The 72,089-nt window shown below is 31.9% G+C and overlaps 3 protein-coding genes and 1 non-coding gene across 4 annotated transcripts; 1 reads left to right on the top strand and 3 right to left on the bottom strand.

Annotated features, from left to right (window-relative positions):
• Positions 1–26,202: 26,202 nt before the first annotated feature.
• On the bottom strand, positions 26,203–33,528 carry LOC107954269 (uncharacterized). Its single transcript, XM_041096633.1, has 4 exons — positions 32,995–33,528; positions 27,457–27,740; positions 27,075–27,301; positions 26,203–26,970 (listed from the first exon to the last, which is right to left on the bottom strand). The coding sequence occupies exons 1-4, from the start codon at positions 33,404–33,406 to the stop codon at positions 26,454–26,456; spliced, it is 1,440 nt and encodes a 479-aa protein (XP_040952567.1). The 5' UTR covers positions 33,407–33,528; the 3' UTR covers positions 26,203–26,453.
• Positions 33,529–40,434: 6,906 nt separating this feature from the next.
• LOC107950568 (putative leucine-rich repeat receptor-like serine/threonine-protein kinase At2g14440) lies at positions 40,435–44,326 on the bottom strand. Its single transcript, XM_041096632.1, is given in 8 exon segments — positions 40,435–40,697; positions 40,807–40,878; positions 42,950–43,021; positions 43,139–43,207; positions 43,288–43,359; positions 43,444–43,579; positions 43,800–43,842; positions 43,844–44,326. Coding segments are annotated over 8 exon segments (945 nt in total). The 5' UTR covers positions 44,285–44,326; the 3' UTR covers positions 40,435–40,657.
• Positions 44,327–44,866: 540 nt separating this feature from the next.
• On the bottom strand, positions 44,867–52,106 carry LOC107954270 (uncharacterized). Its single transcript, XM_016889779.2, has 12 exons — positions 50,933–52,106; positions 49,521–49,723; positions 49,254–49,451; positions 48,515–48,586; positions 47,946–48,041; positions 47,496–47,575; positions 47,234–47,309; positions 46,882–47,092; positions 46,542–46,738; positions 46,134–46,239; positions 45,947–46,030; positions 44,867–45,813 (listed from the first exon to the last, which is right to left on the bottom strand). Exons 1-12 carry the CDS (start codon positions 51,444–51,446, stop codon positions 45,062–45,064), a joined length of 2,589 nt encoding a protein of 862 aa, XP_016745268.1. The 5' UTR covers positions 51,447–52,106; the 3' UTR covers positions 44,867–45,061.
• Positions 52,107–68,802: 16,696 nt separating this feature from the next.
• LOC121219655 (small nucleolar RNA R71) lies at positions 68,803–68,909 on the top strand. Its single transcript, XR_005916545.1, has one exon. It is a non-coding gene; the product is annotated as a small nucleolar RNA R71 (small nucleolar RNA).
• The last annotated feature ends 3,180 nt before the right edge of the window (positions 68,910–72,089 follow it).

Here is a 72,089-nt window from a genome sequence, read left to right as displayed (position 1 = left end):
TGAATTTTTAAATAATTATTTAAAATAATAAAATAATATAAAATTATTAGGAATTGTAAAAAATTATTAATTTTAGTAAAAAAATAAAAAGATATTTAAAAAATATTAAATGGTTGTCCATGTCCAAATGCACCAAGACAATCACTTGTCTAGGTTCATTCCAAGAATTTTTTTAATAATTTTTAAATATTTTTTACTTTTAAATAAATTTTTATAATTTCTTATAATTTTTAAAAGTTTTGAATAATTTTATAACTTTTCTGTAATTTTTTCAAATATTTATTTAAAAATCACATCTAAGATGAACTCGGACAAATGGATGTCCAAGTTCAAATGAATTTGGATAACACTTGTCCAAGTTTGTCACATCCCGAAAATCATGGTAGTAGAACCGGGTTAGTGAATCTTGGTTAGTGGACCGGATATCCGATCCGAATTTCGGAATAAGGATTAGTGATTAACTAAATAAAAAATCATAAAATAATAATTGAGACTAAAATTTAGGTTAGAAAATTTAAAATTTAGTGTTCGGTTATTAATTTTCTTAAAATGAATTTTAAAAACGAAACCATATTTGAAAATAATTAAAGAAATGAGTTTTAATTTGAATTAAAGGACTAATTTGAAAAAGGGTGGAGACTGAAAGGGGACAAAAGAGTAATTCCCAATTTTTAAAAATTGGTTTGCCTATTTAAACCACCTATGTGTCTTTCCCTCCATTTATCTTTCCATTTGAAAATTTTTCTAAAATAAAAAAAAAATGAGTTTTCTCTCAAATTAACTCATCCCTACCGATTTTCTAATATTCCAAACACCAATTCTTCCTTTAATTTTAAAGAAAACTCCTGTATTCTTCATCAATTTCGTTATTGTTCTTCAAACATTTTTCACCGAATTAGATCTAAAACTTGTCGTTCTTTTGAAATTGAGGTAACATTTTGATTCTGTCACACCCAATTATCCTAAATACCTGAACTCAAAGAAGAGTCGGGGATCTAATTGAATAGGAATAGAAATTCATGGGCACTAATAAGGCACTTAGAAACTTAAGTAGCTAGTTAGGGAAAGTTAAATCTCAAAACTAGTTTGGTTAGATTAGAATAGGCTGGTTCTATAGTGAAAGACACAATAATTAGGGCTGAGTGATAGCAATGGCCTGTGGAGATCGTGCTAAGGGAGTATAAATAGGACGAGTTGGAAACAAAATTATTCATAATTCTGTTCACCCATATTCTCCTTCTCTAAACCAAGTATCATCTTCAAACAATCTGAAGAAGAGGGGGATATAGTTGTAGAAGGCTTTGCATGTTGTTACCATCATGAGAAGCCAGGTCTAATAGTAGAGAAAAAGGAACTACTACCAGGACAAGGGAGGATCTAGTAAATTTGACGAGCTGTGCTACTAAGGATAAGGAAACAAGGTGAGATTCTATACTCCAACACGGCTGGTATGATCTCTATATTGGGTTAGTATGACATGTATGCATGGTAACATGAGTATTCGTCAATGCATGTCAGTATGCATGAAATGATCATGGTATGATTTAGGGGATTCAATGTACTCCATGCTATTATGTTGTATGTAAATATTTTGCATATACTGCATGATAACTGTAGAGAAAACTGTTGAGGGGATAGACGAAGTTAGGAAGGGAAAAATGGGAGTGATCCTTTTAGTTACTGCCTAAAGCAAAGCTCCGAGCTTTGTGGAGGGAACACTATGGTGTTCGATCATCAAGGTTAGGTGGTGTAAAGGAGGTAATGGGATGAGGATTTGGGAAATCTGTATTATGGAAAGGTATTTACCGTGATGGCGATATCGATTGGTCTTTTGAGGTGACACCGGGATGATGGTATATAGTGTAAGATCATAGATGAAAGACGCTATGACAGTCTAGTATGAGGTACATAGCATAAGACCATGGATGAAAGATGACATGATAGTATGGTACAAGGTATAAGGTATACACTGTAAGACCGTAGATGAAAGATGCTATGGTAGCCACGTATAATGAGTAAGACCATGGATGAAAGACTCCATGGCATCTACAAAAATAGTTCATTGGGATAGTAAACACAAAATAGATAGTCTGCTAGGACAGTAAACACAGAATAGATAGTCCGTCGGGATAGTAAACACGGGGTGATTCACCATGACCAAGGGAATACGTGATAAGAAGGGTGTAAGACCTTAACTTGGCTAAGGAAACCAAAGGAGTCCACCGAGACATAAGAATAGGTAGTATGCTAGGACACTAAACATGGGGTTAGGTTGGGTAGTCTGCATAGACGGTAAAAGTGGAGAAGTCCGCCAAGATGTAAGTCATGGGAATCCCATAGGGGGAGCTTGTCATCCAGTACGCCAAGAACTGAAACCATAAGGGCAACGTGACTGGCGCGATAAATCACAAAGTATAGACAAGCAATGGGTGCCCGAAAGGCATAGACCCCCGGGACAATAAGGGAACCCGCCAAAGGTGATATAGAATAGTGCCATGAGCATGTCAAACAAGTTCGCGAAGGAAAAACTTGAGGAAGAGTTAGCCGTCAAATACTGTCTGACACATAGAAGATGACATAGAAGGATAACCAAAAGTGGGGAAAATCTTATAGGGTCACTATGCAAGTACGAAATTGCAATAAAAAGGAAGTTTGTATATACGCTTAATCCCCCCAGAAAGATGGCCGATGAGAATCACTGAAAAAGGGGTGTTATTCCAAAGAAGGTTCTAACCCGTGTCAAATTACGAGGACATAATAAGGGTAATGCGGTAAGGATCTGCCAATTGGGATGGATCACCCAATAATCCACTACTATAGAACGAGGAATGCTAAGCACTGGCTAAGCCAAGAAATATGTGGTGCTCTCAACGATACACAGGGAGTTTTAAATTTAGCGTTTCATTTAATGTCTCCTGAACTAGAGAATCTATATGACATCATTGAATGGGATCTTACTAAGTTCATTTGAACTTATGTTAGAAATATATGGTTGCAGGGTCAAGGGTTGACTCAAGGATCGTGATAGAGGATCAAGCCAGAGATAGCCACGTCCATGTGAAATATGGTAGTTGTCTCTTACATATAGAGAGTCACCCTTCGAGGTCATGCCTTAAGGAAATTATTGGATATAATAGTAGCAAAGTCATAAGTCTTATTAAGCTGTAATAACTATTCGAGTCTCTCAAGATGGAATGGCAACACGAGCTTAGTACATGTATAGAATAATAATTATTTCAACGATTAAAATGAGAAATCATTATTTCTTATGAAATTGAGTAACGGGTAAGGGTATATAATTTGGCTAGGGGTGTAAATATTCGGCTAGGAACTTATTAAGAAATTTGGGTGATTATGGCACTCGGTATCCGAACTCGATGGTCGGGTCGGATATAGGGTGTTACAAATTCCTATTGATAATTCTAAGCTTGTTGTTTTTATAATTTGAGATTTGATAAACTATTATGAGATTTTAAAATATTTAAAGCTTTTAAACTAAATTTTGGTTCAAAAATGGTGAAATCCAAAATATAAAGTTAACTTGCTATTTTAAATTGATTTTCAACTTATTTTAAACTAAATAGAAGGTTTTTGAATTTGATTTGATAGATCGTGTTAGCTAGATTGATCAAACCAAAATCGCTAAGAGGGGGTGAATTGGATTTTTTTTAAATTTAGGAAGCTAGAAAAAAAAGATAGAACAATGAACATAATGATTTAGAGTGGTTCGACCCCAAATGCCTACTCCACTATCTTGGTTTTCAACAACTAAGGATTTTTCCAAATTCACTAATTTGTTTCAACCTTTGAGGACAAGGTTTAACCTTACAACTCCCTTAAGATTTCTACCCAAATCTTAAGACATAAACCCTCTCAATGAATTACAAAGAAGCATACAAAGAAATAATCCTTACATGATCAGAATGTTTGTCAATTAAGCACAAATAGATAAGAATACACTTGAGCTAATGAATTACAATAAAAGCTCACAAGTGTGTAAAAGAAAATTTTAGAAGTATTGGACACAAATGTTGTTTGATTGATGATTTTTGCTTGGGTATACTTCTTGTTGTTGTAGGATATTTGGAAGCTGGTATTTATACCCCTAAATTGAATTCCAACCATTGTGGTTGTTGGAGAGATGAATAGACCCATTGAGGATGTGAAAACCAGAACATTTAATTCACCGGCAACAATGAGTATCAATACCAGATAAAAAAGCATCAATGCGATAAATGCTAAATTTAGTGATCGTTGGACCTAAAATATCGATACCTTACAGAAAATATTGGTACCATATAAAAGGTATTTATACCGGCCCGATACTTAGCTAGTTTTGTGAAAAACATAGGTACCATTTTTCAAGTGTTATCGGTATTTTGAAAATATCGATACTTGGCTAAAAAGGTATTGATACCTGTAACAACCCAATTTTCAGTGGTGTCGAAAATAGTAGTTCAAGACTACTAAATCCGATGAGTGAATTTGAAAATTTTATTATTTAGTATTTACGAGTTAAATGTGATTTTAGGAAGACTTTTGAAATAGTGATTTGTGTTTTAGAAAAAAGTATTAAGTTAAGTGGTTTTGAAAACAAGGTTCGAGACCTCGATTTCATAAACCGAGCTGTAAATATTTTTTATAAATATTGATGAAGTGTCATTAAGCTAGTATTAAAGTTTTGTTAGAAAATTTTAACGTTTTAATAGTTAATTAAGTAAAAAAAACTAAATTGAAAAAGGTGCAAAACTTGTTAATTCAAGAACTAGTGATTAAATAGCTTAAATGGTAAATAAGGGAGGACCAAAAAGGCAATTAGACACCTATTAGAGGCTTGGGCGGCATAAGCAGAGAAAAATCTTGAAATTAGGTGATTTAGGGGCAAATGGTCATTTGGGAAATTAAGGTGAAAATTAAAACAAAGACCAAATTGAATTTCTACACATTTCTTCATCAATCTTCAGCAAAAAAATAGCCATAGGAGAGCTCCTAAGGCTGGTTTTTCATAATTTTACTTCATGTGAGTTCAATTTTTTCCTTTTTCTTGAAATTTTTATGTTTTTGAAACTTTTACAATTAGGTCCAGTTATCTATTTCATTAGTTTTTGATTTTATGGGTAATTTTGAAAGTTACCACTAATGAGTGATGGATTTTTTTGATCAATTAACATGGATTTAGAGCTTTAATTTTGTTATATGATGATTTTACCAGGTGATTTGAATAGAAATTGATTTTAGGACCAAATTGTGAAAAGATTAAATATTAGGGTTTGATACTAAAATTCTATTAATCAAAGATTGTATGATAGTTTAGAATATGTAGATAAATTTTTAGTTAAGAAAAATTTGCTCATTTGATAGGCTAATTGGTGAGGGACTAAGTTGCAAAAATAGTAAAAGTTGGGGTAATTGTGTAATTTAAAAAAATTAAGGGAATTAATTGTGAAGTGAATTAGAATTTAAATATATGCTAATGAATGAATAATTTTATATTTTAAATCAAGAGCCCATAGATAATTGAGAAAAAGGAAAATTAGCAGAATAGTCCCTAAACTACTACAAATTCCATAATTTAACACAGATAAGTTCGCATGGTTAAATTTTAATGTTAAATGTTAATTTGATAAATGGTATTAAGTATTTATTCATATAATTTGTTGAAAATAAAATTATTATTAAATTTATGAAATTGAATTAACTGTTCGAAACAAACGGAACACGGGATTGAGTACAGTCATTCAGTGCAAAGGAGGAATTGGCGGCAAAATACCCAAGTAAACCAAGGTTCAGCAGTTGTTGTGAACTTTCGTGTTTACTTTCTGTTTAACTCTCATGAGCTTCAATTAACTCATATGAGTTTCCGTTTAACCCTAATGGGTTTCCGTTTAGCTCTTTTAAGCTTCAATTTAACCCTTATGGGTTTCCATTTAGATCTTATGAGCTTTCGTTCAACCCTTATGGGTTTCTGTTTAGCACTTATGTGCTTCTGTGTAGCCTTCGGGCTTCTGTATATGATGTACTTATATCCGTAAGACGGTCTCTGATTTGACAAGGGTTGGTAAGTCACATAGGGAATTAATGTCTGAAGATTTATAGTTATTATTGATATTGATACGAAATAAGTGAATTTCATCAATTGAAGTTGTGTTTGGCAGGAATAATATATTGAATGATTTACTTAAATGAATTGTTATAGTATATTCGAGAAGATTTATGTTTAAAAGCCAACGAACTTATTAAGCTTCATTAAGCTTACTTGTGTTGTTTAATGTTCTTGTAGATTTTCGAGAACTCGGGAGGTCAGATCAACACATCGAGCCACACTATCTAACTTGTTTCGGTAGATTTTGCAATACATTTTATGGTTTATATGGCATGTATAGGGATTGAAATGGTTGAGTAAACGTCAAAAATTACATTTTGTTTATGTTTCAAGTTAACTTATATATGTATGGTTTTATCATGTTTGGCATAGTATTAGTGTGGTTAATGAATGGTTAGTTCCTAGGCTTAGTGATGAATAAATTGGTAAAACATGTTGATATAAGTAGTTGCATCTGTGAATTGTTTTATGTTCTAATTAGAATGTTAGAATATATGTGATAATATGATCATATTAAAGTTAGGAATTGGTTGCTTTAGAGATCTTGTTATGGCTTATATGTATGAAATTTGATGTGTGTATGTTGAATTCAAGAATGGGTGAGAAAAGAGGCCATAAAATGACCTATTTTCGTCCACACGGGCAGAGACACAAGTGTGTGTCTCAGTCGTGTGTCACAGACAGCCTAGCACATGGGCATGTGGTCTGGTCGTGTGTCAAATGTATCTTCAAATTTCGAAACAGAATGCCCAGGTTTTTGCACACGGCCTAGTACACAGGCGTGTGGCTTGGCCGTGTGACCTTTGTACCTTTCTCATGGCCTAGCATACAGGCGTGTGGTTGGCCATTTGACCCAAGTCAAAGAGTTACACGGGTATGGACATGGGCTGGGACACGATCGTGTGCCTCACATCAAATGCCCACACGGCCTAAGACATGGGCGTGTCTCCTGGCCGTGTAAGCCACATGGCCGTGTGTCCCCTGCTCCTAAGAAAATTTTTGAGATTTTGGGAAAAATTTCCTAGGTACCCGGTTTAGTCCTGATACTTCTAAGGTGTATATTGAGCCTCGTGGGCTCATTCAAAGGACAATATAAGTATTTTATGATTAGTTTCTAATATGTTTATTAAATGTTATAAAATGTTAATATTTATTCTGTAAAGTTTGGTAATATTTTATAACCTTTTTTCGACGACAAATAAGGTTATAGATGTTGCATTTATTGGTATCAGAGCTTCAGTTTAGTCGATTCTCGGAATGAATATAGTGTGTAAAGTGTCTAGAAAAACATGCCATATAAATTTGTGATAGTGTGATGTGTATGATCCGATCTAACCCTTGTTTTTTCTTATAGATTGTAAGGATGTCAGATAGATCTAAACATGTTGATCATGGTGAGGTCAATAGTATAGTACAAACATCTGGACATGGGACAAGTAGTAATGCCCCAATTCCTCTTGCTCAAGAACAAGAATTTAAAAACATGTTCTTTGGGTTTATGAATCAATGGTTTAACGAATTTATGTAAGAGATACATTAGGCTCAACAACCTTCTCCCCCTACTGTACCACTTGTAGAGCCTCCGGTTGCACCTTCACCTCCTCTGATGACTGAATCCAGTAAACGTACTTCGATAAAAAACTTAGAAAGTGTAGGGCCGAAGAATTTCAGGGTAGATCAAATGATGATCCTGTGTAAGCTGAATATTGGCTTCAGAACACAATAAGAGTTTTTAAGGAAATAACTTGTTCTCTCGAAGATTATCTAAGATGTGTTGTGTCATTACTGAAAGAAGAAGCTTATAATTGGTGGTTTACTATTGTGGCTGTAGTCCCAAAAGAGAAAATCACTTGGGAATTATTTCAGAGTGAATTTAAAAATAAATATGTCGGTAAGAGATACTTGGATAAAAAGAATAGGGAATTTCTTGATTTGCAACAAGAAAATCGGTCAGTAGTTGAATACGAGAGGGAATTTGTATGCCTTAAAAAATATGCTCAGAAAATTGTACCAACCAAAGAAGAAATGTGTATTCGGTTTGAAGAAGGGTTAAATAATGAAATCAGAATGATGATTGGAGGCACAGAATTACGAGAATTTGTCGTTTTGTGCAGGTCGTGCTCAGAAAATGAAAGAGGTGTACAATAGAAAAATGCAATAGGATAGAAGGAATAAATAGTCCTACAAAAGAAGTTCCTCCAAGTCATTTTCAGCTTTACCTGCGAAAAAGTCTAGAAATGATTTCAGTCGGGCCACCCCAACGCCAGAATGATCAAATAAGAATAGGGTGACTCAACCTGATTTCAAGGTATCTATTAGACCTACTGCTAGTGTGGGCAGTGTACAGAATACTCCTAGGCCCAAATGTAAATATTATGGAAAATAGCATCTTGGTGAATGTAGAGGCAAAACGGATGCTTGTTACAAGTGCAAAGCCACAGACCATTTTATTCGAAACTGTCCTCAATTGTGAAGAGAAGAGGAAGAGAAAAAAGAGAAACAGTTGGCCACTTCTCAACAAAGTAGACGTTTAGGCCAAAACAGTGCTACTGGAACAGCTCATTCGGGTATGAAAGATTCTGCTACCCGGTCAGAGGCTATAGCACCTGCATGTACTTATGTCATCCGAGTGAGAGAAAAAGCTATAACTCCAAACGTGATTGCTGGTACATTCTATCTTTTTTATGTTATTGTATATGCATTGATTGACCCTGAGTCCACGCATTCTTATGTTTGCACTGCATTAGTAACAAAAAAGAAATTTTCTGTTGAGTCTACTGATTATGATATTCAAGTCACTAATCCATTAGGCCAAAGTGTGATAGTTAATTTAGTATGTTGAAATTGTCCACTAAAAGTAAAAGGCTGTGAATTCCCTATTGATTTAATGTTGCTACCCTTTCGGGGATTTGATGTTATTCTGGGAATGGATTGGTTAACGAAGCATGATGTTGTAATAAATTGTCGAGAGAAACATATTGATCTGAAAGATCAGATAGGGGAGGTAATTTCGGTTGAGTCAGAGAATCCGAATGGTACTATTAGAATTATTTCAACTTTTTCTGCTCAAAAATTGTTGCGTAAAGGTAATGAAGCATTTTTAGCCTACATTCTTGATACTCGGGATTCTGAATCAAAGATAGAACATTTATCAGTTGTTAATGAGTTTACTGATGTGTTTCTTGAGGAATTGCTGAGTTTACCATCTGATCGTGAAGTTGAGTTTGTAATTGATGTGGTTTTGGGAACATCTTTAATATTAGTAATACCATACTGTATAGAACCAGTTGAGTTAAAGGAGTTAAAGGCATAGTTGCAAGAGTTATTAGACAAAGGGTTCATCAGGCCGAGTATGTCTCATTGGGTACACCTGTCTTATTTGTGAAAAAGAAATATGGTTCCTTGAGACTGTGTATAAATTACAGACAGTTGAATAAGGTCACAATTAAAAATAAATATCCTTTGTCTCGTATTGATGACTTGTTTGACCAATTGAAAGATGTTGCAGTGTTTTCGAAGATAGACATTATATCAAGGTATTATCAGTTGAAGGTCAAAGAGTGCGATGTGCTAAAGATTGCTTTCAGAACTCGATACGGTCACTACAAATTTTTGGTAATGCCATTTGGTTTGACCAATGCCCCTGTTGCTTTCATGGATTTAATGAATCAGATTTTTCAACCTTACTTGGATAGATTTGTGGTTGTGTTTATCGATGATATACTGATCTATTCCAAGACAGAATCCGACCATGCGCAACACTTGAGAATTGTGCTACAGACTTTGAGAGAAAAACAGATGTATGTAAAGTTTCGCAAATGTGAATTTTGGCTTCATGAAGTTGGATTTATGGGTCATATTGTATCAGCAGAAGGGATTCGAGTAGACCCGAGTAAAATATCAGCAGTGATAAATTGGAAAACTTTAAGGAATGTTTTTGAAGTACGAAGTTTTCTAGGTATAGCAGGATATTACCGCCATTTTGTCAAGAACTTTCTGATGATTTCTTCGCTGATGACCAGATTACTATAGAAAAATGTTGAATTTGTTTGGTCTGAGGAGTGTCAGCAGAGTTTTGATCAGTTGAAGAAATTGTTGATAGAAGCTCCGGTTTAACCTAGCCAAAATCGGGTGTACCGTATGTTGTATATAGTGATGTGTCTCTAAATAGATTGGGTTGTGTACTGATACAGTCAGGAAAAGTAGTGTCCTATGCTTCTTGATAGTTAAAGCCGCATGAAAAGAATTATCCTACACATGATCTTGAATTGGCTGCAATTGTATTCGCTTTGAAGATCTGGAGACATTACTTATACGGCGAGAAATGTTATATGTTTACGGATCACAGGAGTTTGAAATATTTGGTGACTTAGAAAGGGCTGAATTTGAGATAAAAATGGTGGCTAGAGTTACTTAAAGATTATGATTTGGTTATTGACTATCATCCGGGGAAGGCTAATGTGGTTGTGGATGCACTTAGTCAAAAGTCATCCTTATTTGCACTTCGAGCGATGAATGCTCATTTGTCTTTTAATGAAGATGGTTCTGTGTTAGCAGAATTGGGAACAAAACCTTTGTTCTTTCAACGGGTTCGGGAATTGCAAGATGAGGATCCAAAATTGGTGTCGAAAAGACAGATGGTTCAAGATAATCTAAATTCAGAGTATAGCATTGATGACAATGGTATGTTGCGTTATCGCAGTAAAACTTGTGTTCTGCATAATCCGGATTTGAAAAATGATATTCTTTCTGAAGCTCATAGTAGCATGTATTCCATTCATCCGGGAAGTATGAAGATGTATTGTGATTTGAAACGGAGGTATTGGTGGCTAAGTATGAAAAGAGAAATTTGTGAGCTCGTAGCAAAATGTCTAATTTGTCAACAAGTTAAAGCAGAACATCAGAGGTACCAATGGGTTTGTTACAACTTGTCATGATTCCTGAGTGGAAATGGGAGCATGTCATGATGGATTTTGTATCCAGACTACCTGTGACACCGAGAAAGAAAGATTCGATTTGGGTGATTGTTGATAGATTGACTAAGTCGGCACATTTTATCCCAGTCAGAACAGACTTTTTACTTGAGAAGTTAGCAGAATTGTATATAGCAGAGATTGTGAGGTTACATGGGGTTCCAATATCCATTATTTCTGATCGAGATCTGAGATTCACGTTGAGATTTTGGAGTAAATTGTAAGAGGCTCTAGGTACAAAGCTAAATATCAATATAGCGTTTCATCCTCAGATTGACGGGCAATCAGAACGAGTAATTCAGATTTTGGAAGATATGTTGAGATGCTGTATACTCGAGTTTGGCGGCAGCTGGGAAAAGTATTTATCTTTAGTTGAATTTGCATATAACAACAATTATCAATCTAGTATAAAAATGACACCATTTGAAGCTATTTACGGAAGGAAATGTAAAAATCCATTGTATTGGTCTGAATTGAGTGAATCCAAGCTAGTGGGAGTCGACTTGATTTGAGAAAATGAATATAAAGTTTGAATCATTCGGGACAGTTTGAAAGCTGCTTCTGACCGTCAAAAATCATATGCATTTTTGAAAAGAAGAGATATAGAATTTTCGGTTGGTGATCGAGTGTTCTTAAAAGCCTCTCCATGGAAGAAGGTGTCACGGTTTGGTAGGAAAGGAAAGTTAAGCCCAAGATTTATTGGACTGTATGAAATTATCGAAAAAATCGACCTGGTAGCTTATAGATTAGCTTTGCCTCCTGAACTTGAGAGGATTTATAATGTGTTCCATGTATCAATGTTGAGACGGTACAAATCTGATCCTTTGCATGTAATTTCTCATCATGAATGGAGTTACAACTGGATATGACGTACTCGAAAGAACCAGTGAAGATTTTGGCTCGAGAGGTTAAGGAATTGTGAAATAAACGAGTGCCATTAGTAAAATTATTGTGGCATCGTCTTGGTTCGGAGAAGGCTACTTGGGAAACAGATGAATTGATGAGATCATAATATTCGAATCTATTTTCAGGTAACAAATTTTGAGGACGAACTTTCCTAAAGAGGGGAGAGTTGTAACAACTCAATTTTCAGTGGTGTCAGAAACAATGGTTTGAGACCACTAAATCCGACGAGTGAATTCAAAAATTTTATTATTTAGTATTTACGAGTTAAATGTGATTTAGGAAGACTTTTGAAATAGTGATTTGTGTTTTAGAAGAAAGTATTAAGTTAAGTGGTTTCGAAAACGAGGTATCGAGACCTTAATTTCATAAACCGAGCCGTAAATATTTTTATAAATATTCATGAAGTGTCATTAAGTTAGTATAAAGTTTCGTTAGAAAATTTTAACGTTTTGATAGTTAATTAAGTAAAAAGGACTAAATTAAAAAATGTACAAAACTTACTAATTCAAGAAATAGTGATTAAATAGCTTAAGTGTTAAATAAGGGAGGACCAATAAGGCAATTAGAAACCTATAAGAAGGCTTGGGTGGCATAAGTAGAGAAAAATCTTGAAATTAGGTGATTTAGGAGAAAAATGGTTATTTGGGAAATTAAAGTGAAAATTAAAAGAAAGACCAAATTGAATTTCTGGACATTTCTTCATCAATCCTCAGCCAAAAACAGCTGGTTTTTTTATATTTTTACTTCATGTGAGTTCAATTCTTGCCTTTTTCTTGAAATTTTTATGTTTTTGAGACTTTTACGATTTGGTCCAATTATCTATTTCATTAGTTTTTGATTTTATGGGTAATTTTGAAAGTTACCATTGATGAGTGCTGGATGTTTGTGATGAATTAACATGGATTTAGAGTTTTAATTTTGTTATATGATGATTTTATCAAGTGCTTTGAATAGAAATTGATTTTAGGACCAAATTGTGAAAAGATTAAATATTAGGGTTTGATACTAAAATTATGTTGATCAAAGATTGTATGATAGTTTAGAATATTTAGATAAATTGTCAATTAAGAAAAATTAGCTCATTTGATAGGCTAATTGGTGAGGGACTAAATTGTAAAAAATTGTAAAAGTTGGGGTAATTGCATAATTTTAAAAATGAAGGGAATTAATTGTGAAGTGAATTAGAATTGAAATATATGCTAATGAATGAATAATTTTATATTTTAGATCAAGAGCCCGTAGATAATCATGGAAAAAGGGAAATTAGCAGAATAGTCCCTGAACTACTACAAATTCCACAATTTAACCCAGGTAAGTTCGTATGGTTAAAATTTAATGTTAAATGTTAATTTGATAAATGGTATTAAGTATTTATTCATACCATTTGTTGAAAATAAAATTATTGTTAAAGTTATGAAATTGAATTAAATGTTCGAAACAAACGGAACGCGAGATTGAGGACAGTCGTTCAGTGCAAAGGAGGAATTGACGAAAAATTACCCAAGTAAACCGAGGTTCAGCATTTGTTGCTAAATTTTGTGTTTACTTTCCATTCAGTTCTCATGAGCTTCAGTTAACTCATATGAGTTTCTGTTTAACCCTAATGAGTTTCCATTTAGCTCTTTTGAGCTTCAGTTTAACCCTTATGGGTTTTCCGTTCAGCTCTTATGAGCTTCCGTTCAATCATTATGGGTTTCTGTTTAGCACTTATGTACTTCTGTGCAGCCTTCGGGCTTCTGTATATGATGTACTCATATCTGTAAGACGTTCTCCGATTTGACAAGGGTTGGTAAGTGACATAAGGAATTAATGTCTGAAGATTTATAGTTATTGTTGATATTGATCTGAAATAAGTGAATTCATTGATTGAAGTTGTGTTTGGTAGGAATAATTTATTGAATGATTTACTTAAATGAATTGTTATAGTATATTCGGTAAGATTTATGTTTAAAAGCCAACGCACTTACTAAGCTTCATTAAGCTTACTTGTGTTGTTTAATGTTCTTTGTAGATTTCGAGAAGTCGGGAGGTCGGATCAACACGTCAAGCCACACTATCCAACTTGTTCCGGTAGATTTTGCAATACATTTTATGGTTTTTTTTACCCAAATACATTTTATGGTTTATTTGGCATGTATAGGGATTGAAATGGTTGAGTAAACATCAAGAATTACATTTTGTTTATGTTTCAAGTTAACTTATATATGTATGGTTTTATCATGTTTGGCATAGTATTAGTGTGGTTAATGAATGGTTAGTTCCTAGGCTTAGTGATGAATAAATTGGTAAAACATGTTGATATAAGTAGTTGCATGTGTGAATTGTTTTATGTTCTAATTAGAATGATAGAATATATGTGATAATATGATCATATTAAAGTTAGGAATTGGTTGCTTTAGAGATCTTGTTATGGCCTATATGTATGAAATTTGAGGTGTGTATGTTGAAGTCAAGAGTGGGTGAGAAAAGAGGCCATAAAATGACCTATTTTCGTCCACACGGGCAGAGACACAAGTGTGTGTCTCAGCCGTATGTGACCCACGGCCTAGCACCTGGGCATGTGGTTTGGCCGTGTGTCCACTGTATCTTAAAATTTTGAAATAGAATGCCCAGGTGTTTGCACACGAGCGTGTGGCTTGGCCGTGTGGCACTTGCACCTTTCACACGGTCTAGCACATGGGCGTGTGGTTGGTCGTTTGACCCAAGTCAAAGAGTTACACGAGTACGGACACGGGCTGGGACACGGTCGTGTGTCTCACATCAAATGCCCACACGACCGGCCACACGGGCATCTATCCCCTACTCTTAAGAAAATTTTTGAGATTTTGGGAAAATTTTCCTGAGTACCCGGTTTAGTCCCAATTCACTTTTAAGGTGTATATTGGGCCTTGATGGCTCATTCAAAGGACAATATGAGTATTTTTATGATTGGTTTCAGATATGTTTATTAAGTGTTATAAAATGTTCGTATTTATTCTGTAAAGTTCGATAATGCTTCATAATCCTGTTCCGACGACAGCTAAGGGTTATGGGTTTTACAATACCTTTTGGCCTGGAGCAATTCTGACTTGTTTAAAAATTAGTTTGACTAGTTGAAAAAGTCCTTAATTTAAATCATTTTAACTTGATTTTGAGATTAAAAAAATCTAAGGATGAAAAATTTTATCTCATAAACTTCATTTGTGAAATCATTTTGTCAATTTTGTTTAATTTTAACTTTTATTCAAAAATCCCTTCAATTTGTTATATCAAAATAAAATTTCAAATAAAGTTTAATTTAACATATCGTTAACAAATTTTTATGAATTGAGAGTTTTCCCTTTTTTAATGTTCATGAGTGATCAATTTTTTTGAAAAAGTTAAATCTAAGAAATTAGATGAAATTGATGGATTAGATCTGTAATAATATGATATTTAGGATGTTTAAAAACATGTTTGGGGATTAGGAACAAAAATTGAGCAAGAAAATCTTTTATTTCGATAAAACTAACTAGATTTTGGTATTGAGAAAGAAAAGTTTGGATCTACGTTTTTAATGTGATTTGAATGCATTTGTAGCTTTTCATAATGTGTTTACATTGTGTTTAATGTGTATGAAAAGTGTCAGAATCATCGGGAGCCTCTACGAGCAAGGCGAAAGGGAAAACCAGTTTGTTTGAGCTTTCGGTGTGTGAGTGGAACCGACTAGGTGAGTGATCTAGTGTGTTGCATTTATGCATAAATCAAAGAGTTAAAAGGGAGCTTAGGTTAGCCTAATCACCTATCTTAAGTTCCAACTGTAAGTGATCCTGTTCAAGCTTATGATATTTTTTTAATAAATGCTCAATGTTGTGATTGATGTACAGGATGTGTTATCATGATATATGCTATGTGTATATGACAGTGAATGATAAGCGACTTGCTGGATTTATGCACACTCATGTGATTTTAAGTGAGTTTGGAGAGTGTTAGCTTCATGCTACACTTATATGAGATGATATAGACTCTTTGAGTCATTTGGAGTGTTTGGAGATCCGCTTATCCAATGCATATATTTTATACATGTTTCATTGTCACAATATGCCAATATATTAACATGAAATGCTATGAGATGTGCTTGATGCAATGACATGAATAGATGTTATATAATGCTTTCTATTAACCTTGATGTTGTGGATTCTTTGTAGCACTCTTTGAGCACTCACTGAGCTTGATTAAGCTTACACTCTTAAATGATTATTTTTGTAGAGAAATAGTTAATAAAGGTGGGAGAAGTGAGCAAGCAAGTGATCCATCCAAAGCATCCTATTTGAGTATGTATCGTGTTTTCAATTATAAAAAGCAAGGCAATGTAGGACTATTCTAGAGGGATTTAACCTTTGATATGTTCCTAGGTTGTAAATGGACATTATGGACAGTTTAAAAGGTTTTTGGAACTTTGTATTTGCTTTTGGAAAGATGCTAGTGATGGTTGATTTGAGCATGCATGGTAATTGTTGAATTTCGTGATAATTTGCATGCAAGTCTTTTGGTTAACATGTGGTATGTAGGTGGAATGGCATGCTGGACAGTGAGTTAAGTTTAAAAATGATCAAATGGTATAAGATGGACCTATAATGCACTTACAAATGCATGAGACGTAAAATTGGTATGTTGAGTATTTTGAATGGTGAATTTTAAAATGCTTGCTAGCATAGCTAATTGGTTAGAGTGTCAAATTTGGATAACATATGTCTTAGTGTAATTGAGCATGTATTATAAGATCTATAAATGCTATATGACTTGTTTAAATTGAGAAATTGGCCTAAATGCACGAAATGGTATGTCTAGAATTGAGTCAAAGTGTCAACTGCAGGTTTTGTGTTGTTTCTGCAGAAATTGGAAGTGATGTCGCGACGACGTTTTTATGATGTCGTGATAAGGGATCAACGTCAAGACACCCTTTTACATGTCTCCGTGACAAGAGGAAACGTTAGATCACATCGTGATGAGGGTTTCGCGTGGTCACAACGTGAAAAATTGTTGGTTTTTGGGAAGTTTTACTAGCCTTACATTCTAGTCCTGATTTTTATGCAATGCAATTGAAGTCCTTAAATGCTATGAAATACCTTGAAATTTTGCATGATTAAGTGGTATATGTTTAATTTCATAAATTTACTTTTAATTTTGCAAAAATATTTTTTGGGTATTTTTCTAAATTTATGATTTAATCCCTAAACCTTTGTTTTAAAAATTAAATGAGTTTTACTTATCAGATTTGGTTCATTCTTCCAACTATTGTTTTATATGTTACTCTAAAAGCTAAATGTATGATTAATTTTTTGAATTATGAATGATTCACATGTTGCATGTTAAATGACGATTTTATCCTTGATTGTTATTTTGATGATTTTTGCTAGATAAGCATGAGAATAGGATTTGTATGTTATACTTAATTGTTAATTGATAATTATGCTCAATTATGCTATGATGTGAATGGTGGTTTGAGGTGTGGTCATGTAAGTGACTAATATGATGTTCCGAATTCGGGTGGAACTGTCCCGTTTGGGGCACTACAAAGTTCAACTTAGATGATATTTTTAAATTATTATTTTAAAAAAATATTTATTTATTAGGATATTTTGTTTTTTTAATACTTTCATGACGTGGCATTTTGATTGAAGTTTTGTTGAAAAATCTATTATTTTGAAAAGTTAGTTTAAACTCATGATTATAATTTATATTTATAAAAATTAAATAATTTCAAGATTTTATGAATAATAATTAGTGAGTAATTAAAATTTACTAACATTACGTGTGCAACTCTCTTCATGTTATAGGAGCATTATAAAAAATAAGTTATATATATTAAATATATTTAGATTAAAAAGAGATTAACTTAATTGAATACATATAAATTCATCATGTAAATGTATATATTATATATAACTCAAACTTACTTAATCTGTCCCAATAACTTGTTTTCTATTATATATGAGATATATTAAGTTATACATATATCATTAAAGTATATATTAAATTATTAATTTAGGATAAAAATTAGATATATTTATTAATTAAGGAATATTAAAGAAGTGTAAAAATTAAGGATGAAAATATTACTTATGGTATATATATATATCATTAAAAATATATTAAATTACTAGTTGATGATAAAAATTAGGATAGATTATTGATTACTAATTAAGGATAAAAATTATATGTTAATAATTAAGGAAATATTTTGGAACTTAAAAGAATTAACCTAAAACTCAAAGGTTCCTAAAATACTCGTGTTTCTTATTTTGTATTAGGGATAAAAATAGGATAAATTATTGATTATTAATTAAGGATAAAAAAAATATAAGGTAATAATTAGGGAAGTATTTTATAACTCAAATAACTAATTTAGAGCTCAAAATTTTTAAAATGCTCATGTTCCTTATTTTAGATATATAATTATAAATTTTGTCATTAATATTTCAATTGATTTTTAGTCAATAGCTAAATATTTCTCATTTTTGAATTTTTGTATGTGCGTATATGTTCCAATTGCTCCATCACAGTGCACAAAAATGAGTGAATCCTCAAAGAAAGTTGAGAATATATATTAATTACAAGTCTCATTGTATTATTAGATGTTTTGGAGATTCAATTATGGCATGATTTGTGATTACTATTTTGATTTGATAGTTTTCCCTATATTAGGGGAAGTGAAATAATAGCTGAATGAAATCATTGCTTGTAATGAGTTATCATTATCAAGATCCTTATAGAGAGTAATTTGAACTAGAAGTTCAAAAATGATAACTCACTTTATTACAAGTTAACTGTCAGATGTATTTACAAACTTAATGAGAATAACTAAGAGTTATATACTATCTAATATTTTGAATCAAAGTCCCAGTAGGACAATTAGTTAGAATTAATAATAGATTGATCCGTTCCAAAGATGAAATTCTTTTAGATGGTCATATAGTAGAGGCATGTGCTTCAGAAGAGACTCAAGACATAACTAATAACTAAAACTCCAGAAGAGATTTAGGTACCTGAAACTAAAGATTAAAATAATGAAAATAAGAGATCTCAATAAGTTATGTCAATTTGAGAAAATTGTGGAACCAATAATAAAATTGGTCGATAATGGTTTTGCATGCAATATTATTGTTGAAATAATGAAATAAAAGGAGAATCTTGAACAAATTTATTAAAAAATATAGATATGGAATAGATTGTTCAAAATAGAAAGACACAACTCAAGTACAATTAAATTTGTGGAGTTTCTGGACCAGTACTCCAAATATCTAAAGGTATAAAGTCAGTGAGGGTACAAATGAATTAATTTTGCAAAAGCGAAATAAAAATATGAAGTTTTTCGCTAAGTCTTGGCATTGATTATGAAAAGATATAATATTCTTTTGTGGTGAATGAAATAACCTTTAGATATACTATTAAACTGGCAGTTCATAAAAGATTTAACTTGCGTCTAATGATTGTTGTTGCAACCTTTTATGAATCACTATATAGTAAAGTTTATATTAAAATTCTTAGGAAATTGTTCATTTATATGAACTGAAATAATTTGAACATATGTGGTAAATTTGACTTAGTGAATAGTAGTTAAAGGAGGATTATAAAATGATCCAAAATACCTATTTGTGTTTTTAAAGAAGAATCATGATTAAAGCTTGCTATGATTATTGTTGAAACTCCTGAATAGATCAAAATATATTTCCCCCAAAATTTCCCACACTCATGACTTTCAAAAGAATGGAGATATAAATGCTTAGTAATACATTCAAATAGTCATTTGAAAAGCTAGTATTCAAGATTGAATACGCAAAATATGAGATATTATGTGATGTTTGCATCAGAGAGAGTAAATACACGCTGTACTCTTTTTTCCTTAACCGAGGTTTTGTCCCATTGGGTCTTCTTGGTAAGGTTTTTAATGAGGCAGCATATTATATATGCGTAGTATAGATATGTGTACTCTTTTTCCTTCACTAGAAATTCTTTTTCTCATAGGGTCTTATCTTAGTAAGGTTTTAACGAGACACATTATCTACAAATGAACATCCAATGAGGAGTGTCATGAATATTTTATTAAGTGAATGTCCATCAAGATCTATATAAGTTTTGATATACTTTAAATTCTAATAGTCATCCAATGGGGAGTGTCATGAATATTTTATTAAGTGAATGTCCATCAAGATCTATATAAGTTTTGATATACTTTAAATTCTAATAGTCATTAGAATTAGAGTTCTATTTCATTTATACTTGTTTTGTCTATAAATATATAGTATGGAGAAGCATTATAAATATTCCCATTGATCTTCTCTCTTTTGCTCTCATTTTTTTTTTGTTCTTTACTTATAAATACATCCAATTAATAATTTATGTTATAATCAAAGTATTTCTATTTTTTTATAAAAATTCTTTATTAATTTCCCTTTTCTTTATATAAATAAATTAAAAATAATAAATTAGCTAATTTATTATTTTTAATTTATTTATATAAAGAAAAGGGAAAAGCATTGTAAATATTCCCATTGAACCTCTCTTTTTTGTTTTTATACTAATTTAAATTAGTATCTAAATTATTATTTTTAATTTCATTACACCAAAATAGGCTTTTAGCGCCATTTTTCGCGGCATTTTGATAAAAAGCGCCACTAAAAATCAAGCATTAGCGGCGCTTTTCCAAAAGCGCCGCTAAAGATCGAGCAGTAGCGGCGCATTTACAAAAGCCCCGCTAAAAATAGGCATTAGCGGCGTTTACTCAGAGCGCCGCAAAAAACCTAAGACCAACGATGCCGATTTCTAAGTTTTTGGGGCTTTTAGCGGCGTTTTTCAAAAAGCGCCGCTAATGCTCGGACCTTCAGCAGCGTTTTTTTTAAAAAGAGCCGCTAATGTTCGGACCTTCAGCGGCGTTTTTTAAAACGCGCCGCTAATGGTCGGACCTTTAGCGGCGCTTTCTCAAAAGCGCCGCTAATAATAATAAAAATCTAATAACCATTTCAACTATCTCATTCTTTGATATATTCTCAACTAATATTTCAATTATATTTTTTTTCTTATAAGTTGAAAAAATTAATATTTTGTTGTATTTATTATATAGTGGTCAAATTTACATTTAAATGATAACAAATAATATGTTTAATACAAAATGTTTTTATTAAAGAGAAGTCATAAATCGTAACTATTTATTACTATTTTTCAATCACAGTTTATTTAAACTACTTTACTAGAAAAAATATATTAAATTATGAGTAAAATAAAATATAATAAAACTTAAATTGTTGTGTTGTAAAGAATAAATTAAAAATAGAATAAATTTTTATAAGAATAATAAATTTTGATAGTTCGACTAAATAAATCAAAGAAAGTAATATAACACCAATTTATACAAAATATTTTTTAACTATTAATTATTGTTTAACCGATTTTAACTATATTTTATGATTATTAAATATTTAGGGAATTTTTTGGATGGTATTTTAAGGAGTACAAGGTATGGATTTAAGGTTAATTTGGGATTTAAGGTTTAGGGGTTAGGGGTTATGCTTTACGGGTTATAGGGGGATTTAGGGGTTATGATCAGGGTTAGGGGTTAAGGATTTGGGTTTTAGGTTTCAACGGTCATGTTAGGGTTTAAGTTTAGATTAATTGGTTTGATTAATTTTTATGGTAAATATGTTCCTATATATTTGTAAAATAGATAATAATAAATTTAATATATTGAAATTATGAGTATAGTTTATATTATTTAAGAGATATATAGTAGATAGATGATCACTTTATGCATGTAGATTGATTGGTTAATTTAGGGTTTAAGGTTTATAATTTGAGACTTGTTAAATGATACAATTAATTAATACTTGTATATTTAAAAACATTTAACTCTAAGTACCATTTGATATTTTTGATATGGATCATATAATATATATAGTTAATTAATTATTTAATTTGTATATATAGGACCAAAATATAAGAAAAACATAAATAAACAAATAAATAGGTAATTAATTATTTAAATTAATGTTTAGGTAATTAATTATTTAAGTAGACATGTAATTAATTATTTAAATGAAAGATACAAAAATAAATAAATAAATAAAATATGTAAGATTTAGCGGCGTTTTTAGAAAAAAAACGCCACAAAAATTTATTGCATTTATCGATACGGCGTTGTTTCAGCTTAGGGAATGAGTTTTAGTTGTGGTGTTTTTCCGAAAAGCGCCGTAAATAATATTTAAACTTTGCCAAAACGGCACTGTTTCAGTTGAAGGATGGAATATTTTAGTGGCGTTTTGTTAAAAACACCGCAAGGATGTATAAAATTTTCTGAAAACGTCGTCGGTTCGATAATATATTAGTTATGGTATTTTTGGGAAAACGCCAGAATGTTGCCTTATATTTTTATAAAACGGCACTGTTTCTTTCTATACTTGAAATTTTAGTGGCGTTTTTAATAAAAACGCCGCAAAATATAGACATTACCGGCGTTTTGATAAAAATCGCCACAAATATTTATTGCATTTACAGATACGACGTCGTTTCGGCTTAAGGAATAAATTTTAGTGGCGTTTTTAATTAAAACGTCGCAAATGTCGATGCAGTAGCGGCGTTAGTTTGAAAAATGCTACAAATCTGACTTAAAATTACCGTTTCTTAATAGGACATTTAACTTAATACTCTGGTGTCGTCCTCCAAATTCAGAAAGAGGGAAATTGAAGAGAGGTTAGCAAAGAAAGAAGTGTCGAAAGGGAAGAAAATTTCAAAGAAAAATACGAAGGAAAAAAATAGGTTGGAGTCGATCTTCAAACAAGGTGGGCAAAGCTGCGAGATTTGTCGATTAATTAGGTAAGCCGTTTTTGTTATTTATCGTGGAATTTTTAGGGTTTTGTTTCAATCCTAGCTATTTGGGGTTTAGGATTTCGATTAAACTACTTCAACATTGTACTGGAGCATTAGATAAAACCGAAATAAATTTTTAGGGTTTGTTTCTGTGTTGCCTTGATGCCTTGTTGCTGCAGTTTCATTTCCTTCCTTAAACCCCAATCCGATCTGATTAAACGATTAGCGACTGACTTGAGTCAAATAGTTGAAATCAGTTATAAGTTTTTAGAATGGTGATCTTCGAAAAACTTCTTAATAAATATATTTTATTATAGCTATTACTTGCAGAAAAAATAGTTGATTGAAGTAGTCGAAGAAATTATTTTTGAAGTTAAATTGAATATGTATTTGTTTGTTAGTTACTTGCAGTGTTAATATTTTTGAAGAAATTATTTTTTTTAGATAAAATATTACTTGCAGTGTTAATAGGAAATTGTCAATTTTATGTGTTTGTTAGTTACTCGAGAGTTGAGACATTAACCTTGGAACAACTTCTGATTTCTTCACTTCAATTGATTGAATCGTACAATTCAAATTTATATGTGCTGCGTTTAAATACAAAATTCAATATTAAATATAGTTAATCATGATTTCTTTTGAGAAATCATTATTAAAATTATGGTTTTGGTTTAATCATGATTTCTTTAATTTCCTTGCCGGTGGAGTTATTCGAGCATCTAGTTTAGGGGAAATGGAGTATTTCTTGTATTCAATTGCAATATTATATATTCTTGATGGGTCCATTACTGAAACAAACAGTCAGTTAACATACTTATTTTTAGGTTTAAATTAGAAGAAAATGTGAATTCTCCATCATGATTTGGTTAGGTTTCAACAAATATTCATATGTTAAATTTTAAACCTCTATAAAATTATAAAGTTACATAATAACTTACATAACTTATATAGAAACTTATATATAAACTTGCATAACTTACATAATAACATAATAAATTACATAATATATAATAACATAATAACATAATACAGAACTTATATATATATAAGCTTGCATAACTTACATAATAACTTACGTAACTTATATAACTTACATAGCTTACATTCTACACAACTTACATAACATACATAATACAGAACTTACATAAAATACAACTTACATATCTTACATAATACATAACTTCTCTGAACTAATAGTAAAATTACTATTCTGTTTTATTATTTATTGTATTTTTAATTGTATATATCTTCTCTGAACTAATGTTTTATGTTTTCTGCATGGCAGAAAGGATCCCATAACGTTCATTTATGCTTACCTCAGGTTTGTTCTAAATTTTCCAAAAATTGGGCTGCCCAGAAAAAAGAAAACTTGAAATAGGTTTACTTAGTACTAGTTAAATCGGGCTTGATTTTAGATAAATCTAATTATTATCTTTAAGCATGATGTGTTCTAATACTTTGATTTAAGCTGTTGATGTATGTATTCTGACTATGGAATATCATGTTCAAATATTCTACAAAGAAGCTAGTTAGGAGATTTTGCAATTGTTGATGGTAATTGGAATTTAAGAATATAGGCTTAAGGGTTCAATTGGAATTTAAGCATGATATGTTCTAATATTTTAAATTTATATTGATGAATACTTTCCACCTATATTGACTTAAGTGAGTAGATATATCAGTAGTGTACATTTTTTTATTCCACAAACAATCTTAAAAAGTTGAGATATTATTTTTTTAGATGTATTTTTTAATAATTTACTATAACATTATAAGACACCTAATTTACTATAACATTATAAAACAATCTTAAAAAGTTGAACCGATTTACTTATCTTTGCCATGTTCACTATGGTTTGAACAGATTAAGTTACTCTTATTTTCATGCAGAGCATGTAGGAGCCAAATTTGCGGTTCAAATTCGAAGCCATGCTCAAAAGTTTTTCTCTAAGGCTCATCGCTTTGAGTTCATTACAAGATTTCCTTGATTAAGTAAATGTATTATATCTTTTATTACCAAGATTTACTTGATTAAGAAAATGCATTGTATATTTTATTACCTTGCATATGTATTATTTATTTTAGTTTTGATTCTAAATTTGTATTTTTACTTAAATGTTCTAACTTTTGGATTTTAATTGTGTTATTAATTTATTATTTTAAATTCTAAATTTAAATTCATTAATTTTTATATTTATATTTAGTTTTAAAGTTAAAATTTTCGTAGAAAATTTAATTTAAATAATATTTTTTATTTATCCTTAAAACATGAAATAAATATTATTTGAAAAAAAGTTATTTTTTTAAAAAATATATTTTTAGCGGCGTTTGTGTGAAAAGCGCCGCTAAAGGTCAATTCTATAGCGGCGTTTGTGTGAAAAGCACCGCTAAAGGTCTTGGTCTTTAGCGGTGTTTGTGGGAAAAGCGCCGCTAAAGGTTATGGTCTTTAACGGCGTTTGTGGGAAAAGCGCCGCTAAAGGTCTTGGTCTTTAGCGGCGTTTATTTATCAAAAAACGCCGCTAAGGTTAGCGACGCTGTCATTAGCGGCATTTTTTGCGGCGCTAAAAAACGCCGCTAAAGGCCTAAAAAAGCCTGTTTTGGTGTAGTGTTTATTTATATAAAGAAAAGGAAAATTAATAAAGCATTTTTATAAAAAAATTAGAAATACTTTGATTATAACATAAATTATTAATTGTATTTATTTATAAAAAATGAATAGAAGAATAATTGAAAGAAAAGAATACAGAGAAAAAAGTATAAAAGAAAAAGGAAAACAAAATCAAAGAAACACTAAACTCTGTGCAATTAGTTGGCGACATGTCATCAACTAATATCCAACGGACAAGCTAACAGAATAGCTGATGAAAGGATTTAATTGGAGGGATGCAAATAGTATGCGGAGTGAATTAGAATATTTTGAAGTTTAGAGACCAATTTGAATTTAGGTAATAGTTTGTGGATGTCATTTGAAATTAATCCTTAATATATGAATAAATCAATCTAATTATGATTTTAGTCCTTCATTATGCTAACTTCGGAATTTGAAGAAGCCTCATCGTTTCAGGCCAGGAACCATGGCCTTGATAGAAATCAGAAAGTATCAGAAGAGCATGGAGCTGCTGATTTGAAAGCTTCCATTTTAGAGGTTGGTGAGGGAAATCGCTCAGGATTTGAGGTTCCAAAGCAGTGCCGTGGCTGCTCTTCAGGAAGTGGCCGAGGCGTATCTAGTGGGGTTCTTCGAGGGTATTAATCTCTGTGCTATGCATGCGGAAAGAGTTGCAATTATGCCCAAAGGTATTCAGCTTGCTAGAAGGATTAGAGGAGGAAGAGCTTAAGCCATCATATGTTGGCTTGGATTTTAAGATTTGGGATTCCGTCCAAGTTTTTGTTAATCTACTGTTACGATATAAATAGACAAATTAAAACGCTAACCCTGTTTTTGAGGTTGCCCACTCTGTATGTGTTTTTGTGTTTCTTTTGGAAGTTAATAACCAAGCTTAAAGAAGATGAATTTTTTTAATAAAGAAATTAAATAGGTATACAATGTTAAGAAAGCAGCACAATAGGTGGCTATTGCAAACTCCAATTTATGAGCACATCCAAAATCTTATCCACAATGAAGCAGAGAATTGTGATAGGAGGTGCAAAAATCATACCCAGTTGTTTGGAAGGGAAAAATCATGAAATCTAAAGGAGGTCTCCTCAGCAGTGTCTCGCTGTAGCCTGCGATCAGGTTGCTGCTGCTGCTCTCTTGTGACTACGCTTTCACTCGGTTCATCAGGAGGTAGAGGCAGTATTTGATTACTATTAGGATGGTGGGCTAATCTAACTTCACTTGTCAATGGCAGCACTGAGGTAGAAGGAACACGAAGCCTGGCACTACCAAAGCCACGGGAAACTAATGATGGATCCCAGGAGAAGACATGCATAAGAATTGGCACCTTGGCATGCCGGTGTAGTGACAGTTTCTGACTTAGGGAAACTGTATCAAAGCATCGAACCGCTCCAGTCGATGAAACCATCCATGGAAGAACCTTTTGATTTGATAATCTTGAGACAACCAGCAGCCTAGATGCACACATTGATTCTTTGTACAGAGTGCTGAGTCCTGATCTCGTTGAAGGCAAATCTTCATCATCAATCACAGATGATATATAGATAATCCCTGTTATCACACACAAAACTATAAGCAAATACTCTGTGTTGTTTCTCTATTCCATCATATAATTAGATGAGTAAGGTCAAACTGATGGAGAATGAAATGGTGCACCTCTTCAGTGCGGCTAATGGCGAATCCAAGTTTCGTGTCATCTTCTTTTAATTTGATCTCAACTGCGATTTCTCTTGCAAGCGGGGTGTACCATAGGCGAACTGCTCGAACAACTCCAATGTCCACCCCATGGTAGTCCTCAAAACCGTATAGGGTTGCATTGCCTAGGTTTGCTAAATCAGATAAGGACCCCGCATTTACAGTGGCCGAGGCTGTCTCTCCAGAGATCTGCTCCAAATATTAAAGATCAGTCCTAAACGTCATGTGATGGAAGGTAAAACAAAGAGAAGAGTGGGTATGGATGCTTAAATTCAATAAGAACATTCAAGTAACAGCAACAATTCTTAAAACATTGTTGCAAGTGGGATTGTAAAGCATTGTACCTTAGTAAGCAGGGATTCAGTCTGAATATTGATGAAAAGAATGGGAACCCCGGAGGCCTGAGATGCAAGGAGCCAAGCATCAGCACGAGCAAGGGTATCCTCCAAGTCATTGTATCGGGAGGCCACTCGATCTGAAGCTTTTGGAAGGAGCAAAATAGAAAGAAAACAGCTTGAATTTGGAACTGATAGCACCTCTTGCATCCTCCTCTGCCACGGATACCATACATATCCATCCTGGAGCCTTGTCCTCGATAGTTCACTCACAATCCTTGTGTTCCTTGAAACTGCAATTTCATTGTTTAACGTTGCATCACAAATTATCAAAGTGAATAACATGATTCAAGCTTTTTAGACGCATTTGGTGCTTTCTTGTCTTATCATTTCGATTAATTGTACAATAATTTCAAATTAATTTTCTAAAACTCCATCTTCTATAATTAAAAGTCATATTAACATACAAATTGGAAATTAAACTGGAACTAAAATTATTGTACAATTAATAAATATATTAAAAGAGACATGTAAATAGCCTCAAATAAATTTATTATACGATAAATTGAATCTTTACCATATGCATTAATTATTAACAAAACCATATAAGATGTAAATTAAATTAAAAAATATTAAAACTGCAAATTAAGATTGGAATTAAATCAAAATCTAAAATTGAGGGACCTAAATAAAAATATCCCAAAATGTAATATAGCCTAAACCCTCCCTACCCACGTGAATTAGGTGTGGTTCTTGTTTATGCAACACCATTTTTTTTAAAATGTATACCCAAAATTACTGTAGCTTTCATACAACTTTGGTAAGTGGTTTCTAACTTATATCATTTTCTAAATTAATTTTATTTTCATAATATTTTAATAAAAAAACCTGAAATCAAATCCAGCAACTTTCCATAGTATTTTCCACATGTTATGGGTTGATGCAAAACATTTATTAGCAGCTATAGAATTTCTATGCAAAAGACTACCTGACCTGTTAGCCAGAATTTTAAAAAAAGGGTAAAAAGTGATATGATTATCAAAACCCTATTCCTCTACATATTCAATTATTCTACTCCACAGTATAAATCAAGAAAACCATATTACTATATAAGTTGAGAACAGTGACCTTTTAGTAGCATTTATGCACGCATGCTTATAAAACTTATCCACTTTTGTAGGTTACATCCATATTAATATATAACGATAAGGAAGATACAATTATAGGATATTCAAATAGCCAGAGAAGCAACATCATTCATTTTCTGTATGGACTAATTACAAACAATTTATATTCATCATTTCAAGTTATGAAATAGTCTAAGCCAAGAAAAGAAATAGATAATGTTGGGTTTTGAATATTGATGTTATAGTGGAAGCCAGCAAAGATCTAACTCAGCTTTTCTAGTCTGAACTCTCTACTCTAAGGGGATCAGGTGTGAAAAACAAGAGCTGCTATCCAAGGTAGTTAAACCATCATGGCTGTACTCAATGCAAAAGCATCTTCAGGTCGATTAACACTACAAATTAAGAAACATCATTTCTTCATATATACAAAAAGCGAAACTAAGTTGACCATCATAAGCCCCCACAAAAGGTCAAGTTTCCATAAAAACTGGGAATTTTCTTTTCGAATGCCTTCTATAAAAATAAGTTTTTATTTACAGTATTTATTTTAGAATTTTATGAAGAGTGAATATTCTATTTATGATAACAATTTTGTTTTATGATTCTCAAACAACCGCGGGGTAAGGTATTTGTTAGTGAAATTTACATTTTGTTGGAGTCAATAAAAACGGAATAATATAATACTTAAAAAAGATTGGAATTAGTCATACATATTGTTTTTGAATTTTATAAAGATAGCAATATGAAATTGTTTAGACTTTATAGAGTTTAAGCAATTAGTAGTTTGAATACAACCTTGGAAAGTTCCGCCTCGATACAAAAAGCTTTTGATAAAAGAAATACTTTTTAAAAAAAAAACGTTAAACCGAAACTTGGGAACAGGATTAATCAACATTAAAAAAAAAACGGATTTTTTCATGGAATCTTAATTCAATCTACATCATTATTATTAGAAAATATAAGTTTAAATAAAATAAATTATTAAATTAATATATAAAATTTCATTTAAATTTTGGTTTTGATTCAATTTTATACAGTAAATACATGCATTTCTTTTTCTTTTTTATATATATTGAGTTAATATAATTGTTTGTATATGTAATATTTTAATATAAAATAGTGCTAATTCAATAATGTTATTAATAATTTATTAAAATTGAATCAAATAAAAATTTGATATATAAAATTATACAAAATCAGAACTCATTTATAGAATTACATGTTAAACCAAAATTGATATATAATATTACATGTTAAACTAAAGTTGATATATATAGTTTTGGTATTTATATGATGGTTTAGAACAAAAGTTTGATGTTTGTTGGCTTTCAACATAAGTGGGGACAAAACGCTTTTTAATAAAAATCGTGAAGTTATGATTATTAGAGAAATTGCTTGGCAATTCCAAGCGGGAAAGCGTAATCACCCCAAAAATCATGTAAAAAGTTCCGACAGATGGGAATTCAACCTGCACAACATCTAAAAGCCTTTAGGTCAAACCAAAAATATTCCCATTCTGTTTTTTCCATTGGCCAAAAGCAGAAATTAGGACAAACTCCACGGCCAAATTCGACGGCTAAACTTGAACGCAAGTTGCGATAAAATCTTTTATGGATGGACTGAATTAAAATTTTTAAAATATCAGATATTTTATGCCTTTTATAATTTAATATATATTTTTATTATCGACTTAAAACTTGAATTAACAAAGATAGATACATAAATAAAATATCAACAATGCTGCCATGTTTAAACCAAACCTTTTTTTTTAATATATATTTTTGAAGTACTAATAATACACATATTTATATATTATCAGTGTATAATATTTCTTAGAATTTCTACTAAATGTAGATAGTTAACTTTGATGGAAAGACAAAAATAAAAATAAAACTTGTTAAGGGTTAAATTATTCGCCTATTATTTAGAATTAAATTAAAATTTTAATAATAAAATAACTATTTTATTTAAATATAATTATAAAATACATTAATATAAACATAAATATTTTTAAATAGTGATATAAGTTAATAATTCGGTTAAGTCTTAATGGGCTTAGATAATCTATATAAAATCAACTCTTTTGAGGGTCATTAGGAGTTAATAGGGGTAATATAGTCATTGACTTATTTTTATTTTAAGTTGTTAAGTCTTTTATGATCAAATCAGTAATTTTGAAACGTCTATATTTAAAATATCTTTTTAACTCCTCTTTGGTCCATGAGAGTTAATAAGGTTAAAATAGTAATTCAAACTCATCATCTTTAATATATAAATTAGTTTACAAGCATGAAATTAATTTCATAAACTCTATAAAGAAAATGTTTTGGGTGAAAACTATATCCTTAAGAAATTTACATGCAAATAATTTATCAAACATGCAAGCATATTATTTATTTTATTGAAAAAGTGTATTAATTTATTAAAGAGATTCTAACATATTGATTGTTTTAATACTACAAAAATACAATTAAAAGATGGATGTAATAGTGCTAATACATCTATTGAAATATTAATTATTTATAACTAGTACATTAATATTCAAAAAGTCTAATTTATGTATAAAATACATTTGATAGAGAAAAGGAGAAAGCTGAAATATCTCGAGAAACTGATGATTTATTTATATTCGTTACTATTATAGTTTGGCTTCCTCCTTAAATTATTTATAACATTCCTTTGATTTATTAGAAATTTCAGTTTTATTTTCTTAATATTTATGGACTCCTTTTAGTTACTATTATGTGATGTATAAATAGTTTTATCTTTTTATTTGAATAAATATGTATATATGGTCATAAACTTTTTTTTTTCATTATTTTCATGTTCCAAAATATTTAATTTTTAATTTTTTTCACAAATATTATTTACATTTTTACGTTTTTTTCATTTTTTTTAGTAATTTTTTTATCTGTTAGTTATTTGACCTTAAGCTGTGTTAATCTTTTTTTGTTGTTGTTATTTTAGATCATTAATGTTTGGAAATTATATTTTAGGTATTGATATTTTCCTTATCATTTTGGATGATGAATTTTTTTATTGTAACCTAAATATATTGCTTTAATCACATTATTACTTAATTATGGCATCTAAAAAATGTAACCTCTAATCTTTATTTAAAATTTCAATTTTTTTACTATAGAAATCTATAAATATAAGTTGATAATGTATATTGTTATAACAATCAAATTGAATATTCATTTAAGAATGTACAAACAATTGCATTTCTTTTATCATATTTATTTGATTATTCAATGTATTTATCTAGAAGAAAGTTATATTCAATTTAGATATTTTAAAAAAGAGAGTGAGAAAGTTTTAGATTAAGTGTTAATAGTGTTAAATAACTGGAATTCAAAAACATTAAAAATCCTATTTATTCCATTCAAGAGCAAACCAAACAGAATTTGATAATCCTAAGTTAATATGTATCAAATAATTTTTAAAATATATATATTTATAAAAATGAATAGAAAATATTGAAGAGGGGAAGCGATAAATGAAAATTTAAAGAAAAAATGCAAATTTATTTTGACGCTAAAACAGTGAGTTTTATCTAATTGATATTATTTAGTAATAATTAGGAATAATTTTTTATTTAAGTGTAATTAACTTCTTTATTTAAATTATAATGAATAAATTTTTTAAATATATATTATGCTATAATTAATTATTATGTCGTAATTCAATTATATAGACCTTACATTATATTTAATTGTATTTTCATAATTTATGAATATCTAAAGAAAATTTACATTAAGATTTATTTAACGATTATGTGAAACTAAATTTATATAAATCTTTATATTAAGTTTTTTACTAAATTTAATGTCACGAGTTAAATCACACTAATCTAATAAAAATTTATTAAATTATGGCACATGACATTTATGAATCATATATCAAATTTATGTAAAATTGGTAAATTTGAAATAATAAATGTTAAACGTTTTGGTTTCAAATGATATAATTTATGTCCTTAAAAAATTCTTATAATCGTGTATATTTTTTTTAAAATTTTATGAAAATATAAAAAATATAAAAAAAATTTAGAATTATATTTATTGTTTTATAAAAAAATTAATTTTTGATAATTTTATAACTAAATTGAGAATCGGAACTCAATAAAAATTTAATATATAGTATAAGTATATATATAAAGTATAGATGAGCCAAAATAAATAATTTACTTTTGTAATATTTATTAATTAGATATATATTTTTTTAAAACTATATATTCTATTGGTGTACTTTTTCTGATTGGCTTACTCTGTTATATTTATTTTACTTTATTTATAATTATATAGATATTTATTTAATAATATTTCTAACAAATTAAGTGTGAGCAGAGGACTAGTTATTACGAAATGCATGCATTCAATCACTGAAAGAAAGACCAAATCTGATAAACGAAACTCACCTTGCAACTCGAAGCACTCAGACTCGGAGCGATCCGAGAACCCGACAGTGTAATTGGGATCCGCTATAGACCTTAACATATATTGCTTTTTCCCGCCAGTCTCGTTAGGCACGATACATGCCTGTAACTGAGCGAACTCGTCGCTGGCTCGCCTGATCCGGACGAGGATCGAGGTCTCCTTGTTCCTATAGGAGGTGTGAAGGATCTTCTGGACTCCGCTCTTGCCGCCTTTAAAAGGTGCCTTATAGGAGAGAGCAGAGCCGGATCCAATTCGAATCTCCTCCACAATATCCCCCGTCTGGAGCATGTCTGCGGTCCATTCGTCAGCTTTGGAGCTCCCTTTTATACATTCGATTGATAGTACAGTCGGCGATCTCATGATCTCTGATTGTAGGGTTCGGTCCATGGGCATTTCCGTTTCCTGGTTCAAACTGAAAAAACTTGTGGAGTTTTCTCTTCTATTTCTTTTTCAGAGAAAAAGTAGAGAAAATTCTTGAAAGAGAGAGGTTAATTTGAGGGGGGCTGTGGAGAAAGAATGGGAGAATAGAGTAATTGAAATAAACAAAGACTACGATTGATTATAATAGATTTGAATAAAATATATTATTTACAATTTCAGATTTTAATAGAATAGAATTAGAGGGGTTTAATTGTCAAAACGTGTAGTTTATTATTATGAGTTAATTACACTAAATATCCCCAAACTATAATCTTTATTGTAAATTGACCTCAATACTTCAAAATGTCATAATTTTTTAATTTGAAATATATATCGTCTGGGATACTTCGTTTTTCTTGATTGATGCATGGCGTTTTGTCTTTTATATATATATATATATATGGGTGAATTAATTTTTGCTTGAGATAAAGTTGAATTCTGAACAAAGTGGAGGAGTGACTTAGAGCTCAAATGCGTCCTTCAATGGTGAGTCAAAATCTATAAAAGTTGTATCATCCTTTATTCGGCCCAGTTGTCAGATTCGAGTAATAAGATGCTACGATAAAATTCAACAATCAACATATACTTTACTAAACAAAATTTCAAATACTTAACATCAAATCATCAAATCACATATAGTCAAGCATATTGAAAATTTGTAATCTATATGGACCTACTTGTGAAATTCAGGCATATGGTAGGATTAAATTGTAAAATTTTAAGGTTTAAAATCAATATTGAAAATTCACAGTTAATATTGATACCGAATCGATACCTTACTGAAAACCGATACCAAAATTCAATTATATTTTCTTTGCAAAATAAGGGCATCGATATTTATTTCATGGTATCAATATTTATTTCATCTCATAAAATATTGATACCATTTCTGCATTCTATTTATTTTAAAACTGTTCATTTGGTTAAGTATCAATACCAGATGCAAAAATATCGATACTTAAGTTCAAAAATGGTAAAAACTTATATTTAGAAGTTCCACTTATGCTCAAAATTTACCTGAGCATAATAAAGACATGTAAATCAACATCCAAGCATTCCATTCATGTACAACTCAATTCAATACATCAATATCTAAGCCAAATACATATACTTAAGTTCAACACACCTAAACAATCAACAATTAAAGTACTTCAACATGAATAACTAAGCTTCCAATTTCGTTTGTAAACATACACCAAGGCATTATCATCCATTGCAAGTTCAAATCATCAATCACCCATCATTCTCATAACTATGCATTAACCAAAAACTCACCTAGCATATTAACTTTTCAACCATTTAATCAATATGCATATAATAAAACTACGTTAACAAGACATATTCAATATGACCAATCCTACCAACCACACACATACATATATGTAATACTAATAACATAGAAACTCAAATACCAACAAGGTACAAAATGACCATTAAAATACAAAATTAACTTTATAACTCAAAAGATTTCCTAGGTACATGTCAAACCAAAATAAGAATATCACCAACACTTGAATTCGAGATTATCGTTGGATGCTAAGTCGATGTACGAACTGAATAATACCTAACCTGTGCATGAACAACGATAACATACACCAAGTATAACTCAATGGTATTTCTATATCTAATATTAAATTATAATATAAATTATGTAATGCATGACTTAACAACAACATCAAATACAAATTATTATTGGAAAGCTACATCTCATAATGCATCATTTAATATTACAATTCGATTTACTTATAATAATTCAATCTAACATAATTGTAACACATATACATTTCTCCCTATAAATATCAAATAATTTTTTCACATTAATATTATATACACATTCCCGACTTAACTCCAGTATCCTCTATTCAATTTCATTTATAATCAATGTCCCAAATCCATATCGTTATTTCGTCCAATCATACTTATTTACATTATGCAATTATATGTATATATATCACATCTCAAAATAGATTCAATTTCATATTTATATTATTATACAATATTTCCAAAACTATTCACTTTAATCCTCATCGCAAATGATAAATTTGAATCAGATCAATTCAACTCTTTTTTTTATCATTTATAGCTTACCTTATGATCTTCCCATGCAATACAGTTCATAAATGCAGCAATTGAAGTTATTCGGGTTATAGAAACACAAACCGTAAACTCTGAGCTATTCGTCAACGAACTTGTCTTTTCTCTTCTTTTTTGAGGAATCTAGGTTGACGTTAGTTACGGAATAAAAATAAACAACATATTTCATCAATATACATACAATTTCACATACAATTACTAATTAATGCAACTTTTACATTTTAATCAATTTAGTCCCTAAAACCGGGACTAACATAACTTTCACATTTAATCCCGAATTTTTATACCAATTTCATGTAAATTTAACTTCCTATTTCTCATTTCTACCTCTAAATTTTAAAATTTTCATAATTTAGTCATTTTTCACATCTAACCTAAAAATCTATCAAATTAGTCCCTAAAACTTTAACTAACCAACAATGGTAACATCTTCAATCTTAAATAGTACTGAAAAATATAATATGGAAGCTAATTCGAGGCACCAAAATTCTAAAACTATAAAAATTATAAGGAACAGATAAAAATTGCACTAACCAAATTAAGCTTAAACCTAGCAAACCCTCGTTTCTCTTCTTCTCCCTAGTCTTTCTTGTTTCGAAAATGAAGCAATTGAAAAGAGAATTATCACTTTCTCTTTCAATCTACTACTAGTATTTTGTTTTTATTAAAATAATCCATTTTTATAACTTAAATTTTAATTTAACTTATAAAATATTATATAAGATATCTATATATACTGTTAACCTGCCACATGTTTTTATTTTAGGGAACAATTGTTACTTTAATCCCCTTAATTAACTTTAAATTATAATCCCTTGGGAAATCACACTTTTACCGCTTATACGATTTAGTCTGTGTACTTAAATTAAACACCAATTCGATGAAATTACTGAACCGAAATTCAATTTGCCTCTAATATAACTCCATAAATATTTAATAAAAATATTTACGAGTCTATTTTATGGAAACGAGGTCTCGATACCTCAATTTTTAAAAACCACCAACTTTAGAACCGATACACTTGTACCTTGTCTAACTTTCTAAATAATTAAAATTATTAGACCAAACCTCAATATAATACTGTAATCCTCTCGTAAATATTAATAAATAATATTCACAAATTCTATAATCAGAAAACAACATTCCAAACCACCGTTTCCGACTCCATTGACTTTTGGGTTGTTACAAGAGCGAAAATGCATCCGGGTTCGAGGTTTTAGATGTCGTTGCACTATCCTCCAGGGGCGTAGCCAGGGGGCTGGCAAGGGCCCCGGGCCCCCTAAAATGGAAAATTTTCCATTTAAGCCTCTTTAAAATTTATAAAAATTTAAATTAGTAAAGATAAAATTACACTTTAACCCCCTAAAAATGATAAAAATTAATTTAATCCTAAAATATAGATATTAAAAGAATTTACATTTTTATTATCGTAAAAATATATAATTTAATTTTATAAAAATGATGAAATTTGATGAACTAAAACAGTAAAATTACATTTTTATTATTGTAAAAATATATAATTTAATTTCGACCTAAAAAAATTCTATGTTGGCCCCGCCATCCTCGTTACACGAAAGCTTTGAATTTGGGCATTAACTTCCTAGCATGGAGGAGTTTTAATTTGGATTGATGAGCTGATATCTAATGTGGGTATGGATAGAGTCCACATGTTCAAGGCTTGGTGGGTGAATAATTTGTATATCTGGTTCTCCCTCCTGCAATGTTTTTTTTTTGTTTCGAATGCCAATTTTTTTTATTGGTTTTCTGATGTCTCTATATGGTACTAATGGTTGTGAGGTTACCTAGGGATTTTATTCAGGCTTTTTGATGAATTATACAGGTTGAGAATTAAAACAAGCCAAATTTAAAATAAATAAAAAAACCCCCCAAAAAAGGGAGTTCATGTGGAAAAGGTGGAATGATAGCGATGGTGTTTAAAATATAAGTACAATTATATAACGTAAATAGAGGTAGGGGTGAGCATTCGATCGAATCGAATCGAAAATTTTTGAGTTAATCGAGTTTTCGAATCTCATTTTATCATTCTAACTTTATTTGAAATTTTCTCGAATCGAGTCGAGTGAGATGGAATTCGAATCGAATCGAATCGAATATATTTGTTCGAGTTAAATTTTAAAAGATAATTTTGGGTCTTTGTAACCATTGTCACCCATCGTAATAAAATTTGTCCACATTAATCAAATTTTTTATTAACTTTCATCGCTTCATAATTTATTTATTAATTTTTTATATATTGGTTAGTTTTTTTGCTTGCTTAGTTGTTTTAATTATCTTCAGATTCTTGTCACTATGTATTTTAGAATTAAAAAATATATTAAATGTAAAAATATAATTTTTTAATAAAAGTTATTTTAAAAATAAAATGTGAAATTAATACCAATATAAAATTTTAACACGAATATTTTATGGCATAATTAATAATTCAATTTTAATATAAATATTCAATATGACTAAACAATTCAATAATATAAATAATATAAAATGTGAAATTTAATTTAATAATATAAATAGTAGATATAAATAAAATTATTACTATTTATGTTTAGTGATTTTTTTTGGATAATTTTGATTTTTTATTTGAGAGTAAAGGGTGAGAAGTAAAAGTTTAGGGGAAAAATAAAAAGTTTTGGGGAATAAAAGTTTGAGTGAAAGTAAATAGGGGGGAGTAAAATTTTGGAGGAAAAATATTAAAAAAAAATTGGAGGGGGGGTTTGGGATAAATGGGAGGTGGGATGAGAAGAGAATAAAAGTTTTAGGGGAAAAGTGGGAGGGAGTAAAAATTTTGGGGGAAAATAAAAGGTTTTGAGAGTTTTTGGGAGTAAAATTTTGAGAAAAAATAAATGGGAGAGTAAAATTTTGGTGGGAAATGGATTTTGGGTAGATTGGGGGGTTGGGAGGGGAGGGAAGTAAAAGTTTAGGGGGGAAAGTGGGAAGGAGTAAAAGTTTTGAGGGAAAAGTAAAAAGATTTGGGAGTTTGGGGTAAAAATGTAAAATATTATAGTTTGATATTCGAATTATTCGAGTTATTCGAATTCGAAAACTCAACTCGATTCGAACTCGAAATTCGAACAAAAATTCGAGTTGATTCGAATAACTCGATTCGTTTAACTCGAAATTTGAATTTTTTTCGATTTTTTCGAGTGGAATCGAGTTTTGCTCACCCCTAAATAGAGGTTTGATTTTCCATTGCAGAAAAAAAAAGGAATAATTACTTATAAGGGCTTGAATTAGCTGGTCAAAGGTTGATAAATAGATACACGGTATTTCTTGATTGGTCAACATGCCACGCATTAAAAAGTGTAATGACGTTAGGATCATGTACCAAAATGATTAATGGAAATAAAGTATGGGTACGTAATATGATATCACATTAGAATAAATTTCAAAGTATAGAAGTCATCTATACCACTATCCCTAAAGAATGATTCAAAGAATTTCAATGAAAAACCATATGTATTCTCTAATTTAGCTTTGATGACACGTGTAAAAATATCCCATAAATAAAATTATATTATATCTTTATAATAATAGAAATTTTAAAACATTACTTGAAATAAAAATGGCTATTTGAATTATCTTTAATTATTTTTTAATCTGAGGTTGTAAATATTCTAATTATTTTTAACAAGTATAAACCTAATAAATAGAAGAAGAATTAATTTAGATATGATTAATTTTTAATCTCGAACTGGAATATTTATTTAATGATAAAGACAAAAAGAGGAGGCTTGTTACTTGTGGACTCTTTTCGAGTACCTGTATCAGTGTTTCTATTTTGTTTCAAAGATTTAGGGTGCGTTTGGTTCGCTGTATTAGATTAGATGTGTATTGGATTAGATGTGTATTGGGATTAGAGGTGTATTAGATTAGAGGTGTAATAACTAATCCACTGTTTGGTTGAATGTAATGGAATAGAGGCGTAATAGTAATCTTGTGTTTGGTTGAATGGAATAGAGGTGTAATAGCATAATGGAAAAAACTAAAATGACTAGAATACCCTTAGCATAAATTTGTTTTGGTAAATGATTATTGTTATTGTTATTTAAATTTTAATAATATTATTATCAATAATAAATAATTTAATCATATTTAAACATAATTATTATTAAATATATTATAATTAAAATATATAATTTAATAAAATTCTTAATAATCAATATTCTTATATGAATTTACTCAAATCATAATATATGATACTATAAAATATAAATTAACATAATTATTATTAAATATATTATAATTAAAATATATAATTTAATAAAATTCTTAATAATTAATATTCTTATATGAATTTACTCAAATCATAATATATGATACTATAAAAGATAATTTGAAATAATTAATATTAAATATATTTTAATTAAAATATATGATTTAATAAAATTTAAAATAATTATAACTAATAAATTATCTTATATGAATTTGTATAATTTAAAATAATTATTATTACATATAATTTAATAATAATATATAATTTCATAAAATTCTTGATAATAAATTTTCTTATATGAATTTATACAATTTAAAATAATTAATATTAAATATAATTTAATAATAATATATAATTTCATAAAATTCTTAATAATAAAATGTTCTTATATGAATTTACTAAAATCAAAATATAACTTGAGAATTATAATCTGCATAAACACTCAATCCGAGTTCCAAACATACGTGCCAAGGAAGACGATTATTAAACGTGTCATTGTATTATTTTGGCTTGTTTCATGTTTAAGTTGATAAGAGAATTCTTGGACCGCCAAGATTTACATAAATTAAGTAAAATTTAGTTTCAACTGTATCGGTTCAAAACAAGTAAGATTTGCCAGTCCATGTTTTGCTGGCTTTTAAGTTTAAAACAGATGGCATATAGCTGACAATTTTCATCGAGGAAAACAAGTAGTCTGTTCTACCCAAAATATCTCAAGAGTTTTAAACAAAAGGTAGTTAGTTAGATGTAAACACGCCTTTTCTGAAAGCTACAAATGTCAATAGCTAGTTCTTAATTACAAGCAGATCATCCTCCTTGCATATGGGCACCTAGTTCACCAAACTGATCATCAGCTTCCACAGTATCCTCAGACAGGCGAACTGCATCCAGCTTCTGTTTCAAGAAGGTGATGGGGATAAAAACTGATTTCCAGAAGTCCTGAAACAAATTAAAATGTAGATTAATCTTGCAGTTTTATAGTTCAGAAGAGTTAAAGCTTGAAGTTTATAAGCTAAGAATGACATGACTAGTGTAAATTTATACTTACCTCAAGTCCAGTCCTGGTTTTCCTACAAGACTATCCGGTATTCGCCCAGTCAGATTATTGTTTTGTAAGAATCTAGAAGACAAAAAAAAAAAAAAGATTAAGTAAAACAACCTAGATGGAAAGGAATGCTTGTAGGAAACAATATGTGTGTGTAGACATAGATGGCATTTGTCATGATATCTACAAAATTGTATACCTATAGTAAAGCTTTCATATGTTATTACAATGATAGGTGGATGTAATTAGAAAGCTACTGGAGAACAGAGACATGTTTCAGCTTTTTATTTTGCATGGTTATGTTGCAAATTGAACTCAAATCAGCAAACATCAAATAAGTTTTACGGTTTGCCACAACTAAGAACAAAACCCTTAACTACCTATGTTAAGCAAGGAAGTGAAGGACCACAAACCATATGAAACGATAGCTCTTCCTGCCAATATATAGGACACACTAATTGCCAGTCCTACAGAACTCATGTTTTAGCTAAAAGGAGTTAGGTAAACTAAGAAGGGTGAATTGGTTAATTAGAAGTTTCGAGCTATTTTAAACCAAATGAGTTTCTCCATAAAACTAAAGGGATAGGCAATTCTAAATGAAATTAAAGATCAAACTCAAGATTTACCAACATTTAGTCCTTTTCCAAAGACACCTATGATCTCCACCTTGGCTCTGTCACCAAGAAGTTCAGTCCACTAGTTTTTCAATATTACTTCCTTTTCAAGGTTAAGATATAACCTTCAGAAATTCAACTCAAATACTTGGTTTTACCCAAATCTTAAAAGTGCGCTCTAGAGGTTCAGTCCCCTTATATTTACAAACTCAAGATGATATGCATAGATTTTTTACCTCACAGAGGTTGGTTTGTGTAAATATTTGGTACAAAGAGATAATATAATACATTACGGTAAAGTAAAAGAGATGAAGAATTTAAAGCTTTAAGACTGGTTGAAGAATTGAATCTATGACTCCTGCAATTGAAATCTCTTCAAGTGAACAGGGTTGGGAAGGCCCTGTTTATGTTGAAGACTCAACTGTTGGTTTTGCTCCAAATTCAACCCTTGGATTGCTGTCAAGTGATGAAGGAACAATCCCTTCCTTTAAGGTATCAAGTTTTTTTGCTTTCCAGCCAAAAGGTGATTCTATTTGTATAAAGATCGATCCTTCTTAACAGAATATCAATCTTTTTGCTTCTCAAGCAAAAAGAAATATTCTGTTAAATTGATCCCTTATGCTTGTCAAGCCAATTTTAAAATTCAAAATATCTGAGAATCCATCGATTCAATCTCGTTGGGCTTGACAACCAAAGGGACCATTCTGCGTGAAAAAGGATTATCATTTCCACCACGGATTCAATCCTTTTCCTCAAATATAAAATTCTAAACAATTTTATCTTTGAAAAATATTGACTTTTAACTTAGAAAACATTTGAAAAAAGATTAGTTCTTTGAGAACTTTGTGTTTTGAGAAATGAATCAAGTTCAATATATTAAAATATTTTCAGGTGTTCTTCAAAGCAAATAGCACAAATCATATACCTTAAAATAACACTTACAAACTTTTCAATATACTCAATCAAGCTATTTAGCTGAATGTTTTGTCATTTCAAAATAAGGGTCAATCCAAGGGTAACATTATGCAATTTATGCCTCCATTAACAAGGATATTTTTCAGGTCATGTTATTCTCCATTAATATAGGAAAGAAACCATGGTGCAAAAGACCAGGTACATGGGTCCAACAATAATAAGCTCAAGGGTCAGAATCAAGAAAGGATGACAAGACACAATGTTTTAAGTCTAGCACATTCATCTCCCACCATTTTATGATGCAATCTAAAAGAATTACTTGGGGCAATATAGTACGAATCTGATTGACAGATCAAGTGTCAAACATAAAATAACAAAATATCTTTGATCCAAATTTTTCATGCAACTTGAATCTAACAAATTAGCCAATATCCTCAAGAGGAATTTAATTGTTTTAATACTGATTTACCCTAAATATAAACAGAGTTGAATCAGTTTAGTATCTAACCTGATTAAAGATTATAATGCATTAGTCACACTAAAGTGGTTGTTATTATTTAAAACTTTATCAGAAACAAATTCATTAAAACAAACTGTATTGTGTAAGAATGATTTACAGTTCACGCAAGCTTCTCACTTCTCCAAGTGATGAGGGAATATCTCCATTGAACTGATTATCTTCCAAATGCCTTTAACAAAAAAAGGTAGCATATTAATGTAGTCAGACAATTCTAAATGAACCCTTGTACCAACTACTTAGGTAGCCAATTAAGTAAAAGAGAAAAAACATGATAAAAATAACTTACAACACTTCTAGTAGCCTTAAAGAACTGAGATTAGGTATTGTTCCTGATAAACTGTTATTACCGAGCCAACTGTTGAGGGAAAGGGAAATTCAATTAGAATGTTATTACCTCTGAAATTCATCACTTGAAATATAGTTTTAATATCATACATGCCAGTCAGTGCAGTTAAATTAGCAATGCTTGAAGACAATGATCCTGAAAGACCCATACTAGTCAAGTTCCTGAAAACAAACAAAAAACAAGTTGTCTGAGCAAGAGTAGACGACGCATAGACAACAAAAATAAAAAGCATCTTAACTACTCACAAAGTAACCACACGAATTCGTTCACCCTCAGAACATGTAATTCCAGTCCATGTGTAATAAAGGGGCAGGCAAGGATCACCATTCCAATCAAGTGGAGGGTTCCGCAAACTGCTTTTCATTGCGTTTAAAGTTATAACTGCAACAAGAAATTGGGATCCTTTTCAAACAAACAGTATGAGAAGTGAAGAATCCAAACAGTAGTAGCCACTTGTTAACCCAAAAGTTCATTCTTGACATAAAGAGTGCAGTATAACCAGTAACAGACAATCACCACTAAATCAGTTCGAGCATTTACCAAGGAAAAAATTTTCAATTTGATTTCACACAACAGAAGTTGAAATCAGTAGCAACCATACCATCCCTTGTATGAGTTCTTCCTCCTAGGCGAAGAATTTACTCAAATCTCCCCGGCATTGATTAAAGGACTAGTATTCGAATTGGCAGCGGAACTCAAAGTAATCTTTGTTTGACCTTCAAGTGGCCATCTGGTTGCAAAGACCGCAGCTCCTGCTGAAGTCACTTCCAAATTGCTAATATACCTTACTTCATTTATGTGTATGCGAAGCACTCTTGAGCTTGAAAGCATTGAATCACGATTATCCGCAAAATACAAAGCAATGTAGTAAGTTGAGTTCGGAAGTGACAAAGGCGGCCATCTCAACTCCAGGGGTTCCAACTGATCTGTTGAAAGTGCGCTTTCAAATATTTTTGAAGGGGGTATATTCCAGAACCCAGAAACAGATGGAGTGTTATTGCTTGCTATAACAGAAACATTTTCTGCATATGGCTCCCAATATCGATCAAAGAGATCATCAGGGTAACTGGTCAGAGCACAAAACATTTATATTCAGCAATATCAAAGAAAGCGTGCTAAGAAAATGAAACTCCAACTTCAGACTTAACAAGTTTTCAAAGTGACAACAACGATATTGACAGATATTTATTTAATTTTCAAGAGTGTCGACTGGTTGAGAAGGCCAATCGAAAGAGTGACAGATAAGTTGTAAAGAAAAAGAAAAGAAGGGAGAAGGTAGAAGGAAATCAGTCGAAACTTGAGCAAATGGGCAAAAGGTAGAAGGAAGGAAGACAATAGGAAAGGCAATCGGGAGGGTAAAACAGAGAGCAAATCGACAGAAAGCAAATCGGCCAAAAAAGAAAAGAAATGAAATGGGGGGAGCAAGCTTGAAGGAACGGAAGAGGAACACAGGGGATCGGGGAGGGTAAAACAGGGAGGGTTTGCTGAAGTCGTTCCTAATCTGGGCAAAATGGGGGGAATAGAAATCGGTGATTTTCACCGATTAGGAAAGTAACCGATTACACCCGTATTACCAATACTTTAAACCAAACACGGGATAGAGAGGGATTAGGTGGGGTCCACCGATTAGGGGTGTATTGGCTTAGCCAATACATCAAACCAAACATGTTGTTAGAATATCTTCATTCCATGCAAACAAATAATATTTTTTATGTTTGAATTTATTTGTAAGACAATCACCTCGTAACTCAATACAAATACAATCCCAACCAACAGCATACACTGACTGGTAAGACCAGTACCAGGTTCAAAGCCTCTAATCAAAATCAACATTACCGCATCTGCACCTGAACCTGATTACACCTATGGTTGCATATTGAAATATACGCTGTAAGATTCATCTCTGACGCTCTGCAATGGTACCATAAGGTAATTCCTACTTCCCCCTTTTGCAACAAAGCTGATTGGATGGTATGCACTTAATCCGTTGTTCATTCTAAAGCTGGTTGCCTGACTGAATCCGGCCTCAGATGATGATGAGGATGAATTGCAGCTGAGCTTCATGCCAACACTAGAACTATAGTTTACACCGCTATAAATGTAGCATCCCTTTTGGGTTACCGACTCCAATGACACACTATTGTCCTTTCCATCCAATCCATGAACTATGCCAAAACTAGAAGTTGCAGTATCCTTGGGAGGATCAGTTACCACAAGATTATTTTCCGTTCCTTGCTGCACTAAAACCATTCCTGGATAGTCAAACGACTCAAGCATGACCGTTTTACCAATGGCTTCTTCAATGCTTGAAATTTTTTCCAAGGTGTCATCAAAGATGAGCCTGAATGTGGCACGAATAGCAGCATCAGTTCCAGCTTTAGGGAATTTCTCCATTCGGATAGTTTGGTTCATGTTTGTTAAGACAAAAGTTGATTCACCAGACTCTTGGGAAAAAGTAACAAGATGATTGTTATAAGCAGCAGGAACTGGAGAAATCCAGTCCGCATCTGAACCTGTTGAGCCGGTTTTTATGTCCCAGTCACCGCTGCTATAACCGCTGAGCAGGTATGGGCCATAAAGTATTGCCCGCACAGATGCATACTCAGGTCGGTCATCTGAAATTTTATTTAAAGAAAAGAGTTCAACCTTCATGTTATTGATGGTTATTTTGCAGATTATACAAACATAAGCGAAACACATCATTTTGCATATACAGGGAACTAGGAATTCATCATCTAATGAATATACCTTTAATTTGCTCAGTTCTTATACTAATTGGCAAATTAAGTGTCAGTTTATCCCCACCACTCCATTTCACCTGTAAGAAGTTACCTGAATTGAAATGCAATGCACATAAGAAAGAATTAACATACTAGACAAACTGAAGATCTTCTTAGAAAAAAGGAGAGCAGCAAATTATGATTATATTCCGCACCAGGAGCTGGTAGGTTGAGATTCTGAGCATTTAGTGTTGCCTTGGCACTTTTTGACGAGGTCCAGATTGGTATCCTCAAATTCAAAGTAGATAATTGCTCCGATCCCTGCACAAATCAGGTTCTGAATGATCTTTCCGTGTTTCCATTCCACATAAGGAGTTAAGTGTCGCAATTAGTCACACACTTGATGAAACTGAAAAGTCTAGCTTTTTCTCTATGATGTGAAGCCTTAATAAAATATGTACAGAAGCTAATAATATAAACATTAAGGCCAACCAGAAGACAGGAGCCATGTTTGATCATTGCATTTCGTAAGTTTCTTGTATCCATATAAAATAATTTAAAAGGGAACATACATGCAATGAAGACATGCTTGGACCATGAAATGAATTTGTTGTTTCAAGTACCTCTTTTGAAGAGGAAGTCAACGTCACACGAAGGTATGGATCTGAAGAAACAACAGGAATAACTTTCTGGTTGAGCACAATTTTTCCGGATTTCCAATCTAGAGTACTTGATACATATTGGATAATGTAAAGACTAGGGATGCTCCCTTCCTCTTCGAAATATATAGAATCTCCTAACTTGGAAAACGATTCAATTCCTGCCGAGGGACCAAGAAGGAAAACTATTACATGATGGGAAGAACTGCAGAATATGCATCTATGGCCATAATGGTCGGAGAAAAGTTCACTGCAGTTCATTTATCATGGAAGGTATAGTTAAATATGGGCAATGAACCCTAACCTGTACCATAGCAGCACCAAAATGAATTAAATGGTGTTCCCCACTTGTGGTAGCTTACAGCCTTTGAGACTCCACGACCTTGTGGTAGCATGTAAATCATCACTCCAGGTTCTGTGCCCCTTTGGATGCCTAGTACACCATTTGTGAGGGCCCGTTCATAGTAATCTGCATATGCCACTTCTTTTGTCCATCTAAATAGGTGGCGAGAGACCTGAAACCGCCAAAAAAAAGTTTTCATTTCTATATCCCCGCATAAAATTGTTTTGATATTGCGATTGATCAAAATCTTTCAGGATCTAAAATAACTAAGATCCAGCATGAAATTCATAGATTGAAAGAGCAATGGACAAACCTTGAGCATGTTATAAGTTGTGCATGATTCTTCATTCTCAGTCTGTAATGTGCTTGCCAGTCGTTTTGGATCTGACCTTCTCATAGGGAAATACAGAATCACAACAGAATAGGCCAGCAATGGAAGGAACAAAAGTAATTAGATAAAGCTTCAACTATTGTTCTAAACTAAAAATTAGGAGAGCAAATTGGCACCAAGTAAAAGGACAAGATTATTTGATAGAAAAACAGAAAATGCGATCTTGAAAATGACAAGTTAGTACCAGAACTCGCTGACTGATGTTCCTCCTGTTGCATAGCTATGAGAAGAATTAACAATGTCCATAAAGAATGTTGATATTGTCTGGCATCACAAAATAAGAAAAAAAAAAGAAGCAATTAGAATGTTTAAAGAAGTATTCAAAACCACCTTCAGTACAATTTAAATCATTAGAGAAAAGACAAGGTAGTTACGGCATTAAATTGAGAACCCCTAAACCAAAGAAAAAGAAATGCCAAGAATAATTATGCAAGCCTCTCATAGCACAACAAGAAAATTACATATGCAGCAGCAGCATCCAGATATCAGTAGCGCAATGGGCAAAAATGGTGTTATATCCCCATTACCATGTTTAAGGAATTTATACTACATTGGATGTCTTAACACAGTATTGAAATCACGTTTGTTTTCAATCAATCCCAGTTTAGGAATAAAAGCATATCAAGCTATTTACCTTGTAAAGTGGATCACCGGTCACTTCATACCGCATTTGAGATCCAATAACAATAGGAATGTGTGTATTGGCATGGAACCCCGATATATCATCAGCCTATAAAACGAGGAGTTAATAATAGTACATGGTATTAAAATAACTATTTGCTTCATTGTCGTATTTCTGCCTCCTGCATACTATAAGAGTGTACTTTGATCAACCAGAAACCCCTAAACGAAACTAAATCTCGCATAAATTCATTATTCAAAGTCTTGGGTCATCTTGAACATATTGCTTCTGCAACATTTTAAACTAAATATGTTCCACCTAGAAGGAACTTCAGTACTCAACTTCAGAGCAAATTTTCTTGTGAAACTTTTCATCTCAAATTTCTGAACATTCTCATTTTCTGGCCCCAACACTTCAGAAACTGAAGCTCCATAAGATTTGATTTGTCAATGGTTTAGATACAAATAGCATAACACTTTCGATTTTTTTGGGGCTAATTTTTATCAGTAGGATACATACGAAACAGTAGACTGATATATGAATCAACGGTTTTTTTAAACAAAAGAAATCTCGAAAGTTACCTGAACTGCAAGCAATCCTAGAAAACAGGGTTTGTCGAAAAGGTGAGCCAACAACAAATGCTTTGGATTCCCCTGCACAAAGTAAAATGAAAAACTCAATCAAATAAAATTCATAAAGTTAATCTAAGAACTCTGCAACTACACTCAAGAGAGACAGTGATAAGAATTATGCCAGCTTTATCAAGTCAAAATGCTAGATAACAAGTTTTACAGCTTAGAAAATTCAAGACCTCGACCTTTTTTTTCTCCTTGTGAATAAATCTTAAGGCCTTTAGAATCACAGTTTGCACAAAGCACACCCTCATCATATTAGGCAAATATCAGGCCATCATGGTGCTGCTTCTTTCAAAGTCATATTTTATTCATAATTGATTATCTAGTCATAAGCTTAGATTAGTTTGTTGGACACACATATAGCTGACAAAATGAATGCTTATGTCATACTAAGAACATTCAAAGGCTTGCTTCTCATCAAGCATTGAAAGCCCAGTAAGCTTTCCAATATTTTTTAACTATCTGAGATAGTGAGTAATTTGTCAAACATCACTGAAATACGTGAAATGCCATGCACGATTAAACACATATGTTCTGAATACTGTGCTAAATGGAAATTTCAAATTTCTTACATATGCCAGTGAACACTCAAAACAAGCAAGCCAAGACTGACAATTTAAACCACATTGTTGAAGTAAAGAATTCAGATAAAAGCTGAAGAACTTAAACAAAATGGTTTACCCACCGTTATGGCAAACAACCTGTAGAGGACATCATTCATACCACCAGTTTCTTCATTAAGTGACAACCAATGTCTCTCCACAGTGTGCGTTCTTATCACATTCTGAACACGATTATAGAAGTATTCGACCATCCATGTTGTCATATCTAAAGCTTGGGCATCATTAGCAAATGTATATTGATCTAAGAGACCTGCCAAGATCTGTGAAAATGACCAAGTTAGAAGTTATCATACATCTCCTTAACATCAAACTGCAGAACTCGAATCTACCTTGTGAATTGTGTAGTATGGAGCCCAGACAGGTTTTATTGCTTCGAAGCGATCAAAAAGTTCTGATGGAAATGCAGAAAGATATCCTGTGCCCATTTTCTTCTGACAGGCAGATAGCGCAGACACAACGGCTGACATCTTCTCTTTGAGAGTGTCATTGTGAGTGCTAGCCCACATCTGAGCTGTTGCACTCAAGTAATGCCCTTCAAGATACGAAAGGTAATTTTACATTATAAATTTACAATCAATGATCAGAAAGCAAAGATAAAAGTTGAGAGGTGTAACTTGCATCAAGCACATTAAAGTTTCATCGACACCCATGTATAAAACAAAAGCAAGGTAGCAGGAGAATCTAAACATTTTTGCAACTAACATGGCAGGGAACTTGAATAGAATCTATCCACAATAGCTACAAAATGGAAGAAATCTAACTTCAGATAGAACTGAGAATTAAAATATTACAAAGTCCTCTCAAAATGCCATAGCAGATATATTAAAAAGAAAAGAAGTCTTTACTTGACCAATAAAGCAACGCTTCATAGATCATGTCAATTAATGTTTGATCTTGAACGGCTTATAAATGGTTATATAACCTGAATTAACTTTTAAGGTCCCAACAAAGTTTGTACTTGCGATTTAGCAGGGGTGGTAGACTAGTGAACTATATAAATAAATGGATCAATGGAGAGATTATCAGACTGCCAAGTGAAATTTGAAACTAACATATTGGATTGTAGTATCATGAATTTCTTTGGCTGCAATGGATACCTAAAGGTATGAATAGAGTAGAATTAATGCTTTTACTAAGTATGCTCAAAGGCTAGAAAAGGAGCAAGTGATGTATATGGATTAGATGCTATGTTGCTCCGACTTCATTTTTGTTTAAGTACTCGTGTCCAACACATGGGAATGGTGATGTGATCTCCGAGAATTCATACATGAAAAAACTTAAAAATGTCTGACCATACCCGTGTTGGACTTATAGCCGTATCATTCGACTATACCAGTCAAGATTAAGGAGCTCCTTTAGACAAGAGAGAAGAGAAATAAAACAAAAGAGAACCCTAACAAGCCAAAACTTTACTCCAAAAAGGATGTCCCTAATTCAAACCGCCAATCTCCCAAGTTTACTATCAAAACCTAACTGCAAAAGTTGCTGCATGGAAACTAGCAGAAGAGTAGACTTCAAAAACAAAAAAGAAGAATGGCATGATTACTGTTCCATTTCCCATTCATTCATTTACTTTTTAAAGGTTATAGAGAATCCCCTTCTAAATGAGCAAAAAGTAGTTGAATTAAATGTTTCCGCATCAGAATAACATAATTTAATAATAAATTACAGCGGCATGCAAAAAGGCAGTAAATTAATAGCTTTTTTGACAGCATGGAAATGGAAGCAAAGCCATGATTACCTACAAAATGACCACGGAGCTCAACATCTGGGGCTTCCCACCCTCCGTATGGCTTCCCAGGCGTTGGCAAATTTGCAGTTTTCCTAAAACTCCAAACCAAATTATCCACATCCAGCATCAATAAATACTTCAAGTTGGTCTCTTGTGCTCTTCCTTGAATCGAATCTGAATCCAATCTAACGTCATGCAGTGATATCTCCTTCAAGAAATCTCCACCCACCTTGAAACTACCAGGATTCTTCATTTTCTTATACATCATTGACCAACTCAGTTCATCAGCCTCTTGTCTTAAGATTTTCCTTGGTAATAAATCAGACCAAGCGGAGTCATCAGTTGGGATCAAGTGGTAATGAGCAAACATCTCTTGCTTCCATGTCTCGTTTTGTGATTTCAACAGTTGGTAACGAAAAGTATGCGATGAAAGTTGAGTTGGAGTGTTGGTACACTCCTTGCTCAAAACACTCCCAATTACGGATAAAATAGCTAATACTTGAAACAGAGTAGAACCCTTCATTTTTCTTTCAATGAAAACTTCAAAAAAAAAAAAACCAAATATTTCTGTAGAATTAAATTAAAGATGGTAGCGAAACTGAGACAAGGATCAAAGACGTTCTCCAAGAATACCAATGAACATTATCCAAAACCCAGAAAGGACAACCAAAAAAATGTATTGAATTGAATATTCCCAACACAGTAAAAATCATTAAGACCCCATTAGAATAATAATAATATTATATAGGTTGCAACTTTATTAACAAATTACCCAGAAACCTAAAAAGAAGCAGCTAAGACCCCAACTTCAAGCTAAGAAGGATCGAAGAAAAGAATTGTAGTAGGAATAGTTTAAAGCATAGCGCAACATGTGACTCCCGATTCTCTTCATTTATACAAAAAAAACGAAACAGAGCAGAGAACCCCAAGCATTCAGACAAGGTTAGAAAGACATCTCGTGAAAGGTAAGAAATGTTTTTATCTTTTTTAATGCTTTAAAATTGGATAAAAAATCATTGAAAAACAAAGATATTTTATAGGGGGAAGAGTCAGAGACTTATCACGGGTAATAAGTCATTTTCCAAGGGGGTTTGGTTTGTCGACTGAGTCAGACACAGAGACAGAATCGGCATTTCTAGTTTTACAGTGAAAGAGAATCACAAAGCAAAGTAAAGGAGAATCTCCGTGATCTTAAGTGAAATCCTTCCATTTATTTAACTGCCTTCGCTTAAAAGTCTGGATTTTTTGGGTCTAATTATGGTTTTAGTCCTTTACTATGTTGAATTTGAAATTTAATCTTATTCTCTACTGGTAGATCCAACTTGATGACGTTATTAATTGTTCTTTTATGGTTATTGGTACACACTTAAGGCAGCTAGAAAATTTAGTTAGAATTTAAACATATTCATTTAATAATTAACAATTGTTTAAGATTGATTTTGCTACCAACAACCTCTTAATCCAATGGTAAGAGTATTATGTTGTAGAAATAATTCCATTAAAGTATAAAAATTAAATCTAAAAAATTTGAAGGGATTACAATAAGAATTATGCCTTTTTTTTCGCTTTCTCTAGTTTTTGAGTTTTTGTTACCATAATTCTATGCCATCCATGCGTTTTTGAAGGCTTAATTGCCAACGTTTAAATTAATTTAACTACAACAGTAATTTTAAATGCATTATTTAAAAATATATAATTTTTTTTGTTTAGATATAAATACTTAAACATTGTTTCTAACGCAGGAGGATATTGATTCGAGTGCGTTAGATTGCATTATTTTCTTATTTATGGATCAAGAGACTATGCCTAATTTTAAGTATTGTATAAAAAATGATCTACTTTAATTAAATTTTTTTTCTTTTTACCAATATTATACCAAATAATATCCCTTAATTGGAGATGAATCCATTCCAAGACTGAGATATTATCGTTGTAATTGGTGTTGAACTTTTTGGTGTTTGACTGGGTTTAAATTTTCTAATGAAGAATCAGTAAAATTTGTAGGACGGAATTTCTTTTGTAAATTAAAAATTAAATATTGAAGAGAAAAAGAACATCTATTTTGAAATAATTAATTAATTAATTAATCAAGTTAGTGATTTATACATAACGAAGAAAGAGAAAATATATAGTATAAGTTAAAAAAGTAATGAACTTAAAAAAAAAAATCATGGAGTTAAACACAATTTGGCACTATTTCTTTTACAGATCCCTTCAACCTTGCGAATCTATTTTCTTCTCATCCTCTATTTGTTTTATTTTTTTATTTTTTGGTTAAAATAATTCTCAAGTTATTTAATTTGAGGTTCCTTCTATTTGAAATTAAAAATTTCTATTAAAGAAATTGGCATATGACATCCTACAATTGGCTACCACATTTATAAACAAAGTAATATTTAAACTTTAAAGTACCCAAATAGACATTTTCAAAGTAGATATACCATATCAAAAGTTATAATAAAAGAAAGGGACTAAATATGGTATTATACATTTTCTTTTTGGGATTTCTTTTCTTCACTCCAAATCACACGTGCCAAATCATTAAAGAGAGAGAGAGAGAGAGAGAGCTAGCTGTAAACATAAAGAGGCAGCCAAACATTAAACGGTGGCGTAAATGTGTGTTGGTTTGTTATAGAATCTTTGTCAAACCATCACTATTTGTGCTTTGACAATATTTAGTAATTATTGAAGGAGATCACATGTTCCCTCGTGAATAATGTTAAGTATCTTAATATAGTAAAGCATGTATTTTAAATTTAAAATTAAATCAAATTTCTTATTTTTATCAAATAATAGTTTGCATATATGGAAACTAAACTATATCGTTTTTATTTTGGTTTCTCAATTATAAAATTTTTTAATTTTTTTATTAACATTGTGAATTAATATAATGGTAAATTTAATTGTAAATTAATATAATTAATAGATCACATGTTCCCTCGTGAATAATGTTAAGTATCTCAATTATGCTTCAGTTATATAGTTAACCAAAAGATAATACATCTTTATAAAATTAATAATGGTAAATTTAATTCTTATTGTTTAGACATTTTTTTAATTTAATTTAAATTCTAAAAAGTTTAGTCTTAAATGTTTACATATATTGTCAATTTGATATGAGTTATTTGCACCAAATGTTCCACTACGAACCTAATTATAAATTAGTCTTCAAACTTTAAAATATTCTAAATATATTCCCAAACTATTAAGATTATATCAATCAAGTCTTTCTATTACTAAAACCACTAATTTAACTGTTACATGACACATTAGATTTTATATTTCTTAATTTAAAATGAAAATATAAAGAAAACTAAAATGTTAAAATGAAAAAAAAGAGAAGTTAAAATGAAAAATAAAAAACTAAAACGTTGTTGCATAACTTTGCTTATAGTTTTTTATTGTTTTTAACAAAACTAGTTTTTACTTTTAAAAGTTATGCTACAACATTTCAATTTTCTTTTAAATTGTTTTCACTTACTTTTTTTATTTTAATGTTTTATTTTTCTTTAAAATTTTTATTTTAAATTATCCATATAAGATCTAACATGTTACTTAAGTCAAATTAACGGTTTTAGTAACCATGAGACCTAATTGATGTAATCTTGATAGTTTGTGGATATAATTAAAACGCTTACAAGTTTAAGGACCAATTTAGAATCAATGTCATAATTTAGAGACGTTTGGTGAATTAACTCATTTGGTATTTATTCTAAAAAAATACATAATAAATTTAAAAAATAAAAAACAACATAAAATCATTAAAAAACAAAATTTTCAAGATTATAAAATATTAAAAACTACATAAAAAATTTAAAATAATCAAAAGAAGCATAAAAATTCTAAATAATAAATAAATGACAAGAATAGGGTAAACTTTTTCAATCTTATTCATAGACCTCAAGAGTATACATAATATTTATACTGCAGTAGTCACGCAGGAATAGGAAAAATATATAATATGTTCCTAAATATATAAAAACATATATAATATATTCCTAAATATATGCCTAAAAGATATGTAATATATTTAGATATTCCTAAAAGATAATATCTCATAATAATATCCTAACACCACTCAAGTTGTAGCATACAGATCATAAATGCCCAACTTGCTCAGAAGGTATTCAAATTTTGGCTTGCCAAGTGCCTTTATAAAAATGTTAGCCAACTGAACGGAGGTTGGAACATAAAAAAGGTGCAATCAACCCATCCTAGATTGCATCCCTAACAAAGTGACAATCCACTTCAATTGCAATATGCAACGCAAATTGACTATGGCCTCGAGAGCATCGTTCCTCTCTGTCAGCTTATTCCTAGTGGAATTGAGTGCCCCTTCTATTCTTTCCACATTGGTCTTGTGAGACTCCAACACAAAGTCCCTGAGTTGATCCCTCATTGAATCAAACTCATTGGTGCGTCCCTTGACCTCTTCAAGCATCTTTCTCACGTCCTCCATGGACCACTCGAGATTGACCATTTGTTCTTCTAAAGCCATCACCATGTCCCTTGACTGACTCGTAGTGGTGATGGAAAAGAAGAATCGTCGCCAACCATTGAGAACGATGAAAAAAAATGTATGTTAAAACAACAAGCTTAGACAAGGCCCTCAAAAGGAATTATTAAATCGAGAAGAGGACATCAGAAAACAATGAATGAGAAGAATAAAGAAAGAAAAGGTTGGTGGGAGGGACAAAAAGGCAAGCGATAGCCAACCTAAAGGTTGACACCGCGGTGCCGCCGAGCAAAACAAAAGATAATAAGCAAACGACTTGAAGAAGAAAAAAATAAATAAAAGGGGAACCTAAGCTCTTGATACCATGACAAGAATAGGGTAATCCCTTTCAATATTATTCATAGACCTTTAGAGTATATATCTTGACAATAAACAATATCCTTCCTCCAGCTATAAGCATCAAATATTGAACATAAAAAAAATAGTAGAATGAAAAATAAGAATGATACATGCACAGATGGGGTGAAATTTATTAAATTTCATTCAACGAAGCTGCCAATTTTCAAATTTGGGAAATCATCAGACTTGCGACAACTTTTTGGATGAGATCCAGATATTTATTGGTTAAGATGTCTTCATGGCGTTTGAAGATTTATCTCTTAGCTTCAAAATGTTCTTTGAATCACTCAATTTTAAGTTTGGGAGCTCAAGTTATGATAGTTTTAGTGAAGACTATGCGAGTAGAATATCTAGACGGGATTATGACAAGAATAATGAATTTCGGGCTTTTAATACGAGTTTAAATCATATTGGGTTTGGGTTTTAGGCTTAATTTTTATTATATATGAGCCCAATATTGTATTTATCAGCTCTTATTATTTTATTATTCCAAATTATTATTATTATTATTATTAAGTATTTTAAGTTATTTAGGAGTTTTATGTAAAAAAGAAAGTTTAGTTTAAAACTACTTCTTGTTTAGGTTAATTAAAGTCCTAGTATACTTAAGAGTTTTATTTAGATTTAATTAGCTAGACTATATAAATGTTTCTTCAATGTTCATTAAGGAGAAATTGTTTTCATTAATAAAGTTTTCAACTCTGGGAGTTTATTTCTTGTGTAAGATTTCTTTCTTGTGATTTTTAGAAGTAGTTTTCTTCTCGATTTTCTTCAAGAAGTCGTGGGAATTCATTCTTCACCCTTCAATTTGCCAAGGATTATTTCTTGGAGGGTTGATTAGAGCCATTAATTGAGTTTGTTGGGATTTATATCTCAAAGGGTTTACTTGGACATTTATCCTTTTATCCATCATAGCCATTGATTTATTCAATCCATCCTCCACTTTTAAATTTCGTCTATTTATTTATTTATTTATATTTATTTATTTTTTATTTATTGTCAAATTTCTTCTTTTACTGTTTTCGACTTTTTTATTACTAAATTAATTTATTTCTACTTTTCAGATCAAATCCAAATCTTTCCTCCTTGAGTCAAACAACATGAATTCGATCCGCTTCCACCTCATTCCATATCAAAGAAAATTGAATATACATAAAATATTAGACCTAAGCTTAATCCATGCTTCAATTCTTTAGGTTGCTAGAATTTTTGGATAGATTTTTTTTAGGAATAGGAAGGAGAAGAGAATCGTAACTGCAATTGCATTTGAGCTACTCTTTATAAAATTGGATATTAGTTTTAATCCTTGTAAGTTGGTTTGATTTTTTTAAAAAAATCATAAGATGTGGTGTGGTGGTTTCTCACCTCATTTCTTAATCATGTGGTGGGGGTTCGATGCCCACCCATAGGAATGGAGCACTTTATATGACCAGTTATTTACCATTTCAATTTCAACTATTCATGTTATATATAGCAATTTACACACTATCATAATTGGCAAATCAATATAACATATCATGTTTTACTTTCTACTAACAATAATACATTCATCTCCATGTCAACTCATTCCATTTAATTATATCATTATCCCATTTCCATATCAAATCTATTGATTTGTTTTGTTTCCATATCAACCCTCTAGGCTTGTATAAATCGGTTCGCATGGTCTTTTAAATTTTGTCTTTGGTCACCTTTCGCATATATGCACATGTATTACCATTTCATATCATCATTTCAATTCAAATATTATTTATCAAGTTCGTGTTTTATAATCTCTATTAACCAAAGACGGACTTAGAGCAGATACATGGATCATCCGACCATAGCACCAATCTAGCACTCAGCGACTCATCAGATCGTTCAAAGTATAATTTTTGCCCAACGATCATTGATATAACTGAAGTAAAATGTGTGTCTAGCACTCATCGGAACATCTGAAGTAATTTGCACCTAGCACTTGTCGATAGATAACCGAAGTATAACCCATACACAAACAATCTTATGACATGCCAACTATATCTGACTCCAAGGGTAATCAATGAATCAATCCGTATATGTTCAATATCACATATCATAATGATCTTCGTAATTTGATATGTCAATTTAGGCTTTCTCGTTATACTTAAAGAGCTTGTTTTCAAGAAAATTAGCTTCTTTTTTGCATTTTAGCATAGTTTTTAGATTTTCGATTAAATAAGTGTAAATGCCTTTTTTTACTCATTTTAAGACCCAAATTGGCCAATTGTTCCATTGAGGACCTTAACGTCTGATTGAGTGATGTAGGTACTTGACGGTGGCTCAAAATTATGTGGAAACATCACTGAAAAAAGGGGTATCACAACATTGAGGCATGAATATAACGACACCTCCCACAAGCTTAAGATAAAGACCACCTCCAGTGGTATCACGATAACCACTTTGGATATCGTGATAGCCACCTTTTAAGGGGCACCTCATTTCAAGACTAATTTCGATGTCGCGATATCCTACCCTAGGTATTGGAACGACGGAAATGTGCAAGTGTACACAATCGCAACAAGTAATAAAGTGAAAAGTAAATGTCAAGTTATCATACCCACAAGGACTGTGAAAAGAATTATTTATGAATGCAATTTAAAACACTTTGGTGAAGAAAAATATTTTGATTTGAGGAGGTGATTAAAAACTAGGATTTTTAACTAAGTAAAATAAATAAAGATAAAATAAAAGCTTTAATGCACGATTTCAAAATATGATTTTAATCAAGATGACATAATTGTGTTAGATTAATTAAATTTCTTGACCTAGAATTATTAAACTCATGTTTATTTTGTTACGAACAAATTCACGACAACTCAGTAATTTGCTAACTTATGACATACTTACCTACAAAAATCCATTTATCTCTTGACTGTATCTCTATGTCAATTCCACAGATTAAATGAAATTTAATAAGAAAATGTGTTAATGCACATACATACTTATAAAATTAAAATAATCTCTTGAACAAATCTCTATGCCAATTCAAACAAATAATTCAATCTCCTAAGCACATAAAAGATTACGTGAGGTAACAATGTATTTCTACCTTGAAACAGTTTAATCACAATAAACTTGTAAGTTATGCAAGGCTAATGTATCGTTAGATACCATTGCTAATTTAATCCTCAACTACCTTAAATGATTAAACATGTACTGATTAAGTACTGTGTCAATTAATTACAATTTTAATCCGTTTAAATAATTAATTCATTAGTTACCTTACAATTGTAATGCAAGAATAACTTAGTCATGGTTTTACTTAATCAAACATCTTACCGAGGCCTATAACAACATAAGCACAATTTTAATAAATTAAGTAGACGAAATACAATCAACCTAACACTATCTAAATTTAAGCCATATTAATTAAATTAAATATTTCCACATCATAAATATTCATAGACATGTTCATCATAACAACAAAATTAAAAGGATAGAGAACAAGAATCAAATCCGGTGTTCTCTCCGTGGCTTGACTAGTTTGCTCCACTCCTCCTTCTCCGCTTGCTCTTTTCGAACTGAGGCTTCTACGAACATTTGAATGTTGCTCCAAATGATGGATGAATGAATATTTTTAAAGAGGTGAAATCGGCAAGGGAATGAAGAATAATGGAAGGGAAATGAAGAGAGAAAAATAAGAGAGAAGTGAATAGATGAAAAGGGTTGAGATGTGTTTGAAGTGATCAGACAACGGGGGTATTTATAGGTTGAGATGGCTGTTAAAATTAGCAAAACTCAGCAATCATAGAGTCCCCCCATGGCCGGCCACACATGTGGCAAGTTTGAAGAATTCAAACTTGCTATATTAAGGTAGGGGCAAATCTAGAATGGCACAAATAGTGGAGGGGTTTGAATGCAATTTGAAGAAGTCTTCAAGGGCCACTTTGCAAGCCAAATAATCAGCCAAGCAAGCTGATTGGGTCAGCATGTGGGACGGCTTTGGGCTACCCAGTGCTCAGTTGGTTTGGTTTTCTTGGTTCAGCTCAACTAGACCCATTTTCATAATTAATTAATAATAATTTATTTAACCCAAACTAAATTGGAATAAAATTTAAATTAATTATATTATGAATTAATACACATAATTTGGACCGTCTTATGCTGAAAAATTATTTCTCCTTGATGCTTCAAAATTGCTACTTGATTTTGTGCTTCTAGTAGTGTCTGTGGGGCCGTTTTTCGCCCTTTGTGTAAACCTGTCGAGAATAATAAAAATTAATTAAAATTCAACATGTGAATAATTTAAGTACAAAATAATTATTTTATAATAATTATATATTTTTCGACAAGAATTTTACCGAAACTGCATGAATTTGAGTTATAAGGGCATGAAAAAGTGTGTATATTTTCGTGTTTCCACACCCCTAAACTTAATTCAATGCTCGTCCTGAGTAATGCACAAATTTGAAAAGAATTTCTCAGAAACAACTTTGAAAAATTCTTTTAGAACAACATTCTTCCCAAAATTATGATTTTAGTATGCTTATGCTTAAAAATGAGAAATTTGATATTTATACTACTTATGTATACATATCATTCAAATTAATCTCAATCATTCTTATGATAGCAAAAATAGACTAAATGCTTCCTAATAAAGACATGTTAAATCCCTACCAATTTGATTTTATTCCCTTATTCAAGATTAAGCTGCAATCATTAAGTTTAACTTATGCCTTCATATGTTGAACATAGTAATTTCTCTCCACTAATGTAGGTAGCATAGAAACTTGAATCAATAGGTCTTTAACAAGGTTGTAACGTGGTTAGGCTAGGGTATGTAAAAGATAGATAAATTTAGGCTAAGAACCCTAGACTCAGCTTGAATCGGACCTTCGAAATAATTACCTTCAATTTACCAACTTATTTTGCTTTCACATGCTCTTTTGTACATCTATTTCTTTCGAGTACATATGCTCTTTTTGTTTTCACGAGCATTTTTCTTATGTACTACAAAATTTTTGAGCATTTGATATTTCTTTTCAACTCCCCCCAAACTTATTTTCAAAGAACATTCTAAATAGTACTGAGTCTAGTGTTTGGGACAATTTAAAGATGATTAAGAGAAAAGTGATGGCTAAATATTGCAAGGGTTCAAAAATTAGGCCATATAGTCTCAAAGTTGGGTTTCAAAGGATAAAATTTCATCAAGGTTGGCTTGAAAGGCTCAAATGGTCTGAGCAAAAGTTGCCTAAATCATTTTCAACATTCCATGCTTCCTAGGATTTTGCCTCAAGAAACTACTAAGTCAATTCTAGAGACTTAAACCTTCATGCATGCCTAACATTCCTAAGGAACTAAAAATTTTATACTATAATTTGCATGCTTTATTAAAAATACATTTATGTCATAATTCAACTAACATAAAAATTATTGAAATAGTCGAACTTTATTTATATTGAAGTTTAGCATACTTAACAAAATTTAAAAATTTTAAAATATAACCTAATCATAATTAAAAGAAAAATTTATTCTGAGTGGAAATAATTTCAATTTTTTGTCCCCCTACTTAAGATGAACAATGTCCTCATTGTTAAAAGTGAATAGATACTATACACTAGGTAGGATTCTAGAAAAGAGGAGGTGAGTCAATTTGACTGCTTAAGTACCAAGCTTTTTGTAGATTCAATCCTAGACATGTATATACCTATTGCCACACTTTGTACTTTGCAACTTGTTCATTTTTATTTATGATTTCCACCTCTTGTTTTATTGTGTGAAAATAAAAATTTCTAATAAATCCTAATACTAAAATATTAAATAACCTAAGAACGAAATTAAAATAAAGTCAAGATCCCCCATTTTTATTTATTTGCAGATCCTTTCGAATTCGACTCATCTTTTACTCCATCATCTTTGTTTTTGCATGAATCACTTCGCCCCTTATTTGATAGTGGACTCCATGGTTCAAATATGAAATCTAGAAACTCAGACACAAAAATAAACGGGTTATTGAATATTTTCGTAAGAGCATTTCTCATTGAGTCATCCTATATTTTTGAATATCTTTAGTAAGCTTGTTGTCGCCACTGCATATGCTGTATTATGTATATTTTTGAAGATCTGGGCGAGCCAATTGAGTTCTGAACATTTAAGTTGCGACATCAGGTTCGGTTTTTGGTTCCATTGGTTCTGCCTTATTAGAGATTTCAGCTGATTGTATGGTTCGATCTCTGTGGGATCTTCTTCTTCTTTAGGATCCTTGCTTTCTTCAACTCGTTGTTGTAGAATAGTCTCTGGCTATTCAGTAGAGGTCCCAATCTGTGATTGTGCCCTGGCTATAACCTGTCTTTTTTACGTTTGCAAGCATTTTAGCTTTCAAGCACAAAATTGTTATCATAAAGGGAAAGTAAGCTGGGCCAGAACATCTAGCAGCACAATTCCGCATTTCTCTCAGGATAATTTTTCCCATATCAATGGTCTTTCTAGTTAAAATCGAGTTTAATAAGACTATTCGCTCTAATGAAATTGTAGTCCCATGTGAAATAGGTATAAGGCTGAATCGAATGAAATAGAACCACACCTTCGCTAGTGGTGTCAAATATTCTCTAACACAAGTGTGAATTCCTTACTTTGACATTGTCTACTTAGAACCTGGAACTGTAAGTTCCTCGAGAATTTCTTGCATATTTTCACTCAATATTGCTCATCAATGAAGAATATTCGTCATTTTCGAAATCAGGTAATTCAAAGAATTCATTAATAGCGTTTGAGGTTATTGATACGTTAATTCCGCGAACAGAAACTTTCGTCAACTCGCTTGAGATTAAATTTGCATAAAATTCACGAGCTAACTTTTCATCCACATTAAGTATTTTCTCACAAAACAACTCCTAATTGAGAGCTTCAACAACCTGACGAATGCGCGCCATGAAATAAATATAATTTCTTTCTTTCAGTGTAAAGCCTTTCTCTGGATGCAACTGTTGATTCTTGAAAATACTTTCGTATCTTGCTTTGGCTTCTTCACAGTGGAATTTTCTTTGTGATTCGTCAATTTGGGTAGAGACACAAGTTCTTTTGCGAGGCATGATTAACCCGATCATAAGATAGAACAAATATTTTCTCAAAAATTTAATTAGTATAAAATATTAATAATTCAATAATTTGAAAAATTAATAATTAAATAAAAATGAAATTTTAGGAGAAAAATTTGTCTTACCACCTTTTTAAAAAAAGTTAAGAACTCAAAGAAAATAAATCTAAGGCAAAAGAGGTTGGTTTAGGGACGGTTGTAAGGCGTCTTGATGGTGTGGTGTGAGTAGCAAGGTAACAGCGACACGTTAAGGAGCAGCAGAGCATGCGTGTGCCGCGTGGATGCAAGGAAGTGGTCGGCAAGCAGGTGCGTCGAGCAGGCCTAGTGAGCTGCTAGAGTTAGACGGATGGTAGGTGCAACGACACAGAGTAGCTGTTGGCGCGCACGTTGTGCGTGGGGGCTGTTAGGTGCGTGCGTGGGTTGTTGGCGGGATGGGTGAAGGTGTCGAGTAGTGCTGAGCGGTGTTGCCGCTAGAGAGTTTGGTACTAGGTGATTGGTGCGTGGTGGGTTGTGGATTCTAGGATTTAATTGAGGGATGAGTGAAAAAAATGAAAAAAGGTGGGTGAAATTTATAGTGGAAGGAGTAGGAGTTTAATTAGAATTCTTAGAATAAATTAATAATTAAAATATTCTAAGTTCTAATTCTACATAAAGTTAACAACAATTAATAATTAATATAATGTATATTAAATTATCATTCTATTAAGTCATTGAAATAAAAACTTATTAATTAAAATATGATCAAATTTAAACTAATCCTAATTCTACGAAAAGTTGATAATAATTAATAAATATTATAATGGATATAATTATATATTAATGATTATCATCTTATTTATTAAATTAAAAACATTTATTCTAGATGGCTTTTGAAAATATTTACAAAAAGAGGCATCTAATTTTTAATATTTACAAAAAGAGCACCCAAATTTTGAAAATAATTCAATTAAGTACCTAGTCTTAAAGAAAATTTGAAATTGAGTTGCAATTTAAAACTTGGATCAAAATTGACCTTTTATTTGAAAACTAAAAATTTATTTTGCCATTTAGGGAATAATTTCTCGGAAGATTATGTTAAAATCAATTCCCAGGAAAGATTGGATGGGTCACAAACAATCCCACTTAAGTTCCAATCTTCTAAACAAAATTTATTTAAACATACTTATCCCGAAAATATACCCTAAATCATTTATTTAAAAATAAAAACAAGAAAAATTAAATATCTGATAAAATGAGCGAGATTTGATCCCGTTCAATTTTATCCCCCTAGTAATGTTTTAAGCACTGAGCATTGACTCAAAAATTACCTCCCTTACTTTGAAATTCGACAACTCCGTATGGATAAACTCAGTGAATCGTAAATGGACCGGACCAACGTGATTTTAACTTACCTGGAAAGAACCTTAATCTGGAATTGAAAAACAAGACTTCCTGACCTGCTTCAAATTCTCGAACCCGAGTTGTGCTTGTCATGCCATCTCTTAAGTCTTTCCTTAAGTAATTTGACATTCTCGTATGAGACCATTTGAAATTCTTCTAACTCGTTGAGTTGGAGCATCCATTTCACTTTACCAAGCTTAAAATCCAAGTTGAGTTGTTAGAGAGCCCAGTAAGCTTTGTGCTCTAACTCTAAGGGCAGATGATAGGCTTTCCCAAAGACCAACTTATAGGGTGACATCCCTAAAGGTGTCTTGTATGCTGTCCTGTAGGCCCATAAAGCATCATCTAGTCTTTTGGACCAATCTCTTCGGTTCGGACAAACTACCTTCTCGAGTATGCCTTTGATCTCTTTGTTTGCCAGTTCAGTTTGCCTATTCGTCTGCGGATGGTAAGCTGTGGCAAGCTTGTGCTTCACTCTATGTTTGTCGAGTAACTATTTCAACCACTTGTTCACAAAATAGGACCCTTCATTACTGATGATGGCTCTTGGGGTTCCAAATCTTGTGAACACATGCTTCTTCAAAAACTTCATCACAACCTTCGCATCGTTTGTCGGATATGCCTCAGCCTCAACCCACTTAGACACATATCTACTGCTACCAATATGTACTTGCGACCAAAAGACAGAGGAAAAGGATCGAGAAAGTCAATACCCTAAACATTGAATAATTTTACCTTAATGTTTTTTTTCGGGGCATCTCATTTCTGTTGGTGACGTTTCCAACCCTTTGACATCAATCACAGCTCCTTACGAAGCATTTGTGTCTTTAAATAGTATTGGCTAAAAGAATTCGGCTTGCAATACTTTGGCCGCAGTACATATACCTCCGAAGTGTCCCCCACTTGAAGCTAAGTGGCAATGATATAGAATTTTATGTACTTCATCTTCTACCACACATCTCCTGATCATTTGATCTGCACACATTTTAAACAAGAATGGCTCTTTCCAGAAACAGTACTTCACATTGTGAAGACACCTTTTCTTTTGATGATACGTCTTATTAATCGACATCAAACCACAAGCTAAATAATTAGCAATATCAGTAAACCAATGGGTATTACGGACATGATTTACCTTCAGTATGTGTTCATCTAGAAATGTCTCCTAAATTGGTATAAGTGGATAATTCCCTTCTTGCTGCTCCAATATGGACAAGTGGTCTGCTACTTGGTTTTCTACTCCCTTTCGATCTTGAATTTCTAGATCAAACTCTTGAAGTAGAAGTACCCATCCAATCAGTCTCGACTTAGCGTCTTTCTCGGCAAGTAAATACTTAATTGCCGAATGGTCCATATAGAGAGTCACTTTAGTACCTACAAGATCGGATCGAAACTTGTCAAAAGCAAACACAATAGCAAGTAACTCTTTCTCTGTTACCGTGTAATTCAGTTGAACTCCTGCCAGAGTCTGACTTGCATAATAGATAGGATGAAAAACTTTGTTCCTTCGCTGGCCCATGACATCTCCTATCACGAAGTCACTTGCGTCACACATCAATTCAAATGGCAAATCCCAGTCTAGTGTGATGGTTATGGGTGCCAAAACTAATCCACTTTTCAAATCTTTGAAATCTCTTAAGCACTCTTCATCAAATTTGAGCGCCGTGTCCTTTTCCAATAATTTGTATAAGAGTTTAGCAATTTTGGAGAAGTCCTTAATAAATTTTTGATAGAAACTGGCGTGGCCCAAAAAGCTCCTAACACTCTTTACAGATGTTGGAGGTGGAAGTTTCTCAATAACATCTACCTTTGCTTTATCTACCTCGATTCCATGTCTCGTTATCCGATGCCCTAGAACAATACCTCCTTGTACCATTAAATGTCACTTTTCCCAATTGAGTACAAGGTTTGTTTCTTTGCATTGCCTTAGTACCTTGGCTAGATTGGCTAGGCAATCATCATATGTATCTCCAAATACTAAAAAATCATCCATAAAGGCTTCCAAGCATTTCTCAAACATATCAATAAAAATAGACATCATACATCTTTGAAATGTAGCATGTGCATTACATAAACCAAATGGCATACGTCTAAATGTGAATGTACTGTATGAGTAGGTGAATGTTGTCTTGTGTTGATCTTCCGGTGCTACTATAATCTAATTATACCCCGAGTATCCATTGAGAAAACCCTAAACCCTAAACCCCGCGAGTTTATCCAACATTTGGTTCAAGAACAGCAAAGGCAAATGATATTTCCTAGTCTCCTTGTTCAGCTTCTGATAATCGATGCAAATTCTCCATCCTGTAACTGTTCTAGTCGATATCAACTCGTTATTCTCGTTTTCGATGACCATAAAACCTCCTTTCTTTGGCATACATTGGACCGGACTTACCTATGAACTGTCTGAGATGGGATAAATTATACCCGCATCTAACTACTTGATGATTTCTTTCTTGACTACGTGCTTCATGATGGGGTTTAGTCTTCGTTGTCCATCAATCGTCCCTTTCTCACCATCTTCCAAGATGATCTTATGCATGTATATAGACGGACTAATGCCGCAAATATCGGCTATGGTCCATCCGATAGCCTTCTTGAATTGCTTCAATACTAGGATGAGTTTTTCTTCTTACTCAATGGTTAATTTTGCTGAAACAATCACAGGAAAAGTAGAAGTGTTACCTAAATAAATATATTTTAAATGTGAGGGAAGTACCTTCAGTTCTAATTTAGTTGGCTCCTCGATTGACGCTTTTGGTTGGACATAATCTCTATTCTCTAGCTGCAAAGATTCAAAATGGGATTGTGGATTAAATCCATTTTGATTAGCTTTTAGCAAAGCTAAGTATTCATCCTCCTCTTTATCATTTGGAGGGTCTCATGTCAAAATTTGTTCCAATTGATGCTCAACATAGTTGAGTTCCTTTTCCATGATTAATTCCTCTAAATCGAACACTATAGAACAATCATCAATTGTGCCAGGAAATCGCATAGACTTAAAAACATTAAATGTTACCTGATCATCCTGAACATGCATTGTAAGCTTGCCCTTTTGCACATCAATAAAAGTCCTTCCAGTTGCTAGAAAAGGCCTTCCTAGGATGATTGACACTTTTTTGGCTGCTTCAAAGTCTAGAACCACAAAGTCAGCAGGGAAAATAAATTTGTTTATACGTACCAATACGTCATTGATTTTTTCCTTCTGGATGTGCTAAGGATTGATCTACTAATTAAAGTGTAACCGTAGTAAGTCTAACTTCACCTATCCCCAACTTCCTAAATATTGACTTGGGCATCAAGTTGATACTCGCACCCAAATCACATAGTGCCTTACCATTATATATTACTCCAATATTGCAAGGTATGGTAAAACATCCAAGATCCTTCAACTTTGAGGGTAGTTTGTCTTGAAGATACGCACTGCATTCCTTCGTTTTTTACAGGATATCCTTCATGAATTTGACGTAGTTCGACCTTTGTTAAAGTGCTTCAACCAACGGAATGTTGATATGAAGTTGCTTGAGTATGTCTAGGAACTTCTTGAATCGAATTTCCTACTTTTGCTTCTGAAGTCTTTGAGGGTAGGGGGTGGAGGCTTCTTTACTAGAACTGGTTGATTTATCTTCTGTGGCAATTCTGCATCTAATGAAGTTGTTAGTTGATCAAAATTAGCTGGTTCTGAAGTTACCTTGCCAGATTTTGTAGATTCTGGTTCCGGTGAAACTAGAATTTTAACACTCGATTGAACTTCATCTGAGTCTTGAGCATCGGCTGGCTCCTTTTCAACTTCAACGGTTTTGGGCTCTAATGTCTTTCCGCTCCTCAATGTCAACGCTTTACAATGCTCTTTCCCAAGATTCCTCAAATTTTCCGTATCACTAGGTAAAGCACCTTGTGGTCGGTTTCTGAGTTCAGTTACAAGATGGCCCATTTGATTCTCCAAATTCCTTAGAGTGGCGTCATTTTTTGCCATGTATGCGTTCAATAGGTTCTCTAAGCTATTAGACACTTTCAGCTTGGGTTAGTTTTGGAACTTGTTAGGGGAAACCAGGTGGTTGGGTCAGTCTAGGTTGGGCGTAAGTGTTACTGGTTCCAGCCCCTTGGTTATTCCAGGAAAAATTCGGGTGGTTTCGCCACGATGGGTTATAGAAATTGGATTGCAGTCCTTACCTTCCTCGATTTTGGTTTTGGTTACCCATGTAATACACGAATTTTGGGTCTAATGGACATTCTTCGAGCAAATGTCCTTCCCCATAATAGACACATGTTACTTTCAAATTGATTTAGTGGCTGTGCTGCAAAAATATTAAACCCATTAGTGGTAAACTTTTAAGCATTGAGGATATTGAGGATACCTGAGATGCGAGTGAAGTAAGAGCGTCTATTTCATGTATTCTAGTAACTCGTCTACCTGATGCTGCTCTATTGGTTGGCCATTGATAATTATCGCTGGCAGTCCTCTTAATGATTTCATAAGCCTCATTATAAGACTTAGAAAGGAGAGCACCTTTAGCAGAAGCGTCCACTACCATCCTCGTGTGTGCATTGAGACCATTATAAAACGTCTCAAGTTGGATGCAATGTGGGATTCCGTGATGAGGGCACTTCCGTAATAATTCTTTGTACCTTTCCCATGCCTCATACAATGACTCATCATCCATTTGTTAGAAAGAAGTTATCTCGCTCCTCAACTTAGCATTCTTGCTAGGCGGGAAATACTTCATGAGGAATCTTTCTACTAACTCTTGTCATGTGGTAATTGAATTTGGTGGCAATGAGTTCAACCAGGCTCGAGCTCTGTCCCTTAGCGAATATGGGAATAGCTTCAATTGTAATGCATCTTCGGGTACTCCGGCTAACTTGAAAGAATCACTTACCTCCATAAATAGTCTTAAGTGAAGATGAGGATTTTCGATAGGCATTCCACTGAATTGGCCCACTGTATAAAGCATCTGGAACATGACTGACATCAACTCGAACTATTGTGCCTCGATTTCGGGTCTCCTAATACCCGGATTAAGATCATGAATCTTAGAGCTCTATCCTTATCATCAAAACTACGGATAGGATTTTGAGAACGGCTTGCTCCGATTCCTTGATTCAAATTTTTAAGGTTTATCTCATCAGTCATTCTTTGACTTGCTTGTCTTCTTTGCTGTTGAAAAGTTCATTCAATCTCAGGGTCTACAGGGAGTAAATCGATAATTCGGTCAATACTCATAAACACCTAAAATAATCACAGAAAAATTAATTAAGTTAAAATTGAACAGAAAAATAAAAAAAATGCAAAGCTAACAAATTCACAAATAATGACATTTTAAAACAGTCCCCGGAAAAGGCGCCAAAAACTTGGAACAACAGAAATGTGCAAGTGTACACAATTGCAACAAGTAATAAAGTGACAAGTAAATGTCGAGTTATCGTACCCACAGGGACTGTAAAAAGAATTATTTATGAATACAATTTAAAACACTTTGGTGAAGAAAAATATTTTGATTTGAGGAGGTGATTAAAAATTAGGATTTTTAACTAAGTAAAATAAATAAAGATAAAATAAAAGTTCCAATGCATGATCTCAAAAGATGATTTTAATCAAGATGACATAATTGTGTTAGATTCATTACATTTCTTGACTTAGAATTATTAAACTCATATTTATGTTGTTACAAAAAAATTCAAGGCAACTCGGTAATTTGCTAACTTATGACATACTTACCTACAAAAATCCATTTATCTCTTGACTATATCTCTATATCAATTCAACCGATTAAACGAATTTTAATAAGCAAATGTGTTAATGCACATACATACTTATGAAATTAAAATAATCTCTTGTACATATCTCTATGTCAATTCAAACAATTAATTCAATCTCATAAGCACATAAAAGATTACGTGAGGTAACAATGTATTTCTACCTTGAAACAGTTTAATCACAATAATTTTGCAAGTTATGCAACTCTAATGTATCGTTAGATATCGTTGCTAATTTAATCCACAGCTACCTTAGATGATTAAACATGCACCGATTAAGTACTGTGTCAATTAATTACAATTTCAATCCTTTTAAATAATTAATTCATTAGTTACCTTACAATTGTAATGCAATAATAACTTAGTCATGATTTTACTTAATCAAACATCTTACCGAGGCCTATAACAACACAAGCACAATTTTAATAAATTAAGTACACGAAATACAATCAACCTAACACTAATTAAATTTAAGCCATATTAATTAAATTAAACATTTCAACATCATAAATATTCATAGGCATGTTCATCATACAACAATAGAATTAAAAAGGATAGGGAACAAGAATCAAATCCGGTGTTCTCTCCATGGCTTGACTAGTTTGCTCCACTCCTCCTTCTCCACTTGCTCTTGTCGAACTGAAGCTTCTACGAACACTTGAATGTTGCTCTAAATGGTGGATGAATGACTCTTTTTCAAGAGGTGAAGTCGGCAAGGGAATGAAGAATAATGGAAGAGAAATGAAGAGAGAAAAATGAGAGAGAAGTGAATAGATGATAAGATTTGAGATGAGTTTGAAGTGAGCAGCCAAGGAAGGTATTTATAGGTTAAGGTGACTACTAAAATTAGCAAAAATCAGAAACCATAAAGTCCCCCCATGGCTGGCCACACATGTGGCAAGTTTGAAGAATTCAAACTTGCTATATTAAGGTAGAGGGAAATCTAGAAAGGCATAAATAGTGGAGGGGTTTGAATGCAATTTGAAGAAGTCTTCAAGGGCCAAATAAGCAGCCAAGCAAGCTTATTGGGTTAGCATGTGGGACGGTTTTGGGCTGCCCATTGCTCGGTTGGTTTGATTTTTTCAGTTCAGCTCAACTGGACCCCTTTTCATAATTAATTAATAATTTATTTAACCCAAATTAAATTGGATTAAAATTAAAATTAATTATATTATGAATTAATACACATAGTTTGGACCGTCTTATGTTGAAAAATTATTTTTCCTTAATGCTTCAAAATTGCTATTCGGTTTTGTGCTTCTAGTAGTGTCTGTCGGGCCAGTTTTTGCCCTTTGTGCAAATCGGTCGAAAATAATTAAAATTAATAAAAATTAATTATAAAATTAAGTAAAATTCAACATGTTAATAATTTAAGTACAAAATAATTATTTTATAATAATTATATATTTTTCGACGAGAATTTTATCGAAACTGCATGAATTTGAGTTAAAAAGGGCATGAAAAAGTGTGTATATTTTCGTGTTTCCAGGTATCTCAATATCAACGTCGTAAATGGGACAAAAAATGACGTTAGTGGTAGTCTTTGTCCAACTGAGGCACCAATCAGGTAAGGCCCGTTCAATGGCATTTTGGTCAACAAATGGGTTAGATTTCGTTTCTAAAAACAACTAATTTTGGCTGAGGAGAGGAGGACATAACACTTAGGCTTAGTTTAGATAGTTTTCTTTAAATTTTCTCTTTAGTTTTCTCTTCATCTTTTCTAGGGTTTCACATTTTTAGCCTTTTCCTTAGATGTATATTTAATCTTTCTACAATTTTCTTCTTGTTCTTGTTAATCTTCAAGTTAGTTAAGTTAGTTAACACAGTATCTAGGGTTTATTTGCACTTTTAGTCCATTTTCTTTTCTTGTAATCACAGTTTAATCTTTAGCTTAATGTTATTTCAGTTTCTTTTAGTTTAATTGGTTACAGACTCTCACTTTTGTGTTTCTTGTTCTTCATTTGACTGTTGAATGCTCATCGTTACTTTCCTTTTAGTTTTCTAGATTAAAAATCCAACATTTAATCTTTTTCTCAGGTTTTATGTTAATGGCTGCAATGGTTTCTTATTTTATGTTTCTTAGCTTAGTTTTTAATATAGGTAACTAAACTTTAAAAGGG

The sequence above is a fragment of the Gossypium hirsutum genome, chromosome D07 (genome assembly GCF_007990345.1).
Source record: "Gossypium hirsutum isolate 1008001.06 chromosome D07, Gossypium_hirsutum_v2.1, whole genome shotgun sequence".
Lineage (NCBI taxonomy): Eukaryota > Viridiplantae > Streptophyta > Magnoliopsida > Malvales > Malvaceae > Gossypium > Gossypium hirsutum.
This window is presented reverse-complemented; position numbering and strand designations above follow the sequence as displayed.

Coding starts and splice junctions, on each gene's coding strand:
- LOC107954269 (XM_041096633.1), bottom strand. CDS start 33,406: ATGCCCATGGACCGAACCCTACAATCAGAGATCATGAGATCGCCGACT. Junction 27,741..32,994: donor TGAGTGCTTCGAGTTGCAAG/GTGAGTTTCGTT, acceptor ATGAAATTGCAG/TTTCAAGGAACACAAGGATT. Junction 26,971..27,074: donor GCCATTAGCCGCACTGAAGA/GGTGCACCATTT, acceptor GTGTGTGATAAC/AGGGATTATCTATATATCAT.
- LOC107954270 (XM_016889779.2), bottom strand. CDS start 51,446: ATGAAGGGTTCTACTCTGTTTCAAGTATTAGCTATTTTATCCGTAATT. Junction 48,587..49,253: donor ACAGGTTGTTTGCCATAACG/GTGGGTAAACCA, acceptor TACTTTGTGCAG/GGGAATCCAAAGCATTTGTT. Junction 46,739..46,881: donor TTGGTGCTGCTATGGTACAG/GTTAGGGTTCAT, acceptor GTCCCTCGGCAG/GAATTGAATCGTTTTCCAAG.